The sequence below is a fragment of the Phocoena sinus genome, chromosome 2, assembly GCF_008692025.1.
Source record: "Phocoena sinus isolate mPhoSin1 chromosome 2, mPhoSin1.pri, whole genome shotgun sequence".
NCBI classification, from domain to species: Eukaryota; Metazoa; Chordata; class Mammalia; order Artiodactyla; family Phocoenidae; genus Phocoena; species Phocoena sinus.
The window spans coordinates 89,855,275-89,915,134 of NC_045764.1; the positions used below are offsets into that span (position 1 = coordinate 89,855,275).

Consider the following 59,860-nt stretch of genomic DNA (forward strand, 5'->3'; position numbering starts at 1 on the left):
GCTCCTGCCTAGCTGTCCAGCCTTAATGCCTACAACTCTTCCACCAGTGTGTGGGATTGCCCAAATATGCTATGCTTCTGTGGCTTTGTACATGTTGTTCCTTATTGTGGGGATCTTCCCTCCCTAACCCCAATCATTATCTCTTCAGTAAACTCTTCCACAACCAGTCCCCCAAGATATAACCCCCTCACCCATCCCTTGTAGAAAATATTTTTCTGTCTGTCTACCACAGTTTCTCAACCTCAGCCCTATTGACATTTTGGGCTGCCTAAGTCTTTGTTGCTGGGGCGCTGACCTGTGAACTTTAGAAGGTTTCGCAGCATTTCTGGCCTCTGATCATCAGTATCACCACCACCGCCACCCCCCTCCATGTTGTGAGAACCAGAACTGTCTCCAGACATTGCCAAGTGTCTGTTGGGTATATGGGAGTGGGACCCACCACCAGCTGAGAATCATCGCTTTACACATTTCTATAGCACCCTAAACCTTTGTACATGCTTGTACATAATTATTTTAATTGTTTGATTGCATGTCTGCCCCTTCCCTAAGATGTGAACAACTGCTGGGTTGTGCTGTGTCTTGCTTACCTTGACAGTACATGGCATTCATTGGATCAGATTCTTTGTCAAATAAATGGCTATGAAATGCTGATGATCACCTAGAAACGATGTCCCCAAGTAAAAAAAGAAATTTTTTTTTGTTTCATCTTGAATGTTTTATTGTTGGCTAAAATGTTTAACAATGTCTAGTAGAGATGATTGTATGAAAACCTGAAGTCTGCACATTCTTGAGTCTTTGGCCCTGGGGCAAGAACAGTGGGCTAGAAGAGAGAAGCCTTGGGCTTCCCTGGTGGCGCAGTGGTTAAGAATCTGCCTGCCAATACAGGGTACACGGGTTTGAGCCCTGGCCCAGGAAGATCCCACATGCCACGGAGCAACTGAGCCTGCGCTCTAGAGCCTGCGCTCTAGAGCCTGTGCTCTGCAACAAGAGAAGCCAAGACAATGAGAAGCCCACGTACCGCAACGAAGAGTAGCCCCCGCTTGCCTCAACTAGAGAAAGCCCATGAGCAGCAACAAAGACCCAATACAGCCAAAAATAAAAACAAACTAATAAATAAATTTATTAAAAAAGAAAAAAAAGAAGAGAGGAGCTGTGTCTCCCACCAGAACAATGAGTAACTTTGGTTAAGATGTTTAACTCCTCTGGGCATCAGTTCTTCCACCATAAAATATGAGTTCCTAAGACTCCCCTTCCACCTCCAAAGTTTGTGATTCCACAACCTATGTAGCAAGAGGTCCCAAATCTCACAAAAAGGCACTTCGAGCTTTTATTTCACTATTTAAAAATGAAGTTTTGTGCAGTGGGACAGTGATGTTTAAGAAACTACATACCAGGTTTTACCATATAATTGGTACCAGGAGATGGGAAACAAAAACAAAGTCATAAACCAAAGTTACTTTTCTTTTCCAAGCCTCAATTTTATCGTATATAAAATAGAGATGATAGGGAATTGCCTGGCGGTCCAGTGGTTAGGACTCCATGCTTCCACTGAAGAGGGTATGTGTTCAATCCCTGGTCAGGGAACTAAGATCCCACAAGCCGCATGGTGTGGCCCAAAAATAAAAAAATTAAAATAAAAATAGAGATAATAATACTTACCTCATAGGATTGTGGTGAGGATTAAATGAGATGATGTATGTAAAGTGCTTAACAGTACCTGGCACATAGTGAGCACCCAATAAATGGTCATAGCTATTATTATTGTTATTGCACTAACATTTGTATAGAAAATAGTTTACAAAACTAATGCCCCTTCAAATTAACTTTGTCTTGAAATATAACAAGAAATGTAAGTAGGTATTAATCTTCAAGGACTCCATGGAGCTGAATATAAATTAAAAGTTCAATTTTCCATCTTCTAGACTCCAAGGAAGCTACTGAGAAGTCAGTTATTTCCTCTTTTATGCCTCGGCAGCACCTGGCAGATATTTCTGTCATAGCTTTCCTTTCACTGCATTATTTCTTTTATTGTATTATAACTATTTTCACATCTCTTCCCCACTAGCCGTGAGCTTCTTGGAGACTGTCTTACTCATCTTTTTAACTATATAGGTCTATCACACTATCAGAATTTAATAAATACTAGGCAAATGAGCAGATGAATGAAAGAATTAATGAGTGGTCCATGCCCAGCAATGCACTGCACCTTCTCTTTTCTGGTTGGAGAATACAGCAGCTGCTACTTCTGTGACTTGGCCTCGTTCAGAGGAAAGGAAGAGAGAAATTTGTTCTCTAAAGGCTCTCATCTCAGCAGGGAAGCCAAGTGCTGTCGGTAACTGCTACCTCTATCTTGTCACACCACACTGGCAGTCCCTCTGCCCTCCCTTTAGAGGGTCAGTGATGCTGGCAGAGTCATACCTGGGGCCACATGCCTTCTCCATGCCACTCCACAAGAGAAAGGACTATGCCCTGTAGGATCTTTTTGCCTGCTGAAAGCTAAGGGGGCAGGGAAGGGCCCATGTCCAATGCTGCCCTGATTAATGTTCCCCACACAGGAGGGTTATCATGTTAGAGCTGTCTGTAAATAGTCCCTGGATAGTGAAACAAAAAACATTTTCTCAAAGTTGGAAATCCATCTGCATAATACCATGAAACTGAACTATGAAATTGGAGATGGAAAAAGAAAACATGTTTTACTTTCAAAATACTATGTACTAACAAATGTCTAAAACAATGATAAATAAGGAAACCAGTAGGAGAGAACCATTGGGAGTGCCTGTGCATTTGTGCAAGTGCCGCTGCTGTTCCCTGCTCTTGTTGCAGGGAAACTACTGTTTTAGAGACAAGACACTGAGCCAATGATATCATTGAAACCTACTTTATTAACACTCCTTGGGATAGTCATCTCAGTATGCAGATTTTAATATGAAATCAGTGGGATCTAATTGATATAGCTAAGGAAAGGATCTAAAAGTTTATCCATCTTAACAATTTTAGGTTCTCAGAGAGTAACTTGTTTCTTCTGGCAGGTGTGCTTAACATTTGCTGCAGGGATGAATTCAGTGTGGATCAGACAATAGAAAGACCAATCCTTGCTGAAAGATGCCTCTGACTTCTCCACTCTGTCTCTCTTAACCCTTTTCTTGAACAGCTTGATTTTAATCAGTGATTGACGAAATCCTCACATATTATAGCTCAAGAAGTTTGGCTTTAGTTCCCTGCCGTAACCTCAGGGAACATCAGGAAACAGCTAATTTAAATTGCCAGATTATCTCACTGTGAGGCTAACTTGTTCTAAAGCTAGATCGGTCATAAAGTGGATAAATTTGATTGTCCAAACTCTTCTAATCCATTTCCACTCTGGTCAAATGAGCTTCCACTTTTCCAGAAAGGTACCTGAAAGCTAAATCCAAACTGCCACAGCTGTTCTCTCAATTCCTATCATTGCTACCTCAGACCAACAGCCTTCTCCCAAGAGTTGCCATAGCTCAAAAGACTTGCACAGCCCTGCTGGCTGTGCTAAAATGAAACTGCTAACATCAAGGGCAAGAGAGTACCAGTGCATTACCACATTCCTCAGACCAAGGGTACTTTCATCCTTTTTCTTATACATTTCAGAAAATTCACTTCTATTTTCGGAGGAAAATCAACACCAGGACCTTTCCTTCCTGATCCTACCTCCATATTTTCCTCCCAGTTTTCAAGCAGTATCTTCAACCCTCACTGATATCATGCTGAATCCTTAAGAATCCTTCTCTGGAGGCTCTTTTTCAGAGCCTTTAATGGTTCCTTAGCAACTGTAGAATAAAATCTAAACTCCATAACACAGCACACAATGCTCTACTCATGATGTGGCCTTAATATTCTTTTCTAGCCTTAGTTCTCACTTCTTCCCACAGCCATGTACAATAGTCAGCCAACCTATTCACACTAATGTGCCTGTGGCAGCTCCTTTCCTTCAACTTTTATTCTTACATCCTGTTGGGTTCCTGCTGTTGCCTAGATGTATACCTTGACTGCCTGTGATGTGTGAAGTGCCTTGTACTGTGCCTGGAAAATAGCTATTGTTTAATAAATAGCAGGTGTTATTATTAATACCTTCTTGCTTCAATTCTTAAGAAAAATAAGTCATACTCCCACTAAAATAAACCCTTGACCCTTGCCTAATGCTTATATTCCAAATTTCCCTATCAAACTTTACTCCCAGATGATCTGGGCTAGACAATGAAGTAATAAAATTCAGTGTCCCCAAACATATCTATGATGATAGTAATTAAAAAAGTGGTTGCCTGTGAGGGATGGGGATTGACTAGATGGGAACTTTCTGAAATGATGGAATTGTTTTACATATATGTGTGTGTGTGTGTGTGTGTATGTGTATGTATGTGTATATATATATATATATATATATATTTTTTTTTTTTTTTTTTTTTGCTGACAAAGCAAAAGACTTTACTGGGAAGGGGCACCCAGGTGGAGAGCAACAGGGTAAGGAAACTCAGGAGAACTGCTCTGGAATTGTTCTATATTTTGATTGGGGTGCTGGTCCTGTGAATGTACATATTTGCCCCAGCTCATCTAATTAAACACTTTAAGATCAGTGAATTTTTCTGTCTGTAAAATTTATCTCAATTTTTCAGAAAAGTCAGAATCCCCTCTATTTTTTCCCTAAAGCAGAGATCAAAAACTCAAATGTCTACATGAGTTTGGTAGATAAGGTAAAAATGTAGTGGACTGGGTAGAACACAATAGGGAGGGTCAAGGGCTGCTGGCAAGCTGGAGAGAGTATGCTCTTTTTCCTGATCACATGGGCAATATATGCAAAAGCAGAATCTGTATATTTAATAGGCACCTCTCAGATGTTTCAATCATTAGCCAAGTTTGTGATACACTATGTTATGTAACAGAGCAATTAACAGTCTCCAAAGTGGAACACACAACATGTCCTATTGAAATGCAGGAAGTTCTACATCTAATATTTAGAACTTTTTTCTTTTAAAAAAATTTTCATGTTGTTTTTCTTCCTTGTTCTATTTTATTTTAATAAATTTATTTATTTTTGGCTGCGTTGAGTCTTAGTTGCTGCACGTGGGCTTTCTCTAGTTGCGGCAAGCGGGGGCTACTCTTCATTGCAGTGCATGGGCTTCTCATTGAGGTGGCTTCTCTTGTTGTGGAGCATGGGCTCTAGGCACATGGACTTCAGTAGTTGTGGCACGTGGGCTCTAGAGCACAGGCTCAGTAGTTGTGGCACACGGGCTTAGTTGCTCCACAGCATGTGGGATCTTCCCAGACCAGGGCTCGAACCCATGTCCCCTGCATTGGCAGGCAGATTCTTAACCACTGCGCTACCAGGGAAATCCCCTCATTTCATTTTAGAACATACAAGGAAACCCACGGAAGGGCGTATACCCATTTATCTTGCATATCCTGTGCTAAGACAAGCAACTGAGGTTTGGAGTATGAGATATTGCAGAGAATGCAGTGTGTAGAACAGACATTATGCTGGGATGGGCGCTGCTCCATTGGCACAACTGAGCCTCCATGGAGGAAAGCAACACTGCTACAACCATTGAAAGTAAGGAACAAGCTTTACTGCACATTTCATTATGAGGGAAAAGGAGAGAGCACAGTAGAAATCATGTCCTCTCTAATTCTAAAGTACAGATGGAATTGTGAGTCCTTTGTGATTTTCTTCAAAAGAAAAAAGAGCTAGTGTGTGTGTGTGTGTGTGTGTGCGCGTGCGTGTGCGTGTTGGGGGTCTGTGGGCAGCAGTGATGAGGTCTTCTCAAGCATGTGACCCAGTCAGGCTGCAGGAGCAGCTAGGATGGTGATGCAGTGATGTATTTGTTCACAGAGAAGCAGACCAACTTGTTGATTAGCTGACCAGTATGGTGGAAGGCAGGCACACCTGTAAGCCTAGGATGAAGGGAGCCTCTCTCTGGTGTGGCAGGTCAGAGAGCACAGAACCACAACTCTAGATTACAGTGTGTCTAGGTGACTCCTCAGGCTGGTTTCAAAGGCCACCAGGAGTCCCAGCAGGACATGGTGCCTGCTTGTATACCTACCTCCACCTTGCTGGTTGGAGAGATGGTCAGAAAGGACTGACTTCCTTTTATTCCAGTGGAGTCAGGAAATTCAGAAAAACCAGGAAGATATCACCCTGCCTGCTCCATTAATTAAAATAAAGTTCCATTGCTCTAAGCAAGACTCAGTATAATAGTTGCATAAACAAGAATGAAGTTTATTCATCTCTCAAGTAAAAGCCCAAACTTGTAGGTGGCTCTGGTTTGCAAACTTGTCAGTCTCTCAGGTTCCTTCCATCTTGTTCCATCATCTCTAGGATGTTGCCCTTATTTACATGACCCAAAATGCTCACATGCAGCCAATTAAAAATTGATTGTTATGAGAAAGAAAGGAAAATTTGCTTTGAGGACAACCACCAGTCTCTGGCATACTATGACAACCAAGTCCAGTCCTGCAGCATGAAACAAAACAAAGCAAAAGGTAGTCTCATTGTGTGTGGGAAATGAAAAAAAATTTTTATATACTCCAGAGAGCAATTTTTAAAATCAGGCGTTTTTAATTCAGTGCACTGAATGCCAACAACCCACCGTTTCTGCACAAGGACATGGAAGAATCTAGCTAGGTTGTCTGTCTGTCCTGAGCAACACAGCACACATCATATATAGATGCGGTGGTACAGATGGCAGCTGATTTTTTTCAAACAAACTGGGCAATTTCTAGTATATTTAAGGGAAGTGCAGAGGCACTGACTACAGAAGATGTGGCCACATTGTGTAGAGTAGATATGTCGTTTACTCAGCTCAATCTCTAAGTACCCATCCCTACAAATTCGACACCAGATATAACCAGGTAGTGTGCAACTTAAAGTTTCTTCTTCCAGGGCATTATGGTAGGCACTGTTGGTCACAGATACATCTCTGTCCCTCATCAACCCCTCCTTATCACTGCTCACCACACAGCTGCCAGTTTGGCCTTGGAGTGACCTTGTATTTCCCCTTGGCCTCCTCCTTTCTTCAGTAATCACAACAGAGTCATGGTGAGTTAGGTCAATCACTGCAGGTTCTAGAGAGTCACAAGTGAGATCAATTATTTCATCACTTTCCCCAAGTTCTATCAGTTCCACTTCCAAGATCACCTCAGGAGTTGTGCCTCCTTCCCCAGATGTACAGAATTCTCGTGCTTGTCTGGAATTCACCCTAGTACCATAGCACATTCTTGTGTTCATTGTGCTTTTTGGATCCAGTATTAAGAGAAATAAGTGACCTGTGCCAAAGTTTACAGTGAATGCTAAAGTCCTCAATGTCCCACAGCTCTTGGCCAGTCAGTCTCTGACTTATATAAGAATTTATGGTCCACATTTTCTGGTATATTTGAACTCTGATTCTGGTTCCATTCCTGTCTCCATATCCACAACTGCTGTGTTCCCACAGTGGGGTGGGGTGAATCTTCTGGGAGCCACTTATGAGAAAGCTCAATCTGAATTTTTAACTGAAAAAAAATGAGACAAAGATTAAGCATTAGTAGTACTTAAAATAAGATTGACAGCAGTATAAAGTATATAGATAGAGAAAAATGTGTACTCAAAAGTTTTTGATAACTCTGCATTCTCCAGAATAGGTCACAAAACAAGGCCACAAAACAAGACTCAGTAAATTTAAGAAAACTGAAATCATATCAAGCATCTTTTCCAGTCACAATGCTATGAAACTAGAAATCAACTACAAGGAAAAAAAAAGACCACAAAAACACATGGAGGCTAAACAGTATGCTACTAAACAACCAGTGGATCACTGAAGAAATCAAAGAAGAAATTAAAAATATACCTGGAGACAAATGAAAACAAAAACATGATCCAAAAATCTGTGGGACGCAGTAGAAGCAGTTCTAAGAGGGAAGTTTATAGTGATACAAGCCTAACTCAGGAAACAAGAAAAATCTCAAATAAACAACCTAACCTTACACCTATAGAAACTAGAAAAAGAAGAACAAAACTCAAAATTAGTGAAAGGAAAGAAATCATAAAGATCAGAGTGGAAATAAATGAAATAGGGACTTAAAAAATAGAAAAGATCAATAAAACTAAGAGCTGGTTCTTTGAAAAGATAAACAAAATTGATCAACCTCTAGCCAGACTCATCAAGAAAAAAAGAGAGAGGCCCCAAATAAATGAAAACAGAAATGAAAAAGGAGAAGTTACAACTGACACCACAGAAATACCAAGTATCATAAGAGATTACTGGGAACAATTATATGCCAATAAAATGGACAACCTAGAAGAAATGGAAAAAATCCTAGAAATGTACAATCTCCCAAGACTGAACCAGGAAGAAACAGACCACTTCACCAGTAATGAAATTGAATCAGTAACCAAAAAACTCCCAACCAAAAAAAAGCCCATGACCAGATGGCTTCACAGGTGAATTCTACCATTAAGAGAAGAGTTAACACCTATCCTCCTATCCTTCTCAAACTATTCCAAGAAAAATGCAGGGGAAGGAATGCTTCTGAACTCATTTTACAAGACCAGCGTCACTCTGATGCCAAAACCAAACAAATATCAGAAAAAACAAAATTATAGGCCAACATCCCTGATGAACATAGATGCAAAAATCCTCAACAAAATATTAGCAAATCAAATTCAACAAAGCTTAAAAGGATCATACATCGTTATCAAGTGAGATTTATCCCAGAGATGCAAGGATGGTTTGATATCCACAAATCAATCAATGTGATACATCACATTAACAAATTGAATAATAAAAATCATATGATACTCTCAATAGATGAAAAAAATAAGGTTTTGACAAAATTCAACATTTACTTATGATTAAAATCTTTCAGTGACAGAGTGGCATGGACTAATATATACTATCAAATGTAAAATAGATAGCCAGTGGGAAGCAGCCACATAGCATAGGGAGATCAGCTTGGTGCTTTGTGACCACCTAGAGGGATGGGATAGGGAGGGTGGGAAGGAGACACAAGAGGGAGGAGATATGAGTATATATGTGTATGTATAGCTGATTTACTTTGTTATAAAGCAGAAACTAACACACCATTGTAAAGCAATTATACTCCAATAAAGATGTTTAAAAAACAAAAAACTGTCAGTGAAGTGGGTATAGAAGGAACATACCTCAACATAATAAAGGCCACATACGACAAGCCCACAACTAACATTATACTCAGTGGTGAAAAGCTGAAAGCATTTCCTCTGAGATCAGGAGCAAGACAAGGATGCCTATTCTCACCACTTTTATTCAACATAGTATTGGAAGTCCTAACCATTTCAATCAGACAAGAAAAAGAAATAAAAGGAATCCAAGTTGGAAAGGAAGAAGTAAAACTGTCATTGTTTGCAGATGACTTTATACTATATGTAGAAATTCCGAAGGACACCACCAAAAAACTACTAGAACTCACCAATGAATCTGGTAATTCTAAAATTTGTATGGAAACACAATAGACCCTGAATAGCCAAAATAATCTTGAGAAAGAAGAACAAAGCTGAAGGTATCACATGCCCTGGCTTCAAACTATACTACAAAGCTACAGTCATCAAAACAGTATGGTACTGGCACAAAAACAGACACATAGATCAATGGAACAGAACAGAGTGGCCAGAAATGAACACACACTTATATGGGCAATTAACCTAGGACAAACGAGGCAAGAATATACAATGGAGAAAAGATAGCCTCTTCAGTAAATGATGTTGTGAAAACTGGACAGCTACATGCAAAAAAACAACTGGATTACTTTCTTACACTATACACAGAAATAAATTCAAAATGAATTAAAGATTGAACTGTAAGACCTGAAACAATAAAACTTCTAGAAGAAAACAAAGGCAGTAAGCTCTCTGACATCAGTCTTAGTAATATGTCTTTGGATATGTCTCTTCAGGCAAGGGAAATGAAAGCAAAAATAACCAAATGGGACTGCATTTAAGTTTTTGCACAGCAAAGGAAACTATTAACAAAATGAAAAGGCCACCTACGATATAGGAGAAGGTATTTGTAAATGATATATCCAATAAGGGGTTAATATCCACAGTATACAAAGAACTCATATAACTCAACATCAAAAAAACAAACAACCTGATTAAAAAATGGACCGAGGGTCTAAACAGGCATTTTTCCAAGTAAGACATACAGATGGTTACAGACATATGAAAAGGTGCTCAACATCACTAATCATCAGTGAAATGCAAATCAAAACCACAATGAGATATCACCTCACACCCATCAGAATGGATATTATCAAAAAGACAGCAAATAGGGCTTCCCTGGTGGTGCAGTGGTTGAGAGTCTACCTGCCGATGCAGGGGACACGGGTTCATGCCCCGGTCCAGGAAGATCCCACATTCCGCGGAGTGGCTGGGCCCGTGAGCCATGGCCACTGAGCCTGTGCATCCGGAGCCTGTGCTCCGCAATGGGAGAGGCCACAGCAGTGACAGGCCCGTGTACCTCAAAAAAAAAAAAAAAAAAAAAAAAAAAACAGCAAATAACAAGTGTTGGCAAGGATGTGGAGAAAAGGGAACACTTGTTAACTGTTGGTGGGAATGTAAACTGGTACAGCCACTATGGAAAGCAGTATGGAGATTACTCAAAAAATTAAAAATAGAACTATCATGTGATCCAGCATTTCCACTCCTGGGTATTTATCCAAAGAAAACAAAAACACTAATTAGAAAAGATATATGCACCCCTGTGTTCATTACAGCATTATTTACAATAGCCAAGATATGGAAGCAACCTAAATGCCCATCAATAGATGAATGGATAAAGAAGTTCTGGAATGTATGTGTATATATATTGGGTTGGCCAAAAAGCTCATTTTGGTTTTCCCATAAAATATTACAGATTTTATATATATATATATATATAATGGAATATTACTCAGCCATAAAAAAGAATGAAATCTTGCATTTTTGACAACATGGATGGACCTAGAGGGTATTGTGCTAAGTGAAATAAATCAGAGAAAGACAAATACTGTCTGATTTCACTTATATGTGGAATCTAAAAATCAGAACAAATGAACAAACATAAAAAAACAGAAACAGAGTTATAATTACAGAGAACAAACAAGTTGTTGCCAGAGGGGCAGTGGTGGGGGAGGAAAGAAATAGATGAGGGAGATTAAGAGGTACAAACGTCCAGTTGCAAAATAAATAAGCCATGGGTATAAAATGTACAGTGTGTAGAATATAGTCAATAACTATGTAATATCTTTGTATGGTGACACTATAATCATGGTGACTATTTTGAAATGTATAGAAATATCATATTGTGTGACAGGAACTAATATAGTGTTGTAGGTTAATTATACTTCAAAAACAAACTCATAGAAAAAGAGACCATATTTGTGGTTACCAGAGGCAGGGGTTTGTGGGAGGGGAATTCAATGAAGGCAGTCAAAAGGTACAAATTTACAGTTATAAGATAAATAAGTATAGGGATGTAATGTACAACATGATAAATATAAGTAACAGCAGGATGTTATATATAAAAATTGTTAAGAGTAAATCCTAAAATCTCATCACGAGGAAAAAATTTTTTCTATTTCTTTAATTTTGTATCCGTATGAAATAACGGATGTTCACTAAACTTATTGTGATAACTGTTTCATGATGTAACACCTTAAACTTATACAGTGCTGTACGTCAATTATATCTCAATAAAACTGGAAGAAAAAATAAGTGATAGCGAGGATGTAGAAAAATTGGGACTCTCATATACTGCTGTTGGGAAGGTAAAATGGTGTGGCACTTCTGGAAAACAGTCTGGCAGTTCCGCAAAAGGTAAACATAACTATATGGTAAACATATAGTTACTATATGACCCAGCAATTCCACTCCTAGGTATATACCCAAGAGAATTGAAAACTTCTGCTCACACTGAAAAGTTGTACATGAATGTCAAAAATAGTATTATTTTTATTTTATTTTTTATTTTAAAAAAACTTATTTAATTAATTTATTATTTTTGGCTGTGTTGGGTCTTCATTGCTGCATGCAGGCTTTCTCTAGTTGCAGTGAGCAGGAGCTACTCTTTGTTGTGGTGTGCGGGCTTCTCATTGCAGTGGCTTCTCTTGTTGCGAAGCACGGGCTCTAGACTCCAGGCTTCACTAGTTGTGGCTCACGGGCTTCAATAGTTGTGGCGCACAGCCTCAGTTGCTCCACAGCATGTGGGATCTTCCCGGACCAGGGCTTGAACCCATGTCCCGTGCATTGGCAGGCGGATTCTTAACCACTGCACCACCAGGGAAGCCCAGTAATAGTATTATTTTTAATAGCCAAAAAGTGGAAACAACCCAAATGCTCATTAACTGATGAATGAATAAATAAAATGTGGTATAGTCCTACAATGGAATATTATTCATCAATAAAAAAGAAATGAAGTGCCAGTACTTGCTATAATGGATGATCTTTGAAAACACCATATCAAATGACAGAAGCCAGTCACAGAAGACCACATACTGTATGATCCCACTTATATGATAAATCAAGAATAGGCAAATCCATAGGGACAGAAAGATTAGTGGTTCCTTAGGGCTGGGGGTGGTTGGGGAGAAATGGGGAGTGATGTCTAATCGGTACAGTGTTTTTTCGGGGGGTGATGAAAATGTTCTAATATTGAGAAAATGGTTGCACAAATACATGAATATACTGTAACCCACTGAAGTACATTATAAATAGGAGGATTTTATGGTTTGTGATTTATACCTCAATAAAGCTTTAACGGAAACAAATACCTTAAGATGCCATAGAAATATTACACAAAACAGTGTGAGATATCTAAATTTAGACAAGCCCTGGAAGCTGGGAGCCCCAGAAGGAAATGGGGAGAGCCCAGAGGAGGCTTTGACGAATACAAATACCTTAATAAAGCTTTAGCAAAAACAAATACCTTAAGATGCCATAGAAATATTTCACAAAACCGTGTGAGATATCTAAATTTAGACACAAGCCCTCGAACCAGGGAGCCCCAGAAGAAAATGGAGGGAGCTCAGAGGACGGTGCAGTGCTCAATGCTCCACCCGATGGCGCCGACCTACTTACTGACCCCACAAACACCTGTCTCTCATCGGATCACTTACCTTCGTGACCAGCCTGCCCCTCCTCCGCTCTGCACTCAGGGAAAGACAACCTTCGGGGTGACACCGGGCAGCCCTGCAAAACAGTGCTCACCACCCTCGACTCCACCCAGGCAGCCAGCAGCTCATCAATGACCTAGTGTTTTGTCCGGTTGCGCCCTGTGAGCTATCCAGTGAGAATAGAGCAGGAAGCCTGCGCTCCAGCGGCCTGCCACTTTCCGGCCCCTCCGCTGCTTGTCGGTCCGCTCGGGACCGAGCCTGAACCAGCCGAGCCTGGCGCCTGAGTACACTGGACAGGGAAAGAGCACCAAGGAACCAGAGGCCAGGGAAGAAAAGGAGAAGTCGAGGGAGGGGGCGGCGCGGGAGCGGGTACTCACGGTGAACGCGCCCAGGCTGGCGGCAGCGCCCAGTGAAGAACAGAGCCAAGGTCACGGAGCAGCAGTCGCGGCGCTTATTCCCACCCACCCGATGGCAGCAAACACTGGGGTTTTCTCTCCTGTCAACCCACTATTTTAGTTTCTCAACTGACCAATCAAAATCCGAGCCCGTGGTAGCTCGTCACAAGTCTCTGGGCAGAAAGAGCTGTTCCAGGTTAGAAAAGGGGACTTTCCCGTCCCTAGTCTGTCTCTCAAGTCTCAGGTTTTCCGAGAAAGGGGAAGGACCGGGTTGGTTGGTTGTTTTTTGTTTTTTTTCTAGTCATTAGATCAGCAACTCTCACGCTGAGAAAAGTGGTTCCCAATGGAGGAGTTAGGAGAAGTTTTGGAAATTGACTGGGCTTCTTTTGCTTGTTCCAATGATGGGGTCCCTACGGTATTTAAGGGCTGAGGGCCAGGGACCCCAGCCTATACACACACTCTGTTTCTCTCTCTCTTTGAAAAACCTGCTTATACCAGCTCAGTACCAAGAAGTTTTCCCTTGTATCTCCTTGCTGTGGTTTTAGGTAATTTTATGTTTCCTAGTGGGCTGTGAAAATAAATAACCACTGGAAATAAAAGCAGTTGCCTAGAGCTTTACATTTTACAGAGCTCTTCTTATCACCATCTGCTTCTCAGAATAACCCTTGAACAGAATCTCAGAGTAGACACTCCATATTCATTGAATGAATGATTGATCAAATAAATGAGTAAACTTTCTGATGTAGGGATGATTCTTCCATTTTATGGATATGGTGACAAAGAGTCAAGACAGTAATAATGACTTTTCCAATTTCTTTTATGGGGTTATGATACAAACTTAAACAGTAATATGACTTTTCCCATTCCTTCTGTGGAATTAGGATTTCAACTCAAATCGGGGTTCAATGGCATTCACACTTCAATGCCAGCTGCTTAGAAACTTTGAACTTTTATTGGAAGTTTGGGATAACATGTGTTGTGGGCCCAGTAGAGGAAGTTACCAGGAAACTCACAGTAGCAAACTGATGCCGCACCCATGGTCTATGAGCCCATCCCCAGCTTTTTCATATTTTGCTGCTATCAGCTGCACCTGCACATTACCCCAGTCCTGCAAATTACCCTCAGACACTGAAGTGAGCTGAAAGTACCTGGGAGTGCTATGTTTCACCCCACTTCACCCTCCTGGCAGCCTATAGCCAAAGCCAGGCTGATGTGGAATACCAAAGCCCAGCTCCTTTGTTTGAAGGCAGGACAAACTCTGATGTCTATTCCTTTATTCTGAACTCCCACGGGCATAGGTTGAGTGTAGGACTTCTGAAATCACACCCTCATTTGGCTTCTTCCCATTCCCTATCCTTCATCCCCCATGCCCTTATAGGTTTCTCCTGGAAGCCCTTTCTTTTTTTTAAAAAAATTTTATTTATTTTTTTATACAGCAGGTCCTTATTAGTCATCAATTTTATACACATCAGTGTATACATGTCAATCCCAATCACCCAATTCATCACACCACCACCACCACCCCCCACTGCTTTCCCCCCTTGGTGTCCATATGTTTGTTCTCTACATCTGTGTCTCAATTTCTGCCCTACAAACCGGTTCATCTGTACCATTTTTCTAGGTTCCACATATATGTGTTAATATACGATATTTGTTCTTCTCTTTCTGACTTACTTCACTCTGTATGACAATCTCTAGATCCATCCACGTCTCTACAAATGACCCAGTTTCATTCCTTTTTATAGCTGAGTAATATTCCATTGTATATATGCACCACATCTTCTTTATCCATTCGTCTGTCAATGGGCATTTAGGTTGCTTCCATGACCTGGCTATTGTAAATAGTGCTACAATATACATTGGGGTGCATGTGTCTTTTTGAATTATCGTTTTCTCTGGGTATATGCCCAGTAGTGGGTTTGCTGTGTCATATGGTAATTCTATTTTTAGTTTTTTAAGGAAATTCTGTACTGTTCTCCATAGTGGCTGTATCAATTTACATTCCCACCAACAGTGCAAGAGGGTTCCCTTTTCTCCACACCCTCTCCAGCATTTGTTGTTTGTAGATTTTCTGATGATGCCCATTCTAACTGGTATGACATGATACCTCATTGTAGTTTTGATTTGCATTTCTCTAATAATTAGTGATGTTGAGCAACTTTTCATGTGCTTCTTGGCCGTCTTCTTTGGAGGAATATCTATTTAGGTCTTCTGCCCATTTTTGGATTGGGTTGTTTGTTCTTTTCATACTGAGCTGCATGAGCTGTTTATATATTTTGGAGATTAATCCTTTGTCCGTTGATTCGTCTGCAAATATTTTCTCCCATTCTGAGGGTTGTCTTTTCGTCTTGTTTATGGTTTCCTGTGCTGTGCAAAAGCTTTGAAGTTTCATTAGGTCCCATTTGTTTATTTTTGTTTTTATTTCCGTTACTTTAGGAGGTGGGTCAAAAAGGATCTTGCTGTGATTTATGTCAAAGAGTGTTCTTCCTAGGTTTCCCTCTGAGAGTTTTATAGTGTCCGGTCTTACATTTAGGTCTCGAATACATTTTGAGTTTATTTTTGTGTATGGTGTTAGGGAGTGTTCTAATTTCATTCTTTTACATGTAGCTGTCCAGTTTTCCCAGCACCATTTATTGAAGAGACTGTCTTTTCTCCATTGTATATCCTTGCCTCCTTTGTCACAGATTAGTTGGCCATAGGTGCATGGGTTTATCTCCAGGCTTTCTATCTTGTTCCATTGATCTATGTTGCTGTTTTTGTGCCAGTACCATATTGTCTTGATTACTGTAGCTTTGTAGTATAGCCTGAACTCAGTGAGTCTGATTCCTCCAGCTCCGTTTTTTTCCCTCAAGACTGCTTTGGCTATTCGGGGTCTTTGGTGTCTCCATACAAATTTTAAGATTTTTTGTTCTAGTTCTGTAAAAAATGCCATTGGTAATTTGATAGGGATTGTACTGAATCTATAGATTGCTTTGGGTAGTATAGTCATTTTCACAGTATTGATTCTTCCAATCCAAGAACATGGTATATATCTCCATCTGTTGGTATCATCTTTAATTTCTTTCATCAGTGTCTTATAGTTTTCTGCATACAGGTCTTTTGTCTCCTAGGTATTTTATTCTTTTTGTTGCAGTGGTAAATGGGGGTGTTTCCTTAATTTCTCTTTCAGATTTTTCATCATTAGTGTATAGGAATGCAAGAGACTTCTGTGCATTAATTTTGTATACTGCAACTTTACCAAATTCATTGATTAGCTCTAGTAGTTTTCTGGTGTCATCTTTAGGATTCTCTATGTATAGTATCATGTCATCTGCAAACAGTGACAGTTTTACTTCTTCTTTTCCAGTTTGTATCCCTTTTATTTCTTTTTCTTCTCTGATTGCCGTGGCTGGGACTTCCAAAACTATGTTGAATAATAGTGGTGAGAGTGGACATCCTTCTGTTGTTCCTGATCTTAGAGGAAAGGCTTTCAGTTTTTCACCATTGAGAATGATGTTTGCTGTGGGTTTGTCGTATATGGCCTTTATTATGTTGAGGTAAGTTCCCTCTATGCCTACTTTCATAAGAGTTTATATCATAAATGGGTGCTGAATTTTGTCGAAAGCTTTTTCTGCATCTATTGAGATGATCATATGGTTTTTATTCTTCAGTTTGTTAATATGGTGTATCACACTGATTGATTTACATATATTGAAGAATCCTTGCATTCCTGGGATAAATCCCACTTGATCATGGTGTATGATCCTTTTAATGTGTTGCTGGATTCTGTTTGCTAGTATTTTGTTGAGGATTTTTGCATCTATGTTCATCAGTGATATTGGTCTGTAATTTTCTTTTTTTGTGGTATCTTTGTCTGGTTTTGGTATCAGGGTGATGGTGGCCTCACAGAATGAGTTTGGGAGTGTTCCTTCCTCTGCAATTTTTTGGAAGAGTTTGAGAATGATGGGTGTTAGCTCTTCTCTAAATGTTTGATAGAATTCACCTGTGAAGCCATCTGGTCCTGGACTTTTGTTTGTTGGAAGATTTTTAATCACAGTTTCAATTTCATTACTTGTGATTGGTCGGTTCATATTTTCTATTTCTTCCTGGTTCAGTCTTGGAAGATTATACCTTTCTAAGAATTCATCTGTTTCTTCCAGGATGTCCATTTTATTGGCATAGAGTTACTTGTAGTAGTTCCTTAGGAGGCTTTGTATTTCTGTGGTGTCTGTTGTAACTTCTCCTGTTTCATTTCTAATTTTATTGATTTGAGTCCTCTCCCTTTTTTTCTTGATGAGTCTGGCTAATGTTTTATCAATTTGTTTATCTTCTCAAAGAACCACCTTTTAGTTTTATTGATCTTTGCTATTGTTTTCTTTGTTTCTATTTCATTTATTTTTGCTCTGATCTTTATGATTTCTTTCCTTCTGCTAACTTTGGGTTTTGTTTGTTCTTCTTTCTCTAGTTCCTTTAGGTGTAAGGTTAGATTGTTTACTTGAGATTTTTCTTGTTTCTTGAGGTAGGCTTGTATAGCTATAAAATTCCCTCTTGGAACTGCTTTTGCTGCATCCCGTAGGTTTTGGATTGTCATGTTTTCATTGTCATTTGTCTCCAGGTATTTTTTGATTTCCTGTTTGATTTCTTCATTGATCTCTTGGTTATTTAGTAATGTATTATTTATCCTCCATGTGTTTGTGTTTTTTACGTTTTTTCCCTGAAATTGATTCTAATCTCATAGCGTTCTGGTCATAAAAGATGCTTGATATGATTTCAATTTTCTTAAATTTACTGAGGCTTGATTTGTGACCCAAGATGGGATCTATCCTGGAGAATGTTCTGTGCGCACTTGAGAAGAAAGCGTAATCTGCTGGTTTTGGATGGGGTGTCCTATAAATATCAATTAAATCTATCTGGTCTATTGTGTCATTTAAAGCTTTTGTTTCCTTATTTATTTTCATTTTGGATGATCTGTCCATTGGTGTAACTGAGGTGTTAAAGTCCCCCACTGTTATTGTGTTACTGTCGATTTCCTCTTTTATAGCTGTTAGCAGTTGCCTTTTGTATTGAGGTGCTCCTATGTTGGGTGCATATATATATATATATATATATTTACATCTTTATTGGAGTATAAATGCTTTACAATGGTGTGTTAGTTTCTGCTTTATAACAAAGTGAATCAGTTATACATATACAGATGTTCCCATATCTCTTCCCTCTTGCATCTCCCTCCCTCCCACCCTCCCTATCCCACCCCTCTAGGTGATCACAAAGCTGATCTCCCTGTGCTATGCAGCTGCTTCTCACTAGCTATCTATTTTACATTTGGTAGAATAGATGTCACTCTCTCACTTTGTCACAGCTTACCCTTCCCCCTCCCCATATCCTCAAGTCCATTCTCTAGTAGGTCTGTGTCTTTATTCCTGTCTTATCCCTAGGTTATTCATGACATTTTTTTTTCTTAAATTCCATATACATGGGTTAGCATACTGTATTTGTCTTCTCTTTCTGACTTACTTCACTCTGTATGACAGACTCTACGTCCATCCACCTCATTACATAGCTCAATTTCATTTCTTTTTATGGCTGAGTAATATTCCATTGTATATATGTGCCACATCTTCTTTATCCATTCATCCGATGATGGACACTTAGGTTGTTTCCACCTCCTGGCTGTTGTAAATAGAGCTGCAATGAACATTTTGGTGCATGACTCTTTTTGAATTATGGTTTTCTCAGGGTATATGCCCAGTAGTGGGTTTGCTGGGTCATTTGGTAGTTCTATTTGCAGTTTTTTAAGGAACCTCCATACTGTTCTCCATAGTGGCTGTATCAATTCACATTCCCACCAGCAGTGCAAGAGTGTTCCCTTTTCTCCACACCCTCTCCAGGATTTATTGTTTCTAGATTTTTTGATGATGGCTATTCTGACTGGTGTGAGATGATATCTCATTGTAGTTTTGATTTGCATTTCTCTAATGATTAATGATGTTGAACATTCTTTCATGTGTTTGTTGGCAGTCTGTATATCTTCTTTGGAGAAATGTCTATTTAGGTCTTCTGCCCATTTTTGGATTGGGTTGTTTGTTTTTTTGTTATTGAGGTGCATGAGCTGCTTGTAAATTTTGGAGATTAATCCTTTGTCAGTTACTTCATTTGCAAATATTTTCTCCCATTCTGAGGGTTGTCTTTTGGTCTTGTTTATGGTTTCCTGTGCTGTGCAAAAGCTTTTAAGTTTCGTTAGGTCCGATTTGTTTATTTTTATTTCCATTTCTCTAGGAGGTGGGTCAAAAAGGATCTTGCTATGGTTTATGACATAGAGTGTTCTGCCTATGTTTTCCTCTAAGAGTTTGATAGTTTCTGGCCTTACATTTAGCTCTTTAATCCATTTTGAGCTTATTTTTGTGTATGGTGTTAGGGAGTGATCTAATCTCATACTTTTACATTTACCTGTCCAGTTTTCCCAGCACCACTTATTGAAGAGGCTGTCCTTTCTCCACTGTACATTCCTGCCTTCTTTATCAAAGATAAGGTGACCGTATGTGCGAGGGTTTATCTCTGGGCTTTCTATCCTGTTCCATTGATTTATCTTTTTGTGCCAGTACCATACTGTCTTGATTACTGTAGCTTTGTAGTATTATATGAAGTCAAGGAGTCTGATTCCTCCAGCTCCGTTTTTCGTTCTCGAGATTGCTTTGGCTATTCGGGGTCTTTTGTGTTTCCATACAAATTGTGAAATTTTTTGTTCTAGTTCTGTGAAAAATGCCAGTGGTAGTTTGATAGGGATTGCATTGAATCTGTAGATTGCTTTGGGTAATAGAGTCATTTTCACAATGTTGATTCTTGCAATCCAAGAACATGGTATATCTCTTCATCTATTTGTATCATCTTTAATTTCTTTCATCAGTGTCTTATAGTTTTCTGCATACAGGTCTTTTGTCTCCTTAGGTAGGTTTATTCCTAGATATTTTATTCTTTTTGTTGCAGTGGTAAATGGGGGTGTTTTCTTGATTTCACTTTCAGATTTTTCATCATTAGTGTATAGGAATGCCAGAGATTTCTGTGCATTAATTTTGTATCCTGATACTTTACCAAATTCATTGATTAGCTCTAGTAGTTTTCTGGTAGCATCTTTAGGATTTTTTATGTATAGTGTCAGGTCATCTGCAAACAGTGACAGCTTTACTTCTTCTTTTCTGTTTTGGATTCCTTTTTTTTTTTTTTTTTTTTTTTTTTTTTTTGCGGTACGCGGGCCCCTCACTGTTGTGGCCTCTCCCGTTAGTGGAGCACAGGCTCCGGACGCGCAGGCTCAGCAGCCATGGCTCACGGGCCCAGCCGCTCCGCGGCATGTGGGATCTTCCCAGACTGGGGCATGAACCCGTGTCCCCTGCCTCGGCAGGCGGACTCTCAACCACTGCGCCACCAGGGAAGCCCTGGATTCCTTTTATTTCCTTTTCTTCTCTGATTGCTGTGGCTAAAACTTCCAAAACTATGTTGAATAATAGTGGTGAGAGTGGACATCCTTCTGTTGTTCCTGATCTTAGTGGAAATGCTTTCAGTCTTTCACCATTGAGGATGATGTTGGCTGTGGGTTTGTCATATATGGCCTTTATTATGTTGAGGAACATTCCCTCTATGCCTACGTTCTGGAGGGTTTTTATCATAAATGGGTGTTGAATTTTGTCGAAAGCTTTTTCTGCATCTATTGAGATTATCATATGGTTTTTATCCTTCAGTTTGTTAATATGGTGTATCACATTGATTGATTTGCATATATTGAAGAATCCTTGCATTCCTGGAGTAAACCCCACTTGATCATGGTGTATGATCTTTTTAATGTGCTGTTGGATTCTGTTTGCTAGTATTTTGTTGAGGATTTTTGCATCTATGTTCGTCAGTGATATTGACCTATAGTTTTCTTTCTTTGTGAAATCCTTGTCTCGTTTTGGTGTCAGGGTGATTGTTGCCTCGTAGAATGAGTTTGGGAGTGTTCCTCCCTCTGCTATATTTTGCAAGAGCTTGGGAAGGATAGGTGTTAGCTCTTTTCTAAATGTTTGAAAGAATTAGCCCGTGAAGCCATCTGGTCCTGGGCTTTTGTTTGTTGGAAGATTTGTGTGTGTGTGTGTGTGTGTGGTATGCGGATCTCTCACTGCTGTGGCCTCTTCCATTGTGGAGCACAGGCTCTGGACGCGCAGGCTCAGAGGCCATGGCTCACGGGCCCAGCCACTCCGCGTCATATGGGATCTTCCCGGACCAGGGCATGAACCCGTTTACCCTGCATCAGCAGGCGGACTCTCAACCACTGTGCCAGCAGTGGAGCCCTGTTGGAAGATTTTTAATCACAGTTTCAATTTCAGTGCTTGTGATTTGTCTATTCATATTTTCTATTTCTTCCTGATTCAGTCTTGGCAGGTTGTGCATTTCTAAGAATTTGTCCACTTCTTCCAGGTTGTCCATTTTTTTAGCATAGAGTTGATTGTAGTAATCTCTCATGATCTTTTGTATTTCTGCGGTGTCAGTTGTTACTTCTCCTTTTTCGTTTCTAATTCTATTGATTTGAGTCTTCTCCCTTTTTTTCTTGATGAGTTTGGCTAATGGTTTATCAATTTTGTTTATCTTCTCAAACAACCAGCTTTTAGTTTTATTGATCTCTGCTATTGATTCCTTCATTTCTTTTTCATTTATTTCTGACCTGATTTTTTTTTTTTTTTTTTGCTGTACGCGGGCCTCTCACTGTTGTGGCCTCTCCCGTTGCAGAGCACAGGCTCCGGACGTGCAGGCTCAGCAGCCATGGCTCACGGGCCCAGCTGCTCCACATCATGTGGGATCTTCCCAGACTGGGGCACGAACCTGTGTCCCCTGCATTGGCAGGCAGACTATCAACCACTGCACCACCAGGGAAGCCCCTGATCTGATCTTTATGATTTCTTTCCTTCTGCTAACTTTGGGGTTTTTTTGTTCTTCTTTCTCTAATTGCTTTAGGTGCAAGGTTAGGTTGTTTATTCTAGATGTTTCCTGTTTCTTAAGGTAGGATTGTATTGCTATAAACTTCCCTCTTAGAACTGCTTTTGCTGCATCCCATAGCTTTTGGGTCGTCGTGTCTCCATTGTCATTTGTTTCTAGGTATTTTTTGATTTCCTCTTTGATTTCTTCAGTGATCACTTCGTTATTAATTAATATATTGTTTAGCCTCCATGTGTTTGTATTTTTTACAGATCTTTTTCTGTAATTGATATCTAGTCTCATAGCGTTGCGGTCGGAAAAGATACCTAATACAATTTCAATTTTCTTAGATTTACCAATGCTTGATTTGTGGCCCAAGATATGATCTATCCTGGAGAATGTTCCATGAGCACTTGAGAAAAATGTGTATTCTGTTGTTTTTGGATGGAATGTCATATAAATATCAATTAAGCCCATCTTGTTTAATGTATCATTTAAAGCTTGTGTTTCCTTATTTGTTTTCATTTTGGATGATCTGTCCATTTGTGAAAGTGGGGTGTTAAAGTCCGCTACTATGATTGTGTTACTGTCGTTTTCCCCTTTTATGGCTGTTAGTATTTTCCTTATGTATTGAGGTGCTCCTATGTTGGGTGCATAAATATTTACAATTGTTTTATCTTCTTGGATCGATCCCTTGATCATTATGTAGTGTCCTTCTTCGTCTCTTCTAATAGTCTTTATTTTAAAGTCTATTTTGTCTGATATGAGAATTGCTACTCCAGCTTTCTTTTGGTTTCCATCTGCATGGAATATCTTTTTCCATCCCCTCACTTTCAGTCTGTATGTGTCCCTAGGTCTGAAGTGGGTCTCTTGTAGACAGCATATATATGGGTCTTGTTTTTGTATCCATTCAGCCAGTCTGTGTCTTTTGGTTGGAGCGTTTAATCCATTTACGTTTAAGGTAATTTTCGATATGTATGTTCCTATGACCATTTTCTTAATTGTTTTAGGTTGGTTTTTGTAGGTCCTTTTCTTCTTTTGTGTTTCCCACTTAGATAAGTTCCTTTAGCATTTGTTGTAGAGTTGGTTTGGTGGTGCTGAATTCTCTTAGCTTTTGCTTGTCTGTAAAGCTTTTGATTTCTCCATCGAATCTGAATGAGATCCTTGCCGGGTAGAGCAATCTTGCTTGTAGCTTCTTCTCTTTCATCACTTTAAGTATATCATGCCACTCCCTTCTGGCTTGTAGAGTTTCTGCTGAGAAATCAGCTGTTAACCTTATTGGAGTTCCCTTGTATGTTATTTGTCATTTTTCCCTTGTTGCTTTGAGTAATTTTTCTTTGTCTTTAATTTTTGCCAGTTTGATTACTATGTGTCTTGGCATGTTTCTCCTTGGGTTTATCCTGTATGGAACTCTCTGCATGGAAGCCCTTTCTTAATACTAAATCACATACATCCAGTGGCTCAGGGCCTGCTTCTACAAGAACTCAACCTAAGACATTTACTGACTCTTCAGATGATGAAAATGGTATGCAAAGTTGTAGATCGCTTAGCATACCAAAAAACCCACTTCGAATAACAGTATGGCATTGTGTGGCATCAAGAGTCCTCTCTGTTTTTTCTAAGTGAAAACAGTAAAAAGAGGAAGTGGGCCATGGGGGAGGGGAAGGCTGCACATCACTGCGGTCTTTAGTTGGGCCTCTGTGCTATAGAGTTATAAATATCTCCTTAGTTTTGTAGACTTTTTAATCATCTATGTTGTGGAGGACCGAAGAAGATGAATAACTGTATCCAATTAATGAGAGAAGTTGTGTTGAATTTAGTGCATAATAAGTACTTGATACATGATCAAACTGTGGTTTTTAATTGTATTTACTAGTTGTTTTTTTTTCTGTTAGCCCTTCTTATGCTCTCTAAAGTATCAGAATAGTGGGGTTTTTTTTTTTTGCGGTACACGGGCCTCTCACTGTTGTGGCCTCTCCCATTGCAGAGCACAGGCTCCGGACGCGCAGGCTCAGCGGCCATGGCTCACGGGCCCAGCAGCTCCGCAGCATGTGGGATCTTCCCGGACCGGGGCACTAACCCGTGTCCCCTGCATCAGCAGGCGGACGCTCAACCACTGCGCCACCAGGGAAGCCCCAGAATAGTTTTTAATGCATAAAGTTTCCAGTTAAGGTACTCACAGATACTTTATTTCTTAATATAACTGGGACCCAAATTTTAGTCTTCAATTTTTTTTTGTAAAAGCCTAGAATTCAAGGAAAGATAAGGCTAATTTTTGGCCCTAAAATCTTGATGGCTACATCGCAGACAAAATACTCATTTTTATTAAAGAAAGGCTTTGAGTTTTACCTCAAGAGTTTACAACATAAGAAATATAAGTAAAAAGCAACAAGCCCAAACATATTGGGAGAGTAGTTGTTGACAAAAACTAGAAAAGAACATTTGCCAGTTCTCTGTATTGTTTCCTTTTATGCCATGTTTTCATTTGGGACAGTGAAAAAAAAGTGAGATATAAAAATTATTATTTCAAACAATTTTTAAATAAACATAATAATAATGACCATTTTTTAAATGATAGAACAAAAATTAAAATCTCCTAAAAAGCTAACCACACCAAAATGAACACTGATAAGTGATCATCTCTGGGTGGTGGGATTAACAAGTTTTTTTTCTGCCTATACAAACTTTCTATTTTTAAAAATAATGAGCATACACTCAAATAATAAAAGATGTAAAAATTCAGATCATATAGAAGTATGTAGAATTATATTTTAAAAGTCTCCCTCCATCTTCTCCTGAAATCTTAGCCCCTACCCCCAGGTAAACATTGTTAAGAGGTAGTTGGATACATTTTTGGACCTTTTCTTGTTGGTGTATGTGCTTAGAGAGGTTGAGAAAAAAAGTTAAAGTTTAATGTAGTTTGTTTTAAATCTATATAAAAATGGGGTCAGAGGTAGCACCTCAGCTTGGAGTGCCTGAGATGGCAAACGCTGATGCTCTGAAATGGGGGATGAGCAGGATGAGCACCACAGTTGCCAAGATCTGAGCACCATTCTTGAGGAATACACAAACCACTAAGTTACAGTCACAGTCTCATCTCTTGATGTTTCCTTGTAGGTCTTTGGATTAGCAGAGCAGTTCCAGGTTAAAATTGATGCATTCGAATTCACATTTCTGAATTTCTTTAGACTCTCTCTTCCAGGTGTGTTTTTTCTCCCTTTACCTTGGTGAATTGCCTTAAGCCATGGGTCCCACCCTAAAGCTTTTTCTCACTATTGCTTGCTTTGGTCAGTTAAGGTAGGGGGTCCCCTCAGGCTGTCTCTGCAGTTCTAGAACCTGCATCCAATCATATGCTGTCTTTCTCTAGTTTCTTGGATCTTTCTAAATTTTTCTAAATGGGGAATTATAAGGACATTCAAGGAGAACTATTTACCAAAGGTTAAATTTTAAAAATAGCCATAACATAAAATGGAGAGTGATGGGTACACATTGAGAGAATCCAGTGGAGTCCAAAAGGTGGTAATCCTGTTATAAGAGATTACAGGAGTTTATGATATTTTTTTCCTTATTTTCACTATTTGATGAGGGAGACAATTTTAGAACAATTATAAAATCAATTTCCTAAAAGAAAAATGTTATATATCAGTTAGCCAAATAATTCTTCAAATAATCAATTTGCCCCAAACTGAGAGACAGCTTCTTTGGGCCCTTTCATCAGCACAGCCTGGGGTGAGACCAGCCCTCTGCCTGGGAGAATGGTGGAGTATTGTGGGTTCCACCCTCCTTCCATCTGACCAGGCCATGGTAGGTGGTGGTTGGCTCAGCTGCCACATCCCCCAGTGTTTAGAAGAGCAAGACACAGGCTCTATTGTTGGCCATGGTGAGCAGGAGGGAAACACCACTGCTCAGGGTCTGACCCTGCCATTTCCCCTCTACTCCTCCACTCTCATCCCACCCCAAAATCCCTCCTCCTTCCCCCCAATACATATGGTTTCAGAAAAACACCGACACCAAGGAAAATGGATTTTAGCAAATTGATTTTCCAACACACTAGTCAGCTTTCTCTTCTTTATTTACCCCTCATCCATGCCTTGGGTAACAACTATTCAGGGCATTGCCTATCAGACCTGCTATGGTGTGTGATACAAATATAAAATGCATGTGCTTGTATATAATGGCTTCCAATATAGATTTTCTAGAAACTGCTTTTTGTTTCAGCAATATAGCACGGTTCTTCTTCCATGTCAGTATATAAGATCTAATTCTTTATTACTGAAATTGAGACTTTTTAATTTGCATTGCACAGTTATATTTAATAAGCTTAATTAAGCTCCAATATCTCTCCTCTTTGATCAACCTCTTCTTCTGAAATGGGGGACTAAGCCATGCTCCAAAGGGGCATTACACTGAACCATTAGCCAGCAAAGCAGCTTTTCACAAAATTGTTCTGTTGAGTGACATGGAACAAAAAGTCCTTTATGATTTAACCCAATAGGTCTCAACCTTGGCTGCAGATAAGAACTATTCAAAACCTTAAACAAACAATACTGTGAAAACTTATGTCCACAAAAATCTGCACGTGCCATTTATAGCAGCTTTATCCATAATTGACAAAATTTGGAATAAACCAAGATGTACTTCAGTAGGTGAATGGATAAATAGACTGTGGTACATCCAGACAATGGAATATTATTCAAAGCTAAAAGATGAGTTATAAAGTCATGAAAAGACATGGAGGAACTTTAAATGCATATAACTACGTGAAAGTCAATATGAGGGACTTCCCTGGAGGTGCAGTGGTTAGGAATCCACCTGCCAATGCAAGGGACACAGGTTTGAGCCATGGTCTGGGAAGATCCCACATACCGTGGAGCAACGAAGCCCATGTGCCACAACTACTGAAGCCCGTGTGCCTAGAGCCCGTGCTCCACAAGAGAAGCCATCGCAATGAGAAGCCCACGCACCTCAATGAAGAGTAGTGCCCCCCCGCCACAGCTAGAGAAGGCCTGCACACAGCAACGAAGACCCAATGCAGCCAATAAATAAATAAATTTTAAAAAAATAAAAAATTTTTTAAATTAAAAAAGTCAGCATGATAAAGCTACATACTGTATGATTCTGGATAAGGAAAACTATGGAGACAGTAAAAAGATCAGTGATTGCCAGGGGTGGGAGAAATTAATAGGCCGAGCACATAGGAATTTTAGGGCAGTATAATGATGGATACATGTCATTATACATAGTATATAGAACAAAACACCAAGAGCAACCTTAAATTATGGACCTTGTTGATTATGATGTGTCAGTGTAGGTTCATCAGTTGTAACAAATATACCACTCTGGTGGGGGATGTTGATAATGGGGGAGGCTATGCATGTGTGGGAGCAGGGGGTAGATGTGAAATACCTGCACCTTCCCCTCAATTCTGCTGTGAACCTAAAACCGCTCTAAAAACATAAGGTCTTAATTAAAAGAAAAAAAAACTAATAATAATACTGATATCTGGGCTCCATGTGATTTAGTTGCTCTGGATTGGTGCCTGGAAAGCTGGCGTTTTTGTTTTTTTTTAATAGACTTTATTTTTTAGAGCTGGTATTTTTTATTAAGTTCCACAGGTGATTCTAATGTGCATCGAGGGTGGAGAGTTACCAGTCTAAATAAGGCACCCCTCAATCTGCTCAGCTGAGTTCCTACAAGTCTTCACCCAGGTACCCTTGCTCCACTGGTTGGAATTATCCACACCTGTCATAGCTCCATACGTCTTATAATTTTACCTCCTTACCTCAGGCTCCATTTACCAATTGGAAGAACCACTACCCAGTAAGTCTCAGCACAAGCAAATGCCTTCCTTAACACTTACCTAAAGTTTTTGTTTTTGCATATTGGAAGTTAGTTAGGCAGAAATATAGATAAATATTGGAGAAAAGGGAGCACAGTTGGTGCACTGTTGGTGGGAATGTAAATTGGTACAGCCACTATGGAAAACAGTATGGAAGTTCCTTAAGAAATAAAAACAGAGCTACCGTACAATCTACCTAAGGATTTTTGTTCCCTGAACACATTTTCCTATCACCTAGTTTTTTGGGCATAACTATGTTATACTCTTTATCAGGATATATTTTAATTGTTCAAGTGCATGTCTAGCCCTCCACTAAGGCAATTTGAGAGCAGTGTTCTGTCTTATTCATCTTTTCAGTACCTAGCACTAACTCACTCAAATTCATGGTCAAATTTTTTTAAATGCAGAAAGCTGGTCATCAAGTATAAATTATGCCTTGAAATTTTTAATCTAGTATTTTTCATTTAGGTATATTGCTTGCTAAAATAAGAAATCCTCCAGATATTTTTGCTCCCTCTTAAAGTCCGCACAGTCCTCATTTCTTAGCCCAGGGAACAGAATTCTGGTGAAAAGACAGAAGCCAGGTCTTCCAGCAGATAGCTGTGTCACCCTAAGTCATTTCACTTCTTGCAGATGCTGTTCCTCATTCGTAAAATGCAGATCACTGATGCCCCTTCCACTGTGAGCCAAACCCTATACATCAGGAGTTCACACTCTTTTCCAAGTGATATTTGAAGATCATTTCCCTGTTTGAACAAAGGGGTTAGAAGAGGAGCGATATATAAGTACTAAACACATCAAGTTTTACCAGCATTTTAATTAGTGAAACGAAATAACATAAAAACAGGCACAACCATGTCTCATACTAAAGATGTTAAGTAAATATGATTTCATATGACAAAATGTCATCCGCTATAACAAATTTCCAATAATTCTGACAATTATCTTTCCAAAAATTTTCCAAAATTCTAAGAAACATTACAAATTGGAGGTTTACTCTAAATATGCATAGTTATCTTACTACCTAGTTTTGTGTGCAAAAGACAATAAAGACTTTAAATTTGACCAAGATGTTGATGCTGAACATGAGAGTTCTTTTCTCCCCACCTCTAAGCTGCCAGCACCCCAACTACAACTACATGCCAAGACAGGTCAAACGTGGAGATGTAGCGCCCTAGGTAGAATTATAAAGAAGATGATATTTGTGGTAACATCAATATAACTTCTGATTTATGTCCATAAAGCATAAAAGCATATCAGTATTAAAAAGCAAGAAAACAGAATTTGGAATTAGTCCAATCCAAATGAGGCATCTTCAAACCTGAAAAAAAGAAAAAAAGGAGTATTAGCAAATACATTTATTTTATTTGGATTACAGATAGCACTACCAAAATTTACCTAACCTGTGCTATATAAATCACTGTTGGTAAAAGTAATAGCTGCAGGCAATTTTCCAGATCCATTAAAAGAGCATATCCTACTAGTTTATCCCACTGGTTCCCCCACAACCTTAGAGGAAAGAATGCTGGTACTATAGTTCAGATCCTGGCTCTACCATTTAGTAACTGTGTGACTCTGGGCAGGTCACCCAAACTCTCTCATGCTCTCGAAAATTACCTTCCCTGTCCTACAGTGTAACAGGAAATTTGAATAGGTTTTCAGTGCCAAGATTTCCCAGAAAAGCTGGATTATCTGCCTCTGGCCTCCAACTGAAGATGCAGAGAAGTCCAATTGCTCCCTGTTTCATGCCGCTAGAGGTACTTGCAAAATACATCTGTTACAAAGTGAGAGAGTAGCATGGACATATATACACTACCAAATTTAAAATACATAGCTAGTGGGAAGCAGCCGCATAGCACAGGGAAATCAGCTCAGTGCTTTGTGTCCACCTAGAGGGCTGGGATAGGGAGAGTAGGAGGGAGATGCAAGCGGGAGGTGATATGCGGATATATGTGTACGTATAGCTGATTCACTTTGTTATACAGCAGAAACTAACACAACATTGTAAAGCAATTATACTGCAATAAAGATGTTAAAAAAAAAAGATACGTCTGTTATAGTAGCTTTACATTAGGTTACAACAATCTGTTTCCATTTCTGTCCTCTATTGGACTGGGAGCTTCTAGAGGCAACCACAGTGCCCACACACTTAGGAACGGTGCATCTGCAGAACCATGTCACTCTTCCCTTCTGGCTGAATAACAAAGCAACTGCCATGCAAAGGAAGGGACGGTTCACTTTTGAAGGCACAGAGATGCCCAAGGCAGAAATGGCAGAAGAAAGAGCAAACCCTTGAAGGTGCTGTGGGTAACCACAGCCTCTGTCCTGTCACAGCACACCTGTAGCTCTTCTGTCCTCCCTTTAGAGGGTCAGTGATGCTGGCAGAGCCACACCCAGGGTCACATGCCTTCCTCATGCCACCCCACAGGAGAAGGGAATGTGACCCCATGGGGTTCTTCTCTGCCTATTAAATTGCTACCCTGATGATGTCCTCCAGACAGTGAGGGTTATCATATGAGAGCTGTCTATAACAGTCCCCAGGATAGTGACATTAAAAAAAGATTTTCTGGGGCTTCCCTGGTGGCGCAGTAGTTAAGAATCCGCCTGCCAATGCAGGGGACACAGGTTTAAGCCCTGGTCTAGGAAGATCCCACATGCCGCACAGCAACTAAACCTGTGCACCACAACTACTGAGCCTGTGCTCTAGAGCCCGCGAGCCACAACTACTGAGCCTACATGCCACAACTACTGAAGCTGGCGCGCCTAGGCCCGTGCTCCGCAACAAGAGAAGCCACCACAATAAGAAGCCAGCCCACCACAACAAACAGTAGCCCCCACTCGCTGCAACTAGAGAAAGCCCGCACGCAGCAACAAACACCCAACGCAGCCACAAATAAATAACTTTATAAAAGAAAGATTTTCTTAAGATTAGAAACTTACCTCCATGATGCTGGTTACAGGTCTCGATCTACAGAAAAGAAAATGGAGAAAGAGACACAGTTAAGTTTCACTTTTGAAATACTATGCACTAACAAATGTCTAAAACTGTTATAAATAAAGCTGGCAGAAGAGCCCACTGTCCCTCACCGTGAGTGCCTTGTTAAGAAAAACCCAGCAGGTCCCCACCTTGCCTACTAGCCTTAGATCCCAAGCCAGCCAGAGAACTGGAGTAGTCTAGGAATGGAGGGCACTACCATAGCAGGACTTACAGACAAGACCGGTGCCTGCCTGAGACTCTCCTTTGTCCTGAGTATCCCTGAGGCTATCAGGAAGGCCCAAGGAAGCCAGTAGGGAAGAATCGTTGGGAGTGCCTGTAGCAGTGGAAGTGCTGCTACTGCTCCCTGCTCTCACTACAGGGAAACTACTGTCTCCGTGACCACGCTGTGCAGAGATCTCTCAGAAGGTGCCACTAATCAGAGCTTTAATAACATTCCCTGATAATCCCAGTATGCAGATGTTCTTATATCAAGGCAGCTTTATGCTGTGGCTATGTTCAGATACAACTGTCAGCAGCTAAGGAACGAACTTGAAAACTTACCCCACTTAACTATCTTGGGCTCTCTGAGAGTAACGTGTTTCACGCGGCAGCTGTACTGATCCACTGCGTTGGGAGTGAACTCAGCGTGGACCAGAAGGTAGAAAGACCAGTCCTTGCTGAAGGACAGGTCTGATTGCTCCACTTCCATCTTCTCCCCATTCTTCAGCAAATCAATCTCAATCTGGGGTGGATGGAACCCAGACACATAGCAGTTCAGGTAATTTGGTTTTCCATTCTCTGCGGGGTGTCGTGAGTAAACCTGAACCTTCGGAGGACCTGAGGAGCAGCAGGGGAAGACAGATGAAATTGCAGAGTATTTCACTTGGGGCTACCTTGGTCTAAAGCTAGATCAGACCCCAAGTGTTTATATTTGATCCTCCATTTCTCCCAATTCCATTTCCCCTCATGCCAAATGAGCTTCCGTTTTTCCAAAAGGCAGCCTCCATTTTCTGGGATAAACCATGACTTAGTATCTTTCCCACATAATTCCCCTACACGTGCCTTTCAGGCTTTTTCTAGCAGATTTCTCTTAACATCTTCTTCTGTCAGTGAAGATTGTGCTGTATCTTTAATAATCTTTCTGTGGAGAATCTAAAGAACTTTTCATTGGCTCCTCAGCACCCACAGAATTCCTTATCACTCAAGAGTCTACATGATTTGGCCGTAATCTACTTATCAAGCTTCGTTTCTCACTTCACACTCCCTCCATATTAGCCACATCAAAAATTCCAATTATTGGGCTTCCTGGTGGCGCAGTGGTTGAGAGTCCACCTGCCGAAGCAGGGGACATGGGTTCGTGCCCCGGTCTGGGAAGATCCCACATACCGTAGAGCGGCTAGGCCCGTGAGCCACGGCCGCTGAGCCTGCGCGTCTGGAGCCTGTGCTCCGCAACGGGAGAGGCCACAACAGTGAGAGGCCCACATACCGCAAAAAAAAAAAAAAAAAAATCCCGTTATTGTACGCTGTTTCAACCCAGTCAATTTTTCCCCCCTATGTTTACTCCTTTTTTTTTTGCTTCCTGCCTAGATCCACACCGATCAGACTTCTCAATATGTGCCTAGTACAGTGCCTGGCACACAGCAATTGCTCTGTAAGTGGCAGGTGTAATTATTGTTACCTCCTTGCTCAGGTTCCTAACAGAGTCAACCCAAAGTATATTTCTACAAAACACAACCTCCTCATCGTGTCCAGAGTTTATATGACAAATCTCTATCTGAATCTGTATCTGGTTTCATGAGCTAGGAAACAAAGAAACAAAACTGAAACACCTACAGGAGCTGGCAAATACCTTAAATGAAGTTGTTGGGCTGGGTAAGAACAATAGGGAAGGGTGAGGACTATGGCAAATGGGAGAGAACATACTCTCCATTAGGACCAGGTGTAGTAATGCATGTGACAGTGGAATTTGTATTTTTAATCAGCATGCTCAAGTGATTGCCATAATCTGCCAGGATGGGAACATTGCATAATGCTACAGAACAGTGGCTTCCAAAATGGGATGCATGTCTAGACCCTCCATGGGGATGTGTAAAGAAAATATTATAAACTCTATTTCTATATTTTTCTTCCAAAGTGAAGTGTTACTGCTACTGAATATACAGACTGATATAAATATATGTATATAACCACTTAAATACAAATACACTCAGGGTACAAGATTATAAAGTTCAGCTCATCCTCCACGTCCAGTGGTAGAGAGAAGGTGGAGTACCAGGCCACTCTGACCAGATGTATCTGTTTAGAAATGTCCCATCACCAAAGAAAAGGTCCCTAGGCCCACCAAGAGCTAGACTGGACATACCATGAAGCCCTGATATTTTTTCATAGTTCAAAGTGAAGATAATTCAGAAACCTCTTTGCATTTGAGCTTCTAATAATTAGAACATGTAGGTGCTACAGTAGTGAGAGGACAGGTTCATCCCACCTGGAATTGTCTCTTTGAGGGAGCTAGGCAGTTTGTGGGTTTTTTGGTTTTTTTTTTGGAAGAATATCACAATAGTGGCTTCTAAGAAGAGGAGGTGTATCAGACAGGCCTGGGTTTGAATCTGCCCTCAACCACTTACTGGCTAAGGATTTTGGGGAGAGTTATTTGAGTTTCTGTAGTTTAATTGAAAAATTATCTACACCCAGAGTGAAATCAAACCCACATAGGGGAAAGAGCAGAAAATAGATCCCCCAGAGGGAATCACAATTACATGTTTCTTGTATACGTTCCAGAAATGGCCTTGTATATCTTGCAGGCATGTATTACTTAGGAAATTTTCAAATTCAGATAGTTTTTAATGTCGGCTTGCTATTTTTCTACAGCTATATGCAACCACAGATATCAATAATAGTGACACACATTATGCTTCTTTTCTAAATAAATTTTAAACTAACTTCCTTTTTCTCATGAGCAACAACAAACACACACACACACACACACACACACACACACACACACACACACACACACAAAAACCCGCTTCACAGAGCCTTTTGTGAGAGAGAAAAATCTGAGGGTCCGGTGTATTGCAGGGTATTTAGGAGGTACTGAGTCAGTATCCATGGTGTCCCTGACAGACAGCTTGGGTAAGCACGTTGATTGCTCTTATCCCTAGTTTTACAACCTTTCTGAACGATAAACCTTCGCTTACTCAAAACTGAAAGTACATACTCAGTTCATCTTGGAAAGAACCAGGCAAGGAGCCAAAGGAGGAGCCCTCTGTGAAGAAAGGCAACAGGGGCCCATGTCCGCCCAGCCTGCTCCCGAGAATCTCACCCCAGAAGGCTGTGAAAAACGCACGGATTACAGGCAAAGGGCTCACGACCCCCCAAATGCTCTGGTCAGGCTCTACTGTCTGCCATAAATCCCCTGCGTAATTAAGTTATTTCAGCTCTTCTAGCCTCCTTTTCCTCATCTATGACAAGCTGATGATAAAGCCATCCTGTTTATATCGTAGACGCATTTCACAGTTAAATGACATACAGCACATAGCGCAGGTCAGTAAGCCGCCAACGGGTAGCTCTATGATTATTATTAAGAGCGACAGGTAGCGGGAACAAGAGAATGAACGACGTGAAGCGCTATGTAAACACCTCAGGACATTCCACAAGAGTCGCGTGCAACTTCCTCGCCGTGGTTTGGTCGTCGCGGATTTGGGGAAAGTGCAGAGAGGCAGCTGAACCTGGCGGGCGCCTGGAGGAAGCTCGAGGCCCTCGGGCTCCCAGCGGACTGATACACCCTGGCGGCGACTCCCCCAAAGCCCACGCGTGGTCTCCACCCAGCCCGCCCTCAGCTCCCGCTGCGCGGGGGGAACCAAAGGCCCCGCGAACCAGCGGAAGAGAACCCCTCCCCCACCTCCGTCTCTCTGTCCCGACCCACCCGGTGCGGGCGTGCCAGAGGTCCCCTCCCCCCATCCCGGAGAAGCCGGTGTCCTGGGGTCGCACCCCCTCCCCACTCCACGCACCACCCCCCACCGACTCCACAGCCCGAGAAAAAGCCGCATGCTACTCCACCAAACCTTGGGAGCGGAACCGGGGGGTACGGAGTTAGTGCCCAGTGCCTGCGAGCGGGACAGGGACGGGCTGGTGGAAGAGGGAAAGGGAGGAGGGGACACTCACGCTGGACGGCGTCCAGGCCAGACAGCGAGAGAAGCCCGAGTAGGACCAAGGTCACGAAACGAGCCATCGCTACAGGAGAAGCGCGGGTGGCGGAGTGACGGCCCGGTCCCGCGGCCGCACTTAAAGCCAGGCCCAGGCCGCCAATCAGAACCGTGCCCGCCGGGCCGTCACCGGTCTCCTAGCGAGCGAGGCCCTGGCAGGTTAGAAAGAGGGACTTCCCGGTTTTCAGTTTCATTTTCTGATAAGTCTCGTGATGCTTGGGAAGGCAGGGTTGAACCGGGTGGTTTCGCTGTCTGTACATCGGCGCCCTCTTATCAGGAGTGCGCGTCCAAGCTTGGGGCGCGGGCCGCCCACCCGAGAGCTTCAGTCTGGAGGAACCTTCGCTTTTCGGAACAGCATCAGAAACGCTAAGGCACTTGCTCCCCAGGCATGCCCCAGCGAGTTAGGAGCCTAGAACCTGGTTTTCGATCGGGAAAACTGAAGCCCAGAAAAATTAATGAGAGTAAGGACAGAGATTGAATGGTACTGGGCAGAATCAGAACTTGGGTTCACAATTACAGCCCGGAAGTACGCTGTAGGGCTTTGGGATTCTTTGGGCAAGAAAAGTCGTCCAGAAACCTCGAGGCCTCATGAGGACAGCTCAGAGAACCGTCCAGAGTGAAGGAGGACCTGCTTGCTTCCTGAGTCCCTTCAGGGAAAAACCCTGTGTGGAGAAAGTCTGGCCTGTATCTTGCCTCTGTAGTTTAGGTAATTTTCTTTGTTTTGTTGATTTGTGGGGAAATGACCCCTGATAGTAAAAGGTAAAAGCAGTAACTGCTTAGAGCGTTAGACTTTACCGAGCCCTTGAGGAACATCATTCCCTGCAAATTACCACACTAGAATGGTGCTTGGCATGGAGTACATACTTGGTAAACTGACTGAATGAGTGAATGGATGGATGGATGGAAGGATGGATGGATGGACCTACGAATGAAAGAACGAATGAACATGCGAGGGAATACGTGAGTAAACATTAGGATGTAGGAATTACCCGGTTACATTTTTATGGATATGAAAACAAAGGGTAAGTGTTAGTTTTCAGATGGGCCTGATTCATTTGTCATTCGTGCTTCAGACACTTGGAAGATAGAGGACTGGGCAATTTTAGTGAGAATTTGGGTTGCATCTGCTGTGGGCCCAGCCAAAGAAGTTAGGCCTACTGACTCTTAAGAGCCTGTCAGTATTAGACTCCTTAAGGAAACCTCCACTCCAGAGATACCATAAAAAGATGCTGACATCAACTGGTGGCTGAGAACAGGGATCTTTTCTGAGTGGAACACTCAGAAGAGGAAGTGAACCATGGGGAGGGGGAGGGGCAGAGATCTTGGAAATCACCCTGGTTTTTACTTGAAGGGTGTTGGGTGGTGCTTCCCCAAAGAGCTCAACCAATGTCATCTGGATTTCTTTTACATGTTTGTAGAGGTTTCAACTATCCCTACTGTGGTGGTTGTGTCTAAACTAGAAAAAGGATACTCTCTGCAGACCTAATGAAAGGAGATAATGGCACGGAGAGAGCCCCAGGGAGCACAGAGGGAGTGTTCAGTAATGATTAAGAAGTGTACTATGATTATTGATGCTAGTTACCTATTTTTTCTATCAGCTCTTTATAACTCTCTCGAAATGAAAGAATAATGGTTAGGCATAAAGTTATGAGTAAAGACACTCCTGTCCCTCCCTTTTGTTTGTTTGTTTGTTGTTAACTCATTTAAGGGTCTTAACGCAAGAATGTTAGTGTTGAATTTTTTTTTTTTTTGTTTTTTTTTTTTTTTTTTCTTTTTCAGTACATGGGCCTCTCACTGTTGCGGCCTCTGCCGTTGCGGAGCACAGGCTCCGGACGCGCAGGCCCAGCGGCCATGGCTCACGGGCCCAGCCACTCCGTGGCATGTGGGATCCTCCCGGACCAGGGCACGAACCCACGCCCCCTGTATTGGCAGGCGGGCTCTCAACCACTGCGCCACCAGGGAAGCCCTGAATTGTTTTCTAGTGCCTTGGGAGCATAGGAAGAGACAGGGCTGGTGGTCACCTCTATATTCTTTGTTTACCACATCACAGACAAATACTGGAGTACTTAAAATTCTTAAAAGATAGAATCTGATCTATTCACTTGGAAAACCAGTTTTTAAAACACTTTTTTAAAAAAAAACAGTGAAGACAGAGAAAATTATATTTTTTCAGGTTTTTTTTAAAAAGGAGACCACTGTTTGCCTAGGAGGGCAAACTTCTGGAAATGTACAAACATGACCTTTTAACAGTGTTATCTCCCATTCGTGGGATGAATGACAGATTTTTTTTTTTTTTTTTTGGCCTAATGACTTTTCTAAAAAAATTTTGTACAATAAATGTTATTCATAATAGTAAATATTTTCTGAATGTGGAAGAACTGGGACTTCATACACTCTTTTTGGGAATGGAAAATGGTACAACTACTTTGAAAAACAGTTTCAGTTTTTAAAAAAGTTAAACATATGCTGGCCATATGATCCAACCATTCCACTCTGGGTATTTACCCAAGAGAAAATGAAAGTGTATTTTCATGATGAGGACTTGTACAAAACTGTTCAAAGCAGCTTTATTGGTAACAGCCAGAAATTGGAAACAATCCAAACTTCCATCAACAGGCGAATGGATGAACAAACTGTGACAGCTATCCATATGATGGAATACTATCAGCAATAAATAAGGCATGGAGGCTTCCCTGGTGGCGCAGTGGTTGAGGATCTGCCTGCCAATGCAGGCGGCACAAGTTCGAGCCCTGGTCTGGGAAGATCCCACATGCCGCGGGGCAACTAGGTCCATGAGCCACGACTACTGAGCCTGCGTGTCTGGAGCCTGTGCTCCGCAACAAGAGAGACCGCGACAGTGAGAGGCCCGTGCACTGCGATGAAGAGTGGCCCCCGCTCGCCGCAACTAGAGAAAGCCGTCGCACAGAAACGAAGACCCAACACAGCCAAAAATAAATTAATAAATTTTAAAAAATCATTGAATAGACAAGGCATGAACTATTGGTACACAGAATAATGGATGAAATAATGAGGCTGAAGGAAAAAAGCAAGACAAAGAAAGAGTACGTGCTGTATGATTCTTTTTATTTAAAACTCTAGGGGCTTCCCTGGTGGCGCAGTGGTTGAGAATCTGCCTGCTAATGCAGGGGACACGGGTTCGAGCCCTGGTCTGGGAGGAACCCACATGCCGCGGAGCAACTAGGCCCGTGAGCCACAACTACTGAGCCTGCGCGTCTGGAGCCTGTGCTCCGCAACAAGAGAGACCGCGACAGTGAGAGGCCCGTGCACTGCGATGAAGAGTGGCCCCCGCTCGCCGCAACTAGAGAAAGCCCTCGCACAGAAACGAAGACCCAACACAGCAAAAATAAATAAAATAAATTAATAAACTCCTACCCCCAACATAAAAAAAAAAAAAAAAAAAAAAAAAAAACTCTAGAAAAAGCAGACTAATCTATGTAACAGATGGTTGGTTTCCAGAGGGTGGAGGGAGCATCAGGAGCCCAAGGACACTTTATCCATTATCTTGAGTATGATGATGGTTTCTCAAGTGTACACATGTAGTAGAACTTATTAAAGTGTATACTTTAAGTGTAATTTATCATATGTCAATTACACCTCAGGAAAGCTCCTTTAAAACAAAAATAACCTAATAAGACTCTTCGCTTCCAGTGCAGGGGGCATGGGTTCAACCCCTGGGCAAGGAAGTTCCACATGCGGCGTGGTGCGGCCAAAAACAAAAAAAAAAAACCTAAAAGCACAGGTACCTGTATCTTTGTTAGGCCATGGAAGAATGAAGTCCTTGAACAGAAAGAAAAAGAAGGATACTGAAGTGGGGAGAAACTAGGAATAGCTTAAAGCTCAAATGAGTTGCGTTGCACCTCAGTGGATCTCAGTCAGCACTTTTTTGGGGGTGAACTCATCAGACAGCCAGAAAATCCAGGCCCCCTGGAAGGAGAGGTAAAAGCACACGTAGGGCATTTGTGCCTGGGCTCTTTCAAATGTTATGTCGCTAATCAAAGTATGGTACATGCATCACAACATCAGCAACACCTTGGAGCTCTTAGAGATGGAGACACTCGGGCCCATCCTAGACCTGCTAAATCAGAGCCTGCATTTTAGCAACATCCCAGGTGAGTCGTATACACATTAAAGTTTGTGAAGCTGCTGACCCAAACCACAACAATCCAGAAGGTAGGTCGTACTTTCTTTTACAGATAAAGAGACAGTTTCAGAGAATTAAGATGCTCGTCCACGTTAGCTCTGAGCTATGATTCAAATGCTGGTCCATGTGATTCGAAAGGCCTCGTAATGTCCACTAGACAACCACTTCTGAGAAGGGGTTCGTGGGAAACGGTTCGTTGGGTGGCTTGGATCAGGCCAACGATTAAAAGCATATGAGAAGGTGCAGACAAGCAGGAACAACAAAAACTACCAATATATGGTAGTTTTTATTTAACTCACATTTGTTTTTGTCTGCCCACAGAAATAATATATGCATGTGGTAGAAAATTGGGACAATCAAAAACCTATAGGGAATTCCCTGATGGTCCAGTGGTTAGGACTCCAAGCTTCCACTGCAGGGGCCCAGGGGTTGATCCCTGGTTGGGGAACTAAGATCCCACAAGCTGCACAGCATGACCAAAATAAATAAATAAATAAATTTTTTAATTAAAAATAAATTAAAAATACGAAAAACTATAAAGAGGACATTTAAAACCACAGTGACCCTTCAATCCAGAGAGAACTCTCGTTAAATGGTTTAATTTAATGAGTGTGAAGGTGGTTGCCTGCTCAGAAGTCCATCCTGAAAGCATGTCTCTGTGTATAACTGAGTCACTTTGCTGTGCAGCGGGGATTGGCGCAGCGTTGTAAATCAACTATGCTTCAGTTAGAAAAATAGAATTAACAGAAAAGTCAGTCCTGGTTAGATCTGTTTTGGGGCTGGCAATCCTCAGTCTTCTGTGTTAAATTCCATTGAATACAGCCAATGTCAGTTGAGTGCAGGCTTTGTGGCAAATGGAAATACTGTAAGGATAAATCAGAAGATTCCAGACTGCCAACCAGGAGAATCCAATCTAGAGTTCAAATCAGCCCAATAATTAATTTATTAGCAGCCACCTAAGGTGTTCATGCCGACTGAATTCTTAGATTTGTGCTGTTACATAACAGGAAACAGACCCAAAGGAAATGGGACACAGAGGGGAGCTGTTTTGTTTCCTGATAGTTACGAAGTCAGACTCCATACAAAGGAGGGAAAAAACCTCACAAGATCCCGGGAAGGCAAGTACTATTCTCACTAATTGAGGGAGAGTATGTGGGACGCCTAAAGTTGAGACAGGTGAAGTATCTCGTTGGTGAGGAATCTCTGCCTCACAGGCTTGTGTGTAACCACCACGCTCTTCCAATTGTCAGAGTGATTTTATTGGGAAAACCACACAGACTTGGTATAAAATAAATCAAGCAGTACAGAACTATAAACAGTAGTAACCACAGTGTTTCAAGCACTTTTTATTTTTAATTACAATTCTGATACATGAATGTATGTCTGTTGCAAAAATACAAACAGGTCTACTGAGTGAAAGTGAAAGTTGCCTTCCTGTGTCTCTTCCCATCTCACTGTCCTCTCCTCAGGAAACATTGTTAAGTTTTGGTGCCTATCCCTTCATGGATATATATTGTATATAGTTTGGAAGGTGAGGAATTTTAAAATTATAACTACAGAGACTGCTATTATTATGTGTTAAGAACTCAGTGCTCACTAAAAGCATAAAGGGAGTTAGAGGTAGCATTGATCCTCAGGTTGGATGGAGAGAGCATTAGGGAAATGCTGAAGCCAAGACCCGCTGACACTGTGGGGACAACAGGACAATCCCAGGAGCCAAGGATCGGGCACCGTCCCTGGGGAATGCTACGCCCAGTGACTTAAGTTACTGGCACAGCCTCCTTTCATGGGTGTTTTCCTCTCATAGGTCCTTGGGTCTGCATCTCAGAACCTACTTAAAACTGCAGAATTCCTACTTGGATTTTCTATCCTGCCTTGGATTCTATTCAGCACTATTAAAAACAAAGACTCTCCTTCAAATGCCCTTTTTCCCTTTTGGCAAATTCCTGTAAGCCTCACCTTCTCACTTTCCACATTGCTTGGCTGACACTTGCCTCTGGCCAATTGCAGTGTGTGGTCCTTTCTGGCTGTCCCCTGCTATGCTGAAGCTGCATCAGATCCTTTCCTCTCTACTCTCTGGTGTCTTGGACCTTTCTAAACTCTTCTCCTAAAAGAGGACTGTGAAGAAACCAGTGCCTTGAGAGTTGAGTGGGTGAGGTAGGCTCCACCATCTCCCCGAAGAAGCCAGGCTATGAACAGTTGGGTGCGGCTCAGAGAGAATTCATTCAGCATTTATTGGGGGCAAGGGAGATTCCACAAAATTTGGATCATTCTATAAATACTTACTGAACTTGCTTATTTCCATTTCATAATATATCATCGATACTATCCATGTCGTTATGTACAGAGCTGCCTACTTATCATTAACAATATTATACTTTTCTCCTTACCACACCTTGTGGTAGGGAGACTAATGCCTCCCCCCCTTCCGCCCTCCCCCCAAAAAAGGATGTTCATAGCCTAATTCCTGGAACCTGTGAATATGTTACCTTACATGGCATAAAGGGCTTTGCAGGTGTGATTAAGGTTAGGGACCTTGAGATGGGGAGATTATCAGAGATGATTGGGATCAGCCCAGTGTAACCACATAGGACTTAACAGCAGAGAACTTTGGGACTTCCCTGGTGGTCCAGTGGTTAGGACTCTGAGCTTCCACCGCAGGGGGCACCAGTTTGATCCATGGTTGGGGAACTAGGATCCTGCATGCCTCGCTGAGTGGTAAAAAAAAAAAAAGCAGAGAACTTTCCTGACTGTGGTCAGAGGGAGATGTGACTACAGAAGTATGATCAGGGAGATGCAGCATGCTGGTTTTGCAGATGAAGGAGGGAGCATGAGTCAAGGAATGTAGGCAACTTCTAGAAGGTGGGAAAGGTAAGGACATGGAATCTCCCATAGTCTGCAGAAAGGAAAGCAGCCCTGCCTTAATTTTAAGCCCAGGAGACTTGTGTTGGACTTCTGACTTACAGAACTGTAGGATGATAAATTGTGTTGTTTGAAGCCATCAGGTTTGTGGTAATTTATAACAGCAGCAAGAAAAAAAGAAACAAACCCCCTTCGTACTGCTGCAGAATCCTACAGTTTTGAGCCTTGGTTGCCAGGAGCCTAGCTTAGTGTAAATATTTGCCTTTTCAATGCTGTCTTTACCTGTCGGTTAACCGGATCTGGCCACGCAGCGCATTTTGGGTACTCTCGTGTGAGGGAGGGCTATCATCAGCTCAGCAGCTGAGGGGGGAGGAGTTTTGCTGGAGCCTGGCTTGGTCAGGAGCCTTGGTCCTCCCCCTCCTACCACTGCCCCGACTGAGCTGGGTCAGCCCCAGTGATGTGGCCCTGACATTTCTGGACTATTTCTCTGACACCACGCACCCAGTGGGCCAAACCACTCCTGCTGTACCTGCTGTTGCCAGTGCTGAGCAGGGAAGGAGAGTAAGGAGAGGAGCCCTCTATTCCCCACGACAAAGGTGTCCCAATGCTTTGGCTTCTTTCTTCTTAGCCTGGCCCCAGCCTATCCATCAGGCCTCAGTGTTCACAGCAATCATTCAGATTCTACAAACCTTTACTATCACCTTGCTAGGTGCTGGGCACTGGGCTCATCTGGGGAAATTATTTTCTCAAGGAGGAAATGTTTGAGATGTTTCACATGTTTACTTTGTTATTTGTTTTTCTTCTGTGAATTTCCTGTTCACAGTCTGTCAGCCAACGTCCCTGATCACTTGGGACAGACACTGCCTGATGTAGCAGAGAAGGAATTTATTTAAAGAATATTGCGGGACTTCCCTGGTGAATCAGGGGTTAAGAATCTTCCTGCCAGTGCAAGGAACACGGGTCAGGAAGATCCCACATGCCGCGGAGCAACTAAGGCTGTGCACCGCAACTACTGAGCCTGCGCTCTGGAGCCCACGAGCCACAACTACTGAACCTGCATATCACAACTACTGAAGCCCGTGCTCTGCAACAAGAGAAGTTACCTCAATGAAAAGCCCGCACACCGCAACAAAGAGTAGCCCCCGCTCTACACAACTAGAGAAATCCCGCAGGCTGCAATGAAGACCCAACACAGCCAAAAATAAATTAATTAACTAATTTTAAAAAATAAAAAAATAAAGAATATTGCTAAGCAGAATGTTATCAACTGCTAAGTAAAAGATACACAGAAGTTAATTTTATTATTCTCTCAACTTTTTGTAGGACTGAAAATTTTCAAAATAAAACACTAGGAGGAAGAGGGTACTGAGGCACAGAGGCCCACAAGTGTTCAGAAAGTGATTGCAGCCCAACCTGGATCTCTCCCGTTCTCTGACTATGCTCCCAGCTCTGAGGACAATTGACACCGCTATCTGGAGGTTCTCAGACAACTTGGATGAGTCCACCTCTTCCAACAGGATGGGTGACAAGAGCCAGCCTGCTCCTGAGCTAGCCTCAGCTCTTCTGTACAGTGACTTTCACCTCAGTGGAGATCAACTACCACGTTTCAGATAAAGCAAGAAAAGATATTGATTTTCATCTTGCCTCTCCAGGAATGAAAACCTCAGTTTATGAACAGAGAAAATCAGGTAGAGTACACATGGTGGACACTAAGGTTGGTGAATATACATTCAGCACCATTTCTGAAAGGTGACTCCCTCTGAATTAATCCTGGATAATATGGGGGAACAGGACCAAGCATAGGAGAAAATATATTATAGGCACAGATGATTTGGATATGAAACCAAAAGACATCCTGGAACCATCATCAGAATCAAATCACGGTTAGGCAAATGTAGTCATATCCACATTCTGCTTAGAGCATTTAAAACTCATGATCAAAATTTACAAGGAAGCAACTTCGACAGAGTTGAGTTCTGATCCATGAACAATTTAATGGTCATGGTAGTACTGTCAGCCATTCAGGTTTTATGATAATCCATCTTTTTGAAAATAAGCAGGAAAGTTGAACTTAATACTCCCAACTATTTAACATGGAAAAAAAAAGGGCTTCCCTGGTGGCACAGTGGTTGAGAGTCCGCCTGCCGATGCAGGGAACACGGGTTCGGGTTCGTGCCCCGCTCCGGGAAGATTCCACATGCCGCGGAGTGGCTAGGCCTGTGAACCATGGCCGCTGAGCCTGCGTGTCCGGAGCCTGTGCTCCGCAACGGGAGAGGCCACAACAGTGAGAGGCCCACGTACCACACACACAAAAAAAAGATGCTGAAAAATGCAATAAACTGTCACTGTCACTAATAGTCTCTTCCAACTTGTTTTCAGGCAGTCTTACGTGTAAAACAAATATAATTTAAATGTGAAAGGAAAATCTTCACTTTTGTCTGTTTATGTAATCTTTTTTTTTTTTTTGCGGTACGCGGGCCTCTCACTGTTGTGGCCTCTCCCGTTGCGGAGCACAGGCTCCGGACGTGCAGGCTCAGCGGCCGTGGCTCACTGGCCCAGCCGCTCCGCGGCATGTGGGATCTTCCCTGACCGGGGCACGAACCCGTGTCCCCTGCATTAGCAGACGGACTCTCAACCACTGCGCCACCAGGGAAGCCCCTGTTTATGTAATCTTATTTATTCAATTGTAATTCATTCAATTTTGTGTAACAGAAATATTTTAGAGCTTAGGTATAATTCAATGAAACCCTAAACTGCACTTTCCTAAGGTGAAAATTTTTTCCAAATATTATAGGTGATTTAAATGAATGAACATTGAGACTTCCCTGGTGACGTAGTGGATAAGTCTCCATGCTCCCGATGCAGGGGGCCTAGGTTCGATCCCTAGTCAGGGAACTAGATCCCACATGCATGCTGCAATCAGGAGTTTGCATGCCGCAACTAAGGGACCCACCTGCTGCAATTAAGACCCAGCGCAACCAAATAAATAAATATTAAAAAAATAAAATAAATGAATGAACATTGAAATGAAGAAAGTAGAATTTTTAATAAATAAACAAACAAACATTAAGACTAAATGCAGCACCCAACAATCTCTTTTTAAAAGTTTCTCTTAACCAGGAGTTTCTTTATAGATGTGAGAATTACAGATTAATCACAGAAATGTAATTACGTGATTATAGATTGAATATAGATTTGGAAAACAAAGTCTCAATTTTTCTTTGTCTACATATGCACCTGTCCTATAATGTAAATAGAAGCATTGTTTTGGGAAACAATATCATTTTTGAGATTTTTATAACCAAATATTGCAATTCAACATAAAATATCGGTTAAAAAAATAGTAGTTTTATATCCTTAGCCCATATTCCTCAAAGGTCATGGCTTTGGACTAAATATCTGTGTCCCCCCTCAAATTCATATGTTGAAATCCTATCCCCCAAGGTGATGGTATTAGGAGGAGGGGGCCTCTGGGAGGTGGTTATGTCATGAGGGTAGAGCCCTCATGAATCAGATCAGTACCCTTATAAAAGAAACCCCAGAGAGTTCCCTTGCCCATCCCTCTTACCATGTGTGGATACAGTGAGAAGGCACCATCTGCGAACCAGAAAGTGGGTTCTCACCAGACACCAAATCTGCTGGCACCTTGATCTTGAACTAGCCTCCCAGAACTGTGAGAAATAAGTTTCTGTTGTTTATAAGCTACCCAGTCTCTGGTATTTTGTTATAGTGGCTCAAATGGATTAAGACACATTTCGATAATTAATTAAAAATACAAAGTCATATTTATTTAAATTAGGACGAATTTTCCTTTTGAAGAAGTGAGAACATGGTAAAAGATTTCTCAGTCTCCACAGGATGCAATGTTCTGTTACAAGATATTCAGCACATAACTAAGGATAAGATTTTAAAAGTAAATGTGAGAGAAAATAGCTCTCTTATTTTTATATTATACATCAACAGTGTTATGTTAATTTTGACATGGGTGCTGATAGGATAATATTGATTACCAGCAGTTGTGAAGGAAATATGGATAAAAGGATCTGGGTTTAACATAAATATCTCTTTTTCTGAGTCCTCAAAATTCAGAAACATTACAGAGAATCTTCACCTAAAAGTCCTTTTAAATAATTTTTAAAGGTAAATATAAGATTACCAGATCAAAATAAAGTTCTTTTGACTTTGTTTATGGCTCTTTGTTTATGGCTTTATTTTTTGACACTCAGAAGCTGGACATTTTTATGTAGGCAAATTCATCAGTCACCCTTCATGGCTTATGGTTTGGGGTCATGGTTAGAAGGGCTTTCTCTACTCACTGCACATTTAAAAAGAAATTTTTACACTATTTTCTTTGTATATTTTTGAGGTTTAATTTTTTTTTTTAATATTTAAAACTTTGCTCCATAAGAATTTACTTTGGTCTCCAGGTTCTGGTAACCACACTCCATTCTCTTGCCTAAAGTGGTTACTACCAACTGTTACTAGTCCCAGGGGACTGTACTATTCTTTACGATTGCACTATATTTTTTCTATACATTTATAAATATCCTTTTATTAAAATTCTATCTTAATAAATTTAATTTTATTAAAATTATCCAATTTCAGTGTCCTATTTATCCCTGCAGAAACCCTGACTTATGTGTGATGTTTTGAAAAGACTAATAAAATATATAGACTCTGGGAAAAAGAAAAAAGTAGGGGATAATATATAAATAATGTTAGAAGTTAAAAGGGGGACAAAGTACAGGTATAGCATGGATTTGAAAGATACTCTTATACTATGAACAACTTTATGCCAATAAATTTGAAAACTCACACAGGGAATGGACACATTCCTAGAAGATATATAATTGAACAAAACAGCTTCAAAAAGAAATTGAAAACCAGAATAGACTGACAACCATTAAAGAAACTGAAATAATGGATTAAAAATCTCCCCATAAAAGTGGAAGAGTCCTTAGGTGTTTTATTCAGCAAATGTAAACATTTCCTTTTTTTAATATTTATTTAGTTAGTTAGTTGCATGGGGTCTTAGTTGTGGCAAACGGGCTCAGTTGCAGCTCGCCGGCTCCTTAATTGCGGCATGCAGGCTCCTTAGTTGTGGCATGTGAACTCTCAGTTGCGGCATGCATGTGGAATCTAGTTCCCTGACCAGGGATCGAACCCAGGCCCCCTGCATTGGGAGCACAGAGTCTTACCCACTGTGCCACCAGGGAAGTCCCAACCTTTGTAATGTATCTTTTTTTTTAAATTGAACTATAGTTGATTTATAATGCTGTGTTAATTTCTTCTGAACAGCAAAGGGATTCAGTTCTATATATATATATATATATATATATATATATATACACACACACATATTTTTTTATATTCTTTTCCATTATGATTTATCACAGGATACTGCATATAGTTCCCTGTGCTATACAGTTCTAATATATCTTTTATCTGATCCAAAAGTCCTGTTAAGCTGTCTGTACTTCTTATTCTATTATGGGAAGTTCTAAGAGTCCACCAGTAGCATTGGCTCATTCACTGCCTATGCCTCAAGGCTAGCACAGGCTTGGCTTAAACTTAGCACAAACTATGGCAGAAAGCTAGAAAATCTGAAGGATCAGTAGACATATAAGACTTCAAAAGGGGAAGGGACTTTTACAAAAGGCTCTAGGTCCCAAGTGAAACTTCAAATAGCCAAGAGAGGGCTGTAATCTTGCAGACTACCCCTAGTCCACCTGCTCTGGTACTAGTTGGTACAAGGAAGTGCCTTCAAAATGAAGTTCTGGGTCTTCCCTGGTGGCGCAGTGGTTGAGAGTCCACCTGCCGATGCAGGAGACATGGGTTCGTGCCCCGGTCCGGGAAGATCCCACATGCCGCGGAGCTGCTGGGCCCGTGAGCCATGGCCGCTGAGCCTGCGCGTCTGGAGCCTGTGCTCCACAACGAGAGGCCACAACAGTGAGAGGCCCGCGTACCGCAAAAAAAAAAAAAAAAAAAAGTTCTGCATACAGCAACTGAATCTCCCCCAACACCTGGTCTCTATAACAATCTGACAGATCACTTCTGGAACCCTGAAAGTCACCATTTGGCCCTTTTTAAAAAAATTAATTTATTAATTTATTTTTATTTTTGGCTGTGTTGGGTCTTCTTTGCTGCACACAGGATTTCTCTAGTTGCCGCGAGCGAGGGCTACTCTTCGTCGTGGTGCTGCAGGCTTCTCACTGCAGTGGCTTCTCTTGTTGCAGAGTACAGGCTCTAGGCATGCAGCCTTCAGTAGCTGTAGCACACGGGCATAGTAGTTGTGGCTCACAGGCTCTAAAGCGCAGGCTCAGTAGTTGTGGTGCACAGGCTTAGTTGCTCCGTGGCATGTGGGATCTTCCCAGACCAGGGCTCAAACCCATGTCTCCTGCATTGGCAGACAGATTCTTAACCACTGTGCCACCAGGGAAGCCCACCATTTGGCCATTTTGATAATGATACCAGGGTAAATGATTAGGGAGTTATTGAGAGAAACAGCTGAATAGCATTACCAAAAAGGCCTGAACCCAATTAGATATTTGAAAATAATTTCAATAACTTTCAGGCTATTTAAATTTTTTCCCTCACCCATATGGTTCTACCTACAGCAAAACTTTTGAAAAGAATATTTTTCTTTAGAGGCACCAAGAATCATGGCCCTATAACCATGACAATAGGGCCCTAACTTGCATTTTTAATTTAGAGAATTAGCTTCATTTTTAATTTTATTCAGAAGTTCTGTAAAGCCTGTGTGCTTCAGCTGAACACAGGATGTGGGCACAGAACCCAGAATCGCTGAGGGGCTAGATGAGGCGCAGATGGGTCTCAGGTTTTGCTACCAGCACTCCTGAGGTGCTTGTTTTTGTTTCCTTTTCTTTTTAGTCCTGAGCTTCTGAACCAGTTTTCCACTTACAGCAAGCAGCCAAGAAGATATGGGATTATCTGTGTAACTCATGCAAAAGTGTTTTTACCTCGAAGATCTGGCTTCTATATTCTCAGGGGTCCCTCCTCAGTAGGAGTGCTTAGTAGACTCAAGCTCATGCGCACTCAAGGACACAGTGAAGGGCAAGCATCACCAGGTGGACATTAGGGATCCACAAGCACCCTGCCCTGAAGCACTGAGAACTTGGCTGCTCAGTAATTGCCTCAAGATCCACCCAGGGATTTCCTATCCAAGTTAATGGAGCAAAGCTTAGGGATTGAAGAGAAAAGAACCTCGCAAAATTCCTATTAAGGGTTTAGAAAACAGGGATCCTCTTTTTAAATATCTGCTCCCAAATAGTGATCCCAATAAACTGTACTCACAACCATGGATGGATAAAAACACACTTTAATTCTCTTGCCCTTTCAAGGGTTTTCTTTCTCATGAGTTTGTGTGCTGACATTTCTACCAGGTTGCAGTGGTTGGGGATGCTGGCCCTTTAACAGGGGAACAGGGGAGGGGCTGGGAATCTTAAAGCCAGTGGCAGCCGAGCCTGCCTGGCCCAGGCCGCCATGGCTAAGCTAAGCAGAAAGGATAGCCACAGTCCTGGGGTAGGTGTCGCCACCCAGGTCGCTGTGAGCCCCCGCCCTGTGCACAGACCGAGGCTGGTGGTGACCTCCAATTCCTAGCCCTGCTCCTCTTCTCTGTCCCTTTGCAGGACAGCTCCCTAGAGCTGGGCTAAGTGAGGTCAGAGGGTGGAGGTTTAGGGCAGTCTGAGAGCCCAGGGTCCTGCTCCTTGAGATCTGGGTCAAAACTTTTCTGACAACCTTGCTGGGGGAAGACCTTGGCTGTTTGGGTGCCACGCCATCCTTACCCAGGACACGGTCTCTGGGTCTCTTCCTTTTCCCAGGTTTACCTTCCAGAGGCTGACAATGCTCTCTCGCCAGAGGAAACAGCCATGGAGCAAGTCTGCCAGCCCGAAGAGATGAAATGCCTTAAAGGTAGTATCACCAAGTGGTCTGTGGTATCTGATAAAAGGCCCAGGAGTGCGGCAGTTTGATGGTCTGGTTCAGTGGATAGACATGGGTTTTGGATGTCTATGGGTTTGGAGTGATTCCCAGCGACATCATGACAGTGACTGAGATAACTTTTATGGGCCCTGTGTTTTCCTCACCTTCAGAGAAAAATGATCAATACCGGCCTTGTATGGTTGTTGTGAGAATTAAACGAACAGATAGATGTAAAAATCCCTGGCCCACTAAGGTTAAATTGTCACGAGTCAGGGCAGCTGGAACTCGGTTAATCAAAGAGGCACAGAAAGGGCTGTTAGAGGAGGTGAGCAGGTGGAGAAGCCTGTGGTGGGACTAATGAGGCAATGGAAGAGGGGATGAAGAAAGTGAAAGTGATTGGCACCTGCCAGGTTCTGTTTGCTCTAGTGGGGATGGTTAGAGGCGCCCTGGGGTAGTGAGGCTGAGTTGAACTCATAGAACAAGAGAAGATGTTTGAAGATGGTGCTGGACATGGCTTGTGAACAGAAGTGCTACAGAGAAGCATCCTCTCTAGACCAGACCCTTCCCAGCTGAACCCCTGTCTACTTCCTCCTCAGGCACCCACTTAAACCAAAGCCCAGGCAAGTCCTGTGACCCCTTGGCTCTTAAGGAAGCGCTGGTGTGTGCCTCCCAGTTGGAGGAAGAGGAACAAAATGAAGAAGAGAGGGAGGAGGAGCTGGACCCAGATTTAGCCCCTGACCTGGAGGAGGAGGAAGAGAATGATCTCGGGGATCCAGCTGTCCTCAGCGCTGTCCGTAACATCCAGGTAGCACAGCAGGAAGACGTGGGGGAGGGTTGTCCTGAACTGTCTGCATCTCACAGGCTGTGGCTACACATCTCTCTCCTCTTCTTCACCCCTTTCTAGGTGGGCTAACACTTTCTATGTCAGGCTTGAACCCCAGTAAAGACTCTCTCCTTCCTTCCCTCCTTTCTTCTGTCAACTACTTAGTTTCTGATGCTGCCCTCACCTGAATCCAGGTCCTTGCAGGGCCGTGCATCACCTAGAGATGCACGGCCCTGCTCCTGGTGGTGAAAGCGAGTCATCTTTGACCCTGGGCCCCTATGTCTTCCCAGTCCGTCCCTGGTCTTTATTCCCTTGGATTCCCCTAGCAGGTGGAGAGACCCAAAGGAGTCCCATGTAGAAATGAAGTTACTCAGACCCTGCTTCAGCTTAACTCCTAAGATGCCAGTCTGGCTTCCCTTCAGTGGAAGGAGAGGGGTCCTGATTGTATTGACTTTGAAACTGAGGGAGGGCCAGGCTGCCACTGTCCTGCGTATTGGAAATGGTTGGTCCTGCTGCTCCCCTCCCCCCATTAACACAGGTGAATGTAGATGATACCACAGGGGCTCATTCCAGCCTGGTGTTTCCTCCCTCTCATTCCAGAAAGGTCTTCTCAGCTCCCCTGGAATCAAGGCCCCTGGTGTTCTGGGGATGTCGCCTGCTTCCTTGCACTTTCTGTGGCAGGTGAGTCACTCCAGTCTCCATCCTGTGAGAAATAGGCTGGGTGTTGAGAAGCAGCATGCCGCCTGGGCCTTATTTCCGTTATGTTCACTGTGCCCTTGACCTTGCTCTGGAGATGCAGTGCCCAAAGTGAAGTGTGGGTAGGAAGGGGGAAACGCCCCTTATGCAGGGTAGCTTGGTAAACAACAGAGGTGGTACTGGGACAACTGGCCTTCCTATGAAAAGGACAAACTATTCCATCTTACAGAATATAAGCGGCACTGAGCCTAGTGCTAGAAGGAGCATATGGTCTGGGGTAGAGCAATTGCCAGAAATCCAGCAGTGGGAAGAGAAGGGAACTGCAGACTGAGGAGAGCTTCAGAGGTGTCCGAAAAGAGCTAAGCATGGCCCCAGTGGCTAAAGACAAGATCTGAGTGAACGCTCAGAGAGGAAAGGGCAGGGAGTTGACTCACACACAGTGGGGAAAGCACAGGCCCCCACATTGTCGGGGACCGTGGAGTTGCTCCCTAGGAGGTGAGAGACCTGTTGGAAACAAGAACGGGATCCACAGTCTGGCGTCCTCACAACTGGCTCGAGGGGCCCCAAGATGGCAAAATGTTGAGTGAGGTTATTGAAGGAAAAGGAGACCATAGAGGCAGAAAGGCAGTGAACAGCAAAATCAGGATTGGTGGAGATGCCCTTCTCCCAGACCCTGAAATTCCTCTCCCAGACCCTGGACTACCTGGCACCACTTCCTTTCCGGCCTGCCTTTCCCAGCACCAGCACTGCAGCCCCGCACTTCGGACCTCGACTGCCCTCGCCAGACCCATCTGTCCTCTGCAGCCCGTCAACCTCGTGGCCCCTTAGGCTCAGGTACTGGTTCGGATGTGCCCAGTGTCCCAGGGTCCAGGACAGGCTGAGCTCTTCTCCAGAAGTCTCAGGAGGGTAGGGGCTGAGGAGGCATGGTTGCCCCTCTACCAGCTGCCACAGAAAATGCTGAGAGAAACTCACTAAGAGAAGGATGTGGTAGAGTGCAATTCCTTCCCCTCACAGGTAAGGAAATGGAGGCCCAGGGACTATCTGAGGTCAGCCAGGACGACAGAACTGAGAGTAGGACTCAGAAGTCCTGACAACCAGGCCAAATGGTTTTATATTGTGTCAGGATTTCCTGTAGCCAAGTTTCAGGGATAAACCATATCCTGGAGGGGGAGGTAAGCCCTGCTGAGCTAGGGTAGCGATGCTCATGTGGATGACGCTTGGGCAGGGTCCTAAGCAGGTAGGGTCCCTTAGATGTCTGGCTGAGGTTCCCAGAGGCTAAAGGAATGGGGGCGGGGGGCTGAGAGCTTGCTCCCACCCAGCCCAAGTTTCTTTCTACGTCTTCCCAGTCATCTGACCCAGCTCCACCCTCAGCACCAGCGGATCTTGAAGCAACAGCAGCAGCATGGTCGACCACCAAGGTAAAACCAAGAGGAGAAGCAGGATTAAGGGGGGGCCCCCCTGCATGCTGGGGTTTCCCTTGTGACAGAGCACCTCCCCCAAAGCCCCACCAGTTAAGCCTCTCACACGCTGGCCCACCTCTGCACTCTGCTGTCCTCCCCCGACATCCCGCTCCGAGCTCTCCACTCCTTGGGGGAGTTCTCTGTGGCAGGGGTGGGTAGGTCTAAAGGGACACTCCTCCTGGCTTGAAGTCCCCCAGCCAAGAAGCCTTGGTTTCAGCAGCCAGACCCCTGTGCTAACCTCATGACCCGAAAAGAGAAGGACTGGGTGGTAAAAGTGCAGATGGTTCAGCTGCAGAGTGAGAACCCCCGCCTGGATGACTATTACTACCAGGTGAGCCCCAGGGGCTCTGCCCAGCCTCTGACCTTGACGTCAAATGGGCCTGACTCCGTGGGTCCTCTGAGATTCTCCCTTCCCCTCACAGTGGCCACGTCCCTTCAGGTGGGAGGAATGATTGCTAAACGATGGGGGTCATATTTCTACACTTGACATCCCAAACTCCTTCCCCTTCTTCTCCTAAATTTCAGCCACATGGGATTAGTTATGATTCCCCAAACACACTCTGAGGTTTCTGTCTCTGTCCTTTGCTGAGAATTTCTCCTATTCAGTCGGCAAATGAGGACTCTTTCATCTTTGTACACTTTGGTTTCTCTCAGAAATGACTTGTTTAAAATAAACATTCATCTACTTACTTTTTACTTTTGAAGATCTAAAACACAGGGAACTTTTATAAGTAATGGAATTCAATTTCTTGAACAAATGCTGGCAGGCTTTTGGACTCCTTTCTGTTTGCTTCCTGTCTGCCCTTTGTCCATGGGTTTTGGGTTGTCTAAGTTGTATTTCAATTTCTCTTCAACCTCCATGAGACCCCTACCGAGGTTTCCACCTTTATCTCCTTCCTATTGACATTACTTTCCTCCTTTACTTCCCACCAGCTTCAAAACCCTCTGCCTTCTGCCAGGATTGCTTGAATGTGATCATCTTCCACTCTTGACTTTTAGACATTGCTGTTCAATGAAGGAGCTGTATTTAAATTCTTGTTTGTCTCTCAGTCAGTGGCTTTATTTTAGTTCTGGATTTCACAGTCTTCCTTAAGATATTAGAGCTGCTGCACAAATCCTCACAAGCGTAGAACTGGCCTAGAGGCCAATTGAAGTAGTGTCCTCTCTGTACTTCAAGCCGCTGATTGGTCTTCGTACCATCAGATAACTGATTTTGGAGAGCACAGGTAGGATCACCAAATTAAAATAGGGAGGGGGAAGGATAGCGGTGTCCCATGTGTAACCTGGAATAAAGATTGCAGGAAGGTTGCAGACCCTGGGACACATTTGCTTCCTGGCTCTCTGCTTTGCTCTCTGCCTTTCCATCAGATCTGGTGGTGGTACTAGCTCTTCAAGTCCTTAGGATGGGGACCCTGAAACAGGTGGCATGAGGCCTAGGGTGCTTTAAGATGCATTATAGTGGCTACTATAAGGCCCTAAGGTGCCAGGAGCATTTATGGAATGAATGCTGTAGGCAAGGGTATATTCAGAGGTTGCATTGCAGAGCCCTAACTCTAAGTTCAGCCAATGAGTACACATTTGACTAATCCATGGACTCTCAGGAATATTATCAGAAACTAGAGAAGAAGCAGGCAGATGAAGAGCTGCTTGGGCGAAGGAGCAGGTTTGAGTCTTTCAAGCTGGTCACACCTTACATTCAGAAGGCGGAGGCTTATGAGTCAGGTAGGACTGGGGCTGACCTGCTGGGTTGGGGTGGACAGCCGGGTAGACACAGGTGGAAAGCAGAGGGGCACATGCCCGTCTGACTCCTTCCATGCAGTGGTTCGAATCGAGGGTTCCCTGGGCCAGGTAGCTGTGTCAACATGTTTTAGCCCTCGCCGAGCTATTGATGCTGTGCCCCATGGAACTCAGGAGCAGGTAGGAGCATTATCTTCCTACAGCCTTTTTCTCTCCCCGGTTTTGGAGAAAGGTCTGGAACACTCTCATGCTTGAGTTCAGGTCGTGACCTAAGAGTGAGGAACAAGAGTGATCCGGCTTTGTGGTCTAGCCTTTCCAGATCACGTTCTAGCTCACCTAGGCTTGGGCTGCTGCTGTGGAGGTGTGGCTAACAGCCAGGGACTTTTTCTCTAGGAGACAGGAGCTGCAAGCAGTCAGAGGCTTCAGGTGTTGTACCGGATTGAGAAGGTGAGACATCAGCCTTAGCAGTGAATTCCTCACCTCCCTTGAGAACAGGATATACTCACATTGACCCCTTCTTCCTCTCTCCCCACCCTCACATTCCCAGCTGTTCCTTCAGTTACTAGAGATAGAGGAGGGCCAGAAGGATGGGCCCGCACAGCCCTGTGAGCAGCAGAGCAACCAGCTTGAGAAGCTCTTCCAGGCCTTAAAGACCCAGGAACAGAATAATCTGGAGTGAGTGTGGGAGGGTCACACCTCAGCCCAGGAAGGGACGGCTCAGCAAAGACAGTGGCTTAGCTTCTGCCTCTCCTTTCTGGCCTGTGGCCCTTTGCTCTATGCAGATCCCTGCAATGCTCTCCTATGTCACCTGTAGGGAGGCAGCGGATGGCTTCCTGCAGGTGCTCTCTGTGAGGAAGGGAAAAGCCCTAGTGGCCCGGCTGCTCCCCTTTCTGCCCCGAGATCGAACTGTCAGCCTTCTTCTGGCCATCACCCGCCATCTGCCCCTCCTTGTCAAGAGGGATGTGGCTGATCAGGTACTGTGGCATCGAGTGGAGGAGAGGACGGTTCTGTGGATGGGTTAGGAATGTTTACTCCTCCTCCTCTTCCCCTTTCTCCTCCTTCCAATCCCCTCCCCCAGAGAAGCCAGAGAATGTGCTGGGCAGTAAGGAGTGTTGACCCTGCTACCCTCAGGTGAGGGGGTTACAGAACAAACTACCACAAGAACAGCTGATCATCTTCAGGCAAATGAAGAAAGGAAAACCCACAGGCCTATGGTTACACAGGTGTGAATGTGCTCTGGATGTTGAGAAGCTCAGGGCCCCCTGATAAGTGGTGAGCCCCATAGCTACTTCGCTTAGGGAAGGCATCCTAGACAAGTGGGTACTGAAGGACCAGTGCTAGGGATGGAGACACCTGAGTGGTGATAGGCCTGGTAGATCTGACCTGACCAGAAGGGGCCAGAGGCTGGTGAGCACGGAAAGAGACCAGAGGTGAAGTTGTCGAGGAGTCAGAGAGAGGCCCTTACTGACCTTCTTGCAGGCCCTGCAAACGTTATTCGAACCTCTGGGCAAATGTATCAGCCGCTTGACCTTCCATGAACTCCTCCAAGGACTTCAGGGACTCATGCTGCAACCACCTGGCTCCTCAGAGCGGCCAGTCACTGTGGTGCTGCAGAATCAGGTAACACGCGCGGGAGGCTTTTGTCTTTAAACAGGTGGCTCCAGGTACTATCTGGAATGGACCCAGGGTGGGGCTGCTTTTTTAACAAGCTCCCTGATGGTGGTGCTGCTATCACCTCTAGATCAGAAGTCACCAAACATTTTTGATAGTGAATCCCTTTTACCAAAAAACGGCTGAACTATACCACCTGTGTTTATAAATCATGTACATGGAACACTATACTTAGGTACATAATAAATACAAGATGAGACTCCAGATGTGCAAGACCTCGTATCTTCTAATAACCTAGTGGATTATCTTGTGAACCCCTCTAAAGATCTTGCCTAAAGGAATGCCTCTTAAAATGGGCTCCACAGCCTACCCACGTCAGATTCCTGGGTCTGTTCCTGATCTATGGTCTCTGATTCCGGGGGTGGAGCCCACAAGTGTGCATTTCATCAACTCCCCAGAGGAATCTTTTGGACTATTCAGAGCAGTGGTTTCCTTGGAAAGGGCTCAGAGTTCTTGGCCAGCCAGTATAAAACTTGATGGGGTTATGGGTGTTGGACTCCATTTGTACCTGTGAACTTGCCCTCTTAGTTGGGAAATAGCAGAGCCAGGGAAGCACTGAATGCCTAGGGTAAACTAACTTTACTCTGGATACTTTATCACTTGCAGTTTGGAATATCTTTGCTCTATGCCCTGCTAAGTCATGGGGAACAGCTGATATCACTGGATTCTTCCCTAGAGGAACCCAGCAGTGACCACACAGCTTGGTAAGATCATAAAAGCCTTCTAAATACTATTTCAGTACCCTTGGGATGTATAGGCTGAGCCAGATGAGATGTTTCCTGAGTGGTTTATTCAAGCACCAGGGAGGAGGTTGGACAGAGAAACAGAGTTGTAGCTGTTCTGCCCTTTTTTTTTTTTTCTATAGTGCCCTAGAGCATTGTCCCCCATGGAAGGCAGTGTAAGGTAGGCTCTTAAAGCTTGTCCCTTTAATTACTCACAGACCTAGGTGTGAATTCTGCTTCTGTTACTTATCAGGAACATAACATTGGGGCACATTATTTTACTTTGCTTAGCCTGTTTCCTCATCTATAAACTAGGGATCTAAGGATAAGGGTACTAACCAGTTAGAGATCTAAAGATTAAATGAGATGGAAGATGTGTGTAAAGCACTAAACATTGCCTGGCACATACCAAATGTGCAAATGTTCTCTCAGTTGCTGGAGGTACAGAGGGTGATAGTGGTGGTAGAAAGACAATAAGAAACCTGGGCCCTGAGCCTATTTCCTGCGTGCATACAAAGATGCTGATGTATTACTTCTCTGCCCTCCAGGACAGACATGGTAGTTCTCACTGCCTGGGAGATAGCTCAGATGCCCACAGCCTCTCTGGCAGAACCCCTGGCCTTCCCCAGCAACCTTCTTCCTCTGTTCTGTCACCATGTGGACAAACAATTGGTACAGCAGCTGGAGGCTAGGATGGAGTAAGTGACTGTGGAAACAAGGTCATAGCCCCCTATTCAAGCCCAGACCAGGTTCTGTCACTTCTCTACTACTTTATTTATTTATGTATTCATTTATTTTTGGCTGTGTTGGGTCTTCGTTTCTGTGCGAAGGCTTTCTCTAGTTGTGGCGAGCAGGGACCACTCTTCATCGCGGTGTGCGGGCCTCTCACTGTCGCGGCCTCTCTTGTTGCGGAGCACAGGCTCCAGACGCGCAGGCTCAGTAGTTGTGGCTCACGGGCCCAATTGCTCCGCGGCCTGTGGGATCTTCCCAGACCAGGGATTGAACCCGTGTCTCCTGCGTTGGTGGGCAGATTCTCAACCACTGCACCACCAGGGAAGCCCTCTACTACTTTTAAATCAAGAGTAGGGAGGATAACTTGCTTTTAGAAGTATTTCTAGACATTGGTACTTACTGAGTAACCAGTCTGCTCCAAGTTAGGGTCGTGGGGCCTGTTTCTTCAGCCAAACCTTTCCATTTATTCCCAGGAACTTTGATTATTTATCATGCTAAGCTATCTGAGGGTAAGAACTAGTTTGAGAAGATGAACTTTTCATTAAAGAAGTATTTGAGGGACAACTCAAATGTAAATAAGATGTAAACACACAAACAACATGTAGGTCATCTCTCAGAACTTACCATCTGCTGGAAAGAGACATATTAATCACATCACACAATATTTTAAAGGGAAGTTGTTCGGAGTTAACACCTCTTCTCTTTGTAGGTTTGCCTTGATCTACTGATCAGGTTGTTCCGGAATACGTATATGTGGGAAGAGTTTAACATCAGACATTAGTTGTGTATGGGTTTTGCCTAAAGCGATCCAGAGAGTCTGAAGACAGTTGTATGCCTTGATATATTGGTGAACCCTGCCCAAAACCTTTTCTTATGCTTCAGAAACTATGAACTATGTGCCTAAAAAGGCAAGGCAAAATGAGGTATAATTAAAAAGATAATAGAATGAAGCGTGGCAGTTTGTTTGTAAGTTAAGAAAACGGCTTTCATTATATCTCCTATGTGTGAAGCTTCAAGTGTCCTTAATGTAAGGGACAAGTCCTTGTTATGTCTAACAATAGACCTTGGAAACTGTTCCACTGTTGCCATTTTTTATAAGTAGCCCTAGCTGAGCTAAGAGTGTTTTATATAAATATCTCCTTTGAGATATGGGATGTTTGGTTTACTTTGACAAACAAGGTCATGCACTCATCAAAAAACACAAGAGTCCCTTTTATGAACCAGGTACCATTTTAGGTGGTTGAGAAACAGTGGTGACCAAGGAAAAGCCCCTGCTCTTCTGAAGCTTACATTCTGATTGGACAGGGACTGACAGAAGACATCAAATAGTGATAAATACCACGGTGAAAACAAAACTGGGGGATGAGTGACTGGAGTGGAATGGAAGGCCTGTCAGTAGAGGTTACAATTAAGCTGGAATCAATGACAAGTATTCCATACAGAGGCACTAGTGAGCACAAAGCCCCCAGAGTGAGAATGAACTTGGTGTGTCTCAAGAAAAGAAAGAAGGACAGTGTGACTGAAGTATACAGGTAAGGGGGGGAGGGTGATAAGGTAGGAGAGAGGTAAGCAGAGTACACATCTGTAAGCCATG

At 42.8% G+C, this 59,860-nt stretch overlaps 3 protein-coding genes across 10 annotated transcripts; 1 reads left to right on the top strand and 2 right to left on the bottom strand.

The window, feature by feature from the left end:
• Positions 1-6,220: 6,220 nt before the first annotated feature.
• LOC116749777 (E3 ubiquitin-protein ligase RNF4-like) lies at positions 6,221-13,641 on the bottom strand. 3 transcript variants are annotated; one of them, XM_032624526.1, is made up of 2 exons: positions 13,503-13,641; positions 6,221-7,512 (listed from the first exon to the last, which is right to left on the bottom strand). In XM_032624526.1, the coding sequence occupies exon 2, from the start codon at positions 7,247-7,249 to the stop codon at positions 6,680-6,682; it is 570 nt and encodes a 189-aa protein (XP_032480417.1). In that variant the 5' UTR covers positions 7,250-7,512; positions 13,503-13,641; the 3' UTR covers positions 6,221-6,679. The 3 variants fall into 3 exon arrangements, with proteins under 3 accessions (XP_032480417.1, XP_032480418.1, XP_032480419.1); XM_032624527.1 differs by lacking the exon at positions 13,503-13,641 and adding an exon at positions 13,129-13,496; XM_032624528.1 differs by lacking the exon at positions 13,503-13,641 and adding an exon at positions 10,340-10,395.
• Positions 13,642-29,075: 15,434 nt separating this feature from the next.
• On the bottom strand, positions 29,076-35,657 carry B2M (beta-2-microglobulin). Its single transcript, XM_032622403.1, has 4 exons — positions 35,420-35,657; positions 31,817-32,092; positions 31,219-31,246; positions 29,076-29,599 (listed from the first exon to the last, which is right to left on the bottom strand). The coding sequence occupies exons 1-3, from the start codon at positions 35,484-35,486 to the stop codon at positions 31,233-31,235; spliced, it is 357 nt and encodes a 118-aa protein (XP_032478294.1). The 5' UTR covers positions 35,487-35,657; the 3' UTR covers positions 29,076-29,599; positions 31,219-31,232.
• A 23-nt stretch (positions 35,658-35,680) lies between these two features.
• PATL2 (PAT1 homolog 2) lies at positions 35,681-59,200 on the top strand. 6 transcript variants are annotated; one of them, XM_032622397.1, is made up of 18 exons: positions 35,681-36,166; positions 43,808-44,172; positions 49,376-49,439; positions 50,326-50,416; positions 51,022-51,230; positions 51,849-51,929; positions 52,636-52,778; positions 53,291-53,362; positions 53,594-53,735; positions 55,006-55,126; positions 55,224-55,321; positions 55,535-55,588; positions 55,689-55,816; positions 55,956-56,115; positions 56,621-56,761; positions 57,419-57,516; positions 58,083-58,232; positions 58,976-59,200. In XM_032622397.1, the coding sequence occupies exons 4-18, from the start codon at positions 50,374-50,376 to the stop codon at positions 58,992-58,994; spliced, it is 1,659 nt and encodes a 552-aa protein (XP_032478288.1). In that variant the 5' UTR covers positions 35,681-36,166; positions 43,808-44,172; positions 49,376-49,439; positions 50,326-50,373; the 3' UTR covers positions 58,995-59,200. The 6 variants fall into 6 exon arrangements, with proteins under 6 accessions (XP_032478288.1, XP_032478287.1, XP_032478291.1 ...); XM_032622396.1 differs by lacking the exon at positions 49,376-49,439; XM_032622400.1 differs by lacking the exons at positions 49,376-49,439; positions 58,083-58,232.
• The last annotated feature ends 660 nt before the right edge of the window (positions 59,201-59,860 follow it).

What these genes read in the sequence shown, in the direction of transcription:
- LOC116749777 (XM_032624526.1), bottom strand. Translation starts at nt 7,249, where the DNA reads ATGAACACAAGAATGTGCTATGGTACTAGGGTGAATTCCAGACAAGCA.
- B2M (XM_032622403.1), bottom strand. Translation starts at nt 35,486, where the DNA reads ATGGCTCGTTTCGTGACCTTGGTCCTACTCGGGCTTCTCTCGCTGTCT. An exon ending in TGGCCTGGACGCCGTCCAGC is followed by an intron (nt 32,093 to 35,419) that starts GTGAGTGTCCCC and finishes GCTGCTCCTCAG; the next exon opens with GTCCTCCGAAGGTTCAGGTT.
- PATL2 (XM_032622396.1), top strand. An exon ending in GCGCTGTCCGTAACATCCAG is followed by an intron (nt 51,231 to 51,848) that starts GTAGCACAGCAG and finishes CTCTCATTCCAG; the next exon opens with AAAGGTCTTCTCAGCTCCCC. An exon ending in AGCAGTGACCACACAGCTTG is followed by an intron (nt 57,517 to 58,082) that starts GTAAGATCATAA and finishes TCTGCCCTCCAG; the next exon opens with GACAGACATGGTAGTTCTCA.